This window comes from Petromyzon marinus, chromosome 5 (assembly GCF_048934315.1).
Source record: "Petromyzon marinus isolate PM22_M1 ecotype Great Lakes invasive population chromosome 5, UKy_Petmar_22M1.pri1.0, whole genome shotgun sequence".
Classification (NCBI taxonomy): Eukaryota; Metazoa; Chordata; class Hyperoartia; order Petromyzontiformes; family Petromyzontidae; genus Petromyzon; species Petromyzon marinus.
In genome coordinates this window covers 21058047-21118574 of record NC_133671.1, presented here as the reverse complement: position 1 = coordinate 21118574, position 60528 = coordinate 21058047, and the positions used below count along the sequence as shown (strand labels likewise).

General features: G+C 50.8%; 1 protein-coding gene and 1 long non-coding RNA gene across 2 annotated transcripts; one reads left to right on the top strand and one right to left on the bottom strand.

The window, feature by feature from the left end:
- Nucleotides 1-18575: 18575 nt before the first annotated feature.
- On the top strand, nt 18576-42459 carry LOC116939228 (P2X purinoceptor 4-like). Its single transcript, XM_032947374.2, has 12 exons — nt 18576-18917; nt 21310-21460; nt 21974-22045; nt 29787-29862; nt 31155-31248; nt 31873-31953; nt 33343-33484; nt 36127-36242; nt 37185-37278; nt 38285-38350; nt 39154-39231; nt 39552-42459. The coding sequence occupies exons 1-12, from the start codon at nt 18766-18768 to the stop codon at nt 39666-39668; spliced, it is 1239 nt and encodes a 412-aa protein (XP_032803265.1). The 5' UTR covers nt 18576-18765; the 3' UTR covers nt 39669-42459.
- On the bottom strand, nt 42166-45733 carry LOC142920233 (uncharacterized). The gene is made up of 2 exons (XR_012938700.1): nt 45565-45733; nt 42166-43039 (listed from the first exon to the last, which is right to left on the bottom strand). It is a non-coding gene; the product is annotated as an uncharacterized LOC142920233 (long non-coding RNA).
- Between the last annotated feature and the right edge of the window lie 14795 nt (nt 45734-60528).

Below are 60528 nucleotides of genomic sequence, written 5' to 3'. Positions count from 1 at the left end.
AGATTTGAAACACGGCAGAACGAATTCTTCTGCCGTGGCTGATCACTGTTACAACGGTGTGGGTGATCACGACATAGTCTTCTCCGATACCAAGGTTCTATGTAAACCCACGGGTTTCTATCAGAATTGTTCACGAGGCAATTCAGATTTACAAACACAGACACAATTTCAACCGAGAAGATGGCTTCAAATTAAGCAACCATTGGAAAGACGTTCTAAATCGAACCAAACGTTAAAGGAATTTTTAATGGTACAGTATATTCATTCAATTAGTGGCATCCCAAACTCTCACGGTTGTGCTAATGTATTTTTGATTCTATTTGCGAGCTTGCACAGCTTTACATTTTATGCTAATTCCTTTGTCAAGGCGTTTTTTTCTGTTTACCCACTCACAGCTTAAAGGAGGCGACCTGCGCTTGACTTTTTCACTCCAACGCTGTCCTCTGGACAGGTTGGTCCCTTCACCTGATGAAGGCCACTTGTGTTGTGGCCGAAACGTCGTGATTTTTGTTTATATTTTTTTCACCTACGTGACTTTACCGAATAGAACCAAAAAGTACCGTATTTCAGTTTAGTTTATTTATTTTTGTATAGCCCTGTGAGCCATTCGGCTCTTGAATCGGGTGCAACCACAACAAACAAACAAACACGAACAAGACAACATCTTAAAGTGACTATGTGACTGTGCAAACAGAAAATCCATGAAAAAACATCAAAATATTCCTGAAAAAAGCACCGTACACCCAACGCTGTGTGCAAAAAATCCCAGTGGGATGCAAGTCAAACAACAACAACAACCACAACAACCACAAGAAAACTGAGATTAAGGCCATCAGTCTAACTCCGTACTATAACAAAACAAACATGTCCAAACCAAAAAACTTTTCGAAATCACCAAAAAATAAAGCCATAATTGCAACGTAACAGTGATCATAGGGACTGTGACCGAATTTTTACAATAAACTACATAAATAACATGTAACACCAAATCTTAGAGCCATAGCTTGCTGCATGAGTTACTCCACAACAACAGAAGCATCAGTCGGAGTATCAAATTTTTCAATGCACCTTTAAGATCAGCACGCTAAATCAAAATACAGATAATACTTTGCAGCGTTATCCGGAGCGAAACATTTGATTTTATTTTATGCCAATGAATAGCAGTGGCACAATACGGTCAGTGTTAGAATAATGTGTTATGGTAAAAAAAAAACAAGGAAAGCATAGTTAAATGAGAAGGGATGGTGCACGTTTGCCGAACCAAATCATTTCCGGTTCGGTTCGCAATTGCGAATTCACGTTTGCAAGTTGGATTGATTAAAAATAAATATCTTGTGGAAGGTCATTCGTAATTGCGGATGTTCGTAAGTCGGGCGTTTGTAAGTCGGGGACTGTATTCGGAACGATAAATCAGAATTTGTACTTATCCGGGAGAATGAATCTGAGCTATAAAGCTATTTTTCATAGATGTGCAGTATTGGTGTTAAGGATCAGCAAGTTACATCAACAAACAAAAACAATACAACACATTATACAAGAGTAAGATAGAGAAAAGTTAAGCAAATCCAAACATAAATATAGATATGTCATATTCGTTCGCGAGACGTGTAATTATCCGAGTAAGGAACTAAACTAATGCTCGAGTGATGATGATGATGCAGCTGCTGTTGCTGCTGCGTTGGCAGTGATGCAGAAGCAACAGTTAACAAAAAACCCAACACGTAACGTCCTTAAATTGCCCCACATATGTGCTATGAAGAAGGGCCATTGCCCGAAACGTCGCTGTTTATGCATATTTGTTCCCCTTTTAAGGCCACACACAGTGTCATAGACAAATGTGTTGAGTTTCAAGTTGATATTAGTCCACGATGAACCAGGGGAAAAATTAGTACCACCTTCAGATAAGCACAACTTGAGTAACACCGATTTATTTTCGCTGTATATTGACTAATAAGAGTGTATTGTTGGATAACTCGCTAATTCCAAGTGGCTATAAGAATATTCACTGTTGCTGGCCCCAAAGAGGAATTGAAATCACCAAAGTGTGCTCATGGACTATCGAGTATGCCGGGCAAATTGAGACTGCGTTCTCTCATGTTAGATTTGGATAGATCCACTTATTTATAGCAAGATCCGTAGATTTATACAGAGGCCCGTAGACTCACAGAGACCCACACCTACGATACCAACATATAAGACTGTCCAGGATATTCATAGAAACCCATAAACTTACACAGAGACCCACACCCACGATACCAATATATAAGACTGTCCAGGATATTCAGACACCCATAGACAGAGACCCACACATACAGGAACCTACAGACTGACCACAACACGAAATAGAGTATATGGACATATGAAGGATATATCATGACAATTATTAGTTTATTTTTTATGCATTTGATTTTCGGCAATGTATTTAAGAAACGTATTGAGTGCATCCTCAATTATCCGCAACATGACTTTGTGTTGTGCATGATACATTTTTGTGCACTGAATTCGGGGTCCCCGCACTGCGAAGAGGGCGTCCGTTGCCAATAAACATTTTATGGAATATCGGCACTGGGTTCAAGCAAGCCTTGCCCTCCCACAAGATCGTGTTCGTCGAAGGCTTGTGCAAAAAAATGGTTGTTTTATTCGTCATGCGGAGAGGTTGATGTTGTGCAGGAAGACGCCTGCCCGCCAATTTATTTCGCTTAAGCTTGCAAAATTCGTGGTGGGGCATCGATTCTTGAATCGAATCGAGTAGAATTCGTTACAGCTCATCGATTCACGGAAGGACGAATCGTTACAGCTCGATGCCCCGGCCGGCGTTATTTAAATATTTATCTACTACATCCCCCAAAAATTACATACTTTTTATTTATTTTCTTCTTTCGGTCTGCATCGATCGCACGTTTTATGTTTCGACACCCTTAAGGTATTTTAGCTACGTAGTTGCAACGTTTATCTGCAACGTCGTGGGCAAGGTTGAACGGTTATCTCTGAATTTCCCGGCGTTGTAATATTTGCGTGTTTATTTTTTTTTGGCGGCGTAAAGGCGGCGGCAGCGGAACCGTCCGCTTCTTCCGCAAGCGGTGATGAGGCCTCGACCTGCCACATCACGGCGCGTGAGTGGTTCGCGCCGCTCGCTTCCGCTGCACCAACGCACGTCACGTCCGGGGCGCCCCCTCCCTACCACACCCGCGGGCCCCCCCCGCATTTGCCGGCGCAACGTCACTTCCGCTCGGTTGCTACTGGCGACGTCGTTGCTAGAGGAGGCCCAGCTCCGAGGGCTTCGCAGCTCATTTCGTTCGGTTCGGCGAGCGATCTTCGCTCCTTCCAACGGAGTTGTAACAACAATAACAACAAGCAAACACAACTTACACGAACTACTCCTCCGCGAAAGACCTCTCGCCGTGGCTGGCAAAGCTCGACGTTGGCATTTTAATCTCCCGAGCGTGTTGCCATCCACGCGCAAGAATTGTGTAAAACGTTGAGCTGCCCGTAGCGATGCACCTCCGCCTCGTTCCACAACTGAACGAACGACGACAACGCGAAGGCGAGCAGCCTCCCAGCCTTTCGTTCGCCGCGGACTCGTCGAAACCCGCTTGCATATTCGCGTCGGGGCCGTAGAGGACACGCGCGGAAGGCTCGCGGATCGACGCGTCGTTCGTCCAGTCATTCATTTGTCCTTCACGTCTCCTCCCCCTCTAAATTGAACGTGGAAGTTACCCACAATTTGCGGCTAGAAACGCGAGCACGGTGTTTGTTTATATATTTTTGTTAGTTCTAACTGCAGGCTCAACAACTCGCTCTGACGCTCACCCTGAGAGCGCGGGTCAACATCTGCCGAACGCAGTGGCACACGCGCGCACGCAGAACCATGAGTCGCCAAGGCTGTGGAGTCATTAAAGTTCCACACCCGCAAGTTTATTTAGGCCGCTTCTCGCACACGTGCTACATTTTATTATATGGCGAGCGCCAGAAAGATAAAGACAAAGACGCCCCCACACACACACCCGTGTAGCCTTAACAGACTGTTGGGGCAAGTGCTGTTAGCGAGCACCTATGAAGGCCGGAACGGTACACGAGGAGGGTGGCCAGGACCACGTCCGGCCGCCTTTGTCTCGCCGGTGGCGATGTTTACACATTTGCGGCTAAGTCGGCGTAGGGAAGGCCCAGGATTGGTTCGGATAGTCGTCACCGATTGTTGGCCGTGAGCGGGACTCGAACTCGGGTTTACCGGGTTCGTAGCGCAGCGCGCTAACCGCTGCGCCACCGCTCTCCCCAACCTCCACACGCACTGCGGCAGAAGCAGATCCAGCCCCCACTAAACCACCAAAATACGGCACGGATCAACCAATACGGCACAGACGCCGGGCACAATCTCATCAGATGTCTGATTCCCGTCGCTTTATTGCACACCTCCGATTAGCGTGGTCGGCTACGTACGGTGCGAAGGAAGTTCAACATTACGATGCACACACAAGCAGGGGATGGGGGGGGGATTGTGTACGGAGGGGACCTGGGGACATCGCAAGGGCGAACTGTGATGCTGAAGGGGTCATCTGTTGATAGGGCTTGTGACGGGTTGGGCTGACAATGTTGGGATGGGATTGTGCTGGACATCTGGGAAAAATTGCTTCATAGCTCAGCGGATTTCTCCAGGATAAATAGAGATTCTGATTCTGGGATATTGGATGAGAATGTCGAATGAGATTGCTATTGGGAGCGTGAAAAGCAATGGGATTGGAATATGATTGAGGTGAAGGTGGTATTTTTGGATCAGACTTTTGGAGCAGAGCTTGGTTTTTGATACCTAACTAGAATGAGCTGGGAATCTGGAAAATGATTCCCATGGGACTAGTATGGGAATTTGGGATACAGTTGTGATGGGATTCATCGTGGAATGAGGCTGGGAATATATAAATTGGATTGGAATCTGGAATAGGAAGGATACGCTGATGTGAAGAGCTAGGATGGAAATCTGCGATGTGACAGGGATGAAATGAAATTCTGAGATGGAGTTGTGATAAACTGGGATTAAACAGAAAATATAAGAAACTACGGTTGGGATTGGACTGAGTGAAGCTGGGTTATGAGCCATTCGTTACAACTGGGTTGTCCGGGATGTGGTTAGGCAGAGGCTGGACCATGAATTCATTGTGACCGCAGATAAGAAAACATTCATAATGGACAGTGACGGGAAGCCGTGAATTACCCTCTCTGAAAACCTCGACAAGTTGCAACCGAAGCTTGTAACTTGTCGAACGCGTGCAAGCGAATCAGTGGGGTGGTCAATACGACAGCTCATGGCGTCCGTGCGAATGACGAGCTCTGAAGTTGCCGTTTGTGGGAAGAAGATGAAGGACACGAAAAATGATAAACGCCTCTTTGGCGGGGCAGGCGAAGATGTAAACTACTATTTAAATTACATATATTGTTATTTTACCAGGTAAGGGCCCACTGAGCTGTATAGCTCTTTTGCAGAAGCGACCTGGCCACAAATTATAGTTCGACGAATTGGGTATTCGCGTGGAAATTTACAGCAGCCAAATACTTCCAACGCGTGATGTTGATTCTAAATGTGGAGGGAAAAAAACGGAGGTCGCGGAAAAAAACATGACCACGGGGAGAGAGAGAGATACCGCAAACTTAAAATATATATGCGTCTGGGTCGGGATCGATCCCATGACTTTCTGTATACCAGGCGAGGTAGTTAACATCTCCGAGCCACCGTGGCACTTAAAGCCTCACCGAGATAAATGTAGGCGTGCCATGAAGGAGGGCCATTGCGCGAAACGTCACCGAGTACAATATATGTTTTTATTTTAAGGTCACGTGGTGTTATTGATGAGTGTGTTGCGTTTATTGTTACGTGTGTCTGTGCACACCACTGACAACGCAGCAGCAGAAGCAGCGGCATCACGAGATAATTTATTCATCACATAATGTTGGGCCCCTCCAGCAGATGGCAGCAGATACATCGCGTTGAGCCACAGCCCATGGCTCCTGGGTCATATAAAACATCATCATAGGCTAATGATACATAATAGAGGCTGTTTTTGGGTAAGATCGCGTAAATATATAAATGTGTCGTTAAATCCACCACCACCCGACACAGCCAATTCGTTACTACTAAATTTGAAGCTTTCGTGACTACAAGGATTCATACTCTTTGGTTCTATTCGGTAAAGTCACGTAGGTAAAGCAAATTAAAATAAATTGAAATAAAATAAAAGAAACAATTAAAACACGACGTTTCGGAGGCAAAGCAAGCTTCCGTCTTCAGGTGGGACCAGTCACAGCAAAATCGCTGCACCAAGTGGTGAGGTTCTGGGAACCTCGAGCTTAAATACAGGTTGAGGGGGGGTGTGGGAGGGGCCATGTAGGGGACTTTAGTGGAGTGCGGAGCTGAGTTAATCTGTCTTTTGTTGTGTAGATGGGTCATTGTGTGTGCAATATAAACGGGAAAAAATAGAAGAAAATTAAAGAAGATCGTCGAGGATGTGCTGTACGGGGGCAGTAGAAAAAAGGGAAATAGAAAAGTTCGGAAAAAATATGTTAGGTATACCACTGCTTGAAATTGCTGTTAGTAATTAGTTAACGTTTGGTATGATTTAAAACGTCTTTCTGAGGCTCTGGGAACCTCGAGCTTAAATCTAGGTTAAGGGGGGGGGGGGGGGGTTAGGAAGGGGCCATGTAGGGGACTTTAGTGGAGTGCGGAGCTGAGTTAATCCGTCTTTTGTTGTGTAGATGGGTCACTGTATGTGTGCAGTATAAACGGGAAAAAATGAAGAAGACCGTCGAGAATGTGCTGTACGGGGGCAGTAGAAAAAAAGGAAATAGAAAAGTTCGGAAAGGCATAACTTCAACCGAGAGGATGGTTTCAAATTAAGCAACCACTGGAAAGACGTTTTAAATCATACCAAACGTTAACTAATTTCTAACAGCAACTTCAAGCAGTGGTATACCAAACATATTCTTTCCGAACCTTTCTATTTCCTTTTTTCTACTGCCCCCGTACCACACATCCTAGACGATCTTCTTAAATTTTCTTCTATTTTTTCCCGTTTATATTGCACACACACAATGACCCATCTACACAACAAAAGACAGATTAACTCAGCTCCGCACTCCACTAAAGTCCCCTACATGGCCCTTCCCACACCCCCCCCCCCAACCTGTATTTAAGCTCGAGGTTCCCAGAACCTCACCACTTGGTGCAGCGATTTTGCTGTGACTGGTCCCACCTGAAGACGGAAGCTTGCTTTGCCTCCGAAACGTCGTGTTTTAATTGTTTCTTTTATTTTATTTCAATTTATTTTAATTTGCTTTACCTACGTGACTTTACCGAATAGAACCAAAGAGTATAATTCGTTACTAGTTCAGCACACCGGTGTGCTGGAGAGTAAACCCACAACATTTGCAATTCGAGTACGACGTTTCGCTGGTAGTAACAACTACTTTTTGGGTCTTTCGGGAAAGTCACGTAGAAGGGAAACAAGATAATAATAATAATATAAAACAATAACATTCTCACGACGTTTCGACTGCAACACAAGCAATCATCATCAGGTGTGAAAACCACAACAAGAACATTTGAAAAAAGTGGCGGGTTTTTTTTACGTTAGCACCACGGAGAGAGATTTGACATTACTGTCAAAGAGATTTGACAGTACTGTCAAATGACAGTACGTTAGCACCACGGAGAGAGATTTGACAGTACTGTCATTTGACAGTAGTGTCAAATATCTTTGACAGTATTGTCAAATCTCTCTCCGTGGTGCTAACGTTAAAAATAACCATCACTTTTTTCAAAATTTCTTGTTGTGGTTTTCACACCTGATGATGATTGCTTGTGTTGCAGTCGAAACGTCGTGAGAATTTTATTATTTTATATTTTTATTATTTTATTGTTTCCCTTCTACGTGACTTTACCGAAAGAACCAAGAATATGAATCCCTGCAGTCACGAAAGCTTTAAATAAAAAAATATTGAATTCCCGTTATTTTCTTGCTACGTGACTTTACCGAAATAATTACTTATTTTTTTAAATTTTCTTGCTACGTGACTTTACCGAAAGAACCAAAGAGTAATTCCTGCAGTCACGTAAGCTTCAAATATAGTTTCAATAACTAGTTTCATAGGGCGATAGCCCAATGCCTATGATATTTGCTGAATCCTCAGCGCGACGAATTTGTCATATTATAAAAAAGATATCCCTTTGAGGTGGCCAGGAGATGTCAGTTACAGCGTTGACGCAACGTTGAATCGTTTTGGGCGGAGCTTGTTGAGTATTACCTCTTCGTACGCAAAATATCCTCGAGGCTCAGCGAGGCGTAGCTTGGTACCAACACAGCGGGCATTACTGCATCGTGACACTCAGCTCTCACGCCCACACGCTGCGGTGTAATTCAACGGGCAAAACGATACAAGGCTAAATTTCGATTTAAAGCTTTCGTGACTGCAGGGATTCATCTTCTTGGTTCTTTCGGTGAAGTCACGTAGAATGGAAATAAAATAATAAAAATAAAACAGAAGAAACTATTTTATTTTATTATGTTTGATTTTTATTATTTTATTTCCAATCTACGTGACTTTACCGAAAGAGCCAAGAAGACGATACAAGGCTATTGCTGGCATCGCACTGTGATTTGAAATAAATTTATTTACGCTGCTTGGAAACATTCCGCTGTGGACGGATTTTCAAGCGTGACCCACGGAGGAACTTGGTGAAACCTAAAGAAAATTACAAGTTCCAAGCAAATAAATGCTAACGTTGCAGAGACACGGAGAGTAGCGAACAAACAATATTGAAGCCAGGCCGCTACTCCAGTCACAGTGGGAGGAAGGTGATACGCATCAACAATGAAGCGTTCAAGTCGCACCGCTTTCAAAAGTCGTACATCACACTCTGGCCGGCATCAATTAGCTCACGCTCACAGTAGAAATGTGGAAAGGCGATTAAGTGTAAATATGTGTGTGGGGAAAATCAATATTTAAGCTATGTGAGCCGCAGCGTGAATGTTGGCGTTGATTCTCTCAGCGAAGGCGGGTTTACTGCAATGGTGTCTGGAATTCGACAGGCGGCGCTGCTCATGGGAAAAGTCGATAAGCCACTAAAACTAGCTTCCAAACCAACTATCCAACCAATATCCAACCATGTGATATTGGGATTTTTTTATATATATCTACGTGGCTTTACGGAAAGACCCAAATAATATTAATTCCTGCAGTCACGAAAGCTTTAAGTCAAGATTTATCCAACCATCCACTAGTACTAGCCTCCCACTGACCCTCACTAACTATCCAACCAGCCACTAGAACTAGCCTCCCACTGACCCTCACTGGCTATACAACCAGCCACTAGTACTAGCCTCCCACTGACCCTAACCCTAACTAACTATCCAACCAGCCACTAGAACTAGCCTCCCACTGACCCTAACCCTAACCAACTATCCAACCAGCCACTATAACTAGCCTCCCACTGACCCTAACCCTAACCAACTATCCAACCATCCACTAGTACTAGCCTCCCACTGACCCTAACCAACTATCCAACCATCCACTAGTACTAGCCTTCCACTGACCCTCACCCTAACTAACTATCCAACCAGCCACTAGTACTAGCCTCCCACTGACCCTAACCCTAACCAACTATCCAACCATCCACTAGTACTAGCCTCCCACTGACCCTAACCAACTATCCAACCATCCACTAGTACTAGCCTTCCACTGACCCTCACCCTAACTAACTATCCAACCAGCCACTAGAACTAGCCTCCCACTGACCCTCACTGGCTATACAACCAGCCACTAGAACTAGCCTTCCACTGACCCTAACCCTAACCAACTATCCAACCATCCACTAGTACTAGCCTCCCACTGACCCTAACCCTAACCAACTATCCAACCATCCACTAGTACTAGCCTCCCACTGACCCTCACTGGCTATACAACCATCCACTAGTACTAGCCTCCCACTGACCCTAACCAACTATCCAACCATCCACTAGTACTAGCCTTCCACTGACCCTCACCCTAACTAACTATCCAACCAGCCACTAGTACTAGCCTCCCACTGACCCTAACCCTAACCAACTATCCAACCATCCACTAGTACTAGCCTCCCACTGACCCTAACCAACTATCCAACCATCCACTAGTACTAGCCTCCCACTGACCCTAACCAACTATCCAACCATCCACTAGTACTAGCCTTCCACTGACCCTCACCCTAACTAACTATCCAACCAGCCACTAGAACTAGCCTCCCACTGACCCTCACTGGCTATACAACCAGCCACTAGAACTAGCCTTCCACTGACCCTAACCCTAACCAACTATCCAACCATCCACTAGTACTAGCCTCCCACTGACCCTAACCCTAACCAACTATCCAACCATCCACTAGTACTAGCCTCCCACTGACCCTCACTGGCTATACAACCATCCACTAGTACTAGCCTCCCACTGACCCTAACCAACTATCCAACCATCCACTAGTACTAGCCTTCCACTGACCCTCACCCTAACTAACTATCCAACCAGCCACTAGTACTAGCCTCCCACTGACCCTAACCCTAACCAACTATCCAACCATCCACTAGTACTAGCCTCCCACTGACCCTAACCAACTATCCAACCATCCACTAGTACTAGCCTTCCACTGACCCTCACCCTAACTAACTATCCAACCAGCCACTAGAACTAGCCTCCCACTGACCCTCACTGGCTATACAACCAGCCACTAGAACTAGCCTTCCACTGACCCTAACCCTAGCCAATTATCCAACCAGCTACTACTACTCGCCTCTCACTGACCCTAACCCCATCTGGTGCCTCACCACTTCTCCTGACAAATTTTGTTCTCTTTTCAGTTTACAATGCCAGCAAAGTGGAGGCGAATTTTAAGTGCAGAGGGTCAGGGTTTTTTGACAACGTTTGACGAAACCTCAAACTAGACCCACTTATAAGCCACCTTCCTTCCAACTTGCCAGCACATTCACTCCCCCGGCCCATTCTCCAACCGCACTTCCGATTATCACAGTTGGCTATGTACGGTGCGCAAGAAGTTCATCATACAGTGAGGGAAAAAAATATTTCATCCCCTGCTGATTTCGTACGTTTGCCCACTGACAAAGAAATTATCAGTCTATAGTTTTAATGGTAGGTTTATTTGAACAGTGAGAGACAGAATAACAACAACAAAAATTCAGAAAAACGCATGTCAAAAATGTTATAAATTGATTTGCATTTTAGTGAGGGAAATAAGTATTTGATCCCCTCTCAATCAGAAAGATGTCTGGCTCCCAGGTGTCTTTTATACAGGTAACGAGTTGAGATTAGGAGCACACTCTTAAAGGGAGTGCTCCTAATCTCAGCTTACCTGTATAAAAGACACCTGTCCACAGAAGCAATCAATCAAACAGATTCCAAACTCTCCACCATGGCCAAGACCAAAGAGCTCTCCAAGGATGTCAGGGACAAGATTGTAGACCTACACAAGGCTGGAATGGGCTACAAGACCATTGCCAAGCAGCTTGGTGAGAAGGTGACAACAGTTGGTGCGATTATTCGCAAATGGAAGAAACACAAAAGAACTGTCAATCTCCCTCTGCCTGGGGCTCCATGCAAGATCTCACCTCGTGGAGTTGGAATGATCATGAGAACGGTGAGGAATCAGCCCAGAAATACACGGGACGATCTTGTCAATGAACTCAAGGCAACTGGGATCATAGTCACCAAGAAACAATTGGTAACACACTAAGCCGTGAATGACTGAAATCCTTCAGCGCCCGCAAGGTCCCCCTGCTCAAGAAAGCACATATACATGCCCGTCTGAAGTTTGCCAATGATTCAGAGGACATCTGGGTGAAAGTGTTGTGGTCAGATGAGACCAAAATTGAGCTCTTTGGCATCAACTCAACCAGCTGTGTTTGGAGTAGGAGGAATGTTGCCTATGACCCCAAGAACACCATCCCCACCGTCAAACATGGAGGTGGAAACATTATGCTTTGGGGGTGTTTTTCTGCTAAGGGGACAGGACAACTTCACCGCATCAAAGGGACGATGGACCGGGCCATGTACCGTCAAATCTTGGGTGAGGACCTCCTTCCCTCAGCCAGGGCATTGAAAATGGGTCGTGGATGGGTATTCCAGCATGACTGACGAAAAACACTGCCAAGGCAACAACGAAATGGCTCAAGAAGAAGCACATTAAGGTCCTGGAGTGGCCTAGCCAGTCTCCAGACCTTAATCCCATAGAAAATATGTGGAGGGAGCTGAAGGTTCGAGTTGCCAAACGTCAGCCTCGAAACCTTAATGACTTGGAGAAGATCTGCAAAGAGGAGTGGGACAAAATCCCTCCTGAGATGTGTGCAAACCTGGTGGCCAACTACAAGAAACGTCTGACCTCTGTGATTGCCTACAAGGGTTTTGCCACCAAGTACTAAGTCATGTTTTGCAGAGGGGTCAAATACTTATTTCCCTCATTAAAACACAAATCAATTTATAACATTTTTGACATGCGTTTTTCTGGATTTTGTTGTTGTCATTCTGTCTCTCACTGTTCAAATAAACCTACCATAAAAATTATAGACTGATCATTTCTTTGTCAGTGGGCAAACGTACAAAATCAGCAGGGGATCAAATACTTTTTTCCCTCACTGTACATCGAACCAGCCCATCCACCGACTCAGTACCTCACCCACACAGCTAACCATTCACTCACTCACATAACTCAACCACCACACTCATTCAGATGTACTCTCCCACTCACTTTCACACATCTACTCAATTCCAGGCCCATTCGCTCGCTCGTTTTACCCACTCTGACGCAACCAAAAAACGACTCGGCGCGCTAACTCCCGTGAAAAGCGCTCCAATCCAACGCACCCACACGACAGTGACCCCCGCAGCCACCCACCAAACATCCCACCCGCTCGCTCACACGCGTAAACAAAATGTCAGAGCGCGGCGCTGCGCGGAGATTTGCGTCACAATAGTTGAAAACTCTAAATTACGGACGGAGAGAAACGTAAATACTCAGGGCGCATGAAAGGTCTAACTGCTCCTCAAAACACATCAACCAGGGCTCCCAGCTGCGCCTAGTAGGGCAGCGGGCTGACTTGAGCCCCGTGTCTGTGGATCAGAGGTCAATGGCTCATCGTGTGGAAGAGGCCTCATCCCACACGGCACGTGATGCAGCGGCGGAGGCGATGGGGGGGGGAGTCAAGATGTGATCAGGATAAGACGCAAAGTGAGGCTCACGATAAATATTTGAGCGAAGCTAGAGTCGCACACATCGCGTTTGTCGATCAAAATAATTTTTGGAACTGCCGGAACGACACGGTGGGAAAACACGGGCATATTTGTTCTATTGAGGTCCATCTGAGTAGGGTCGGTATACACGGGTTGTTTACACGTGTCTGTTCACAGGGGGGGCTTATAGGCTCTTTCAGGCACTAACTCACTGTTTATCCCGTTTGCAGTGAGTTCTGGCACGGGTTTCGTGTAAATAAAGTTGGCCTTCGCTCTTGTCGGTGTGCACATTCCCTGCCGGCAATGTCTCTGTAGCTGCTGCCACTGCAGACTGTGGGGTTCCCTGGAACGGAGCCTCTTAGCTTAACGGGGCCTTAGCAGCTGGGCAAATAAAGCCTGGAGTCTCATATATACTATATCGCGAAAGCAACTATTGAGTGCAAAACTATAAACTATTTTTTTTATTTTACCAGGTAACGCCCACGGAGCTGTATAGTTATTTTTCAGAAGCGACCTGGCAATCACAAATGATAGCCCAGCGAAGTGGCTCATCATCGTGTGGGAAATAATAGCGGACAAATACTGTAAATGCATGAATCTAAATGTGAAGGGAAAAAAACAGAGGACCCGGAGAAAAATCCACACAACCGCGGGGAGAGAGCCACGCAAACTCCAAATATACAGCAGCAGCAGGCGTCAGGGTCGGGATCGAACCCACGACCTCCTGCATACCAGGCGAGGTGGTTAACATCTCCTAGCCACCGCGGCTTTGGGATCAAAATAATAAACCAAAGAAGCGACCAAGGGAAAGCTCAAGGAATGCTTTTGGAAAACTGAGTTTGATGACGACGACGATGATGATGATAATGCCGTTTTGTCTCAAGAGGAGAGTATTCAATAATTTCATACGGCCAGATCTGAGAGAACCCACCACGCATACGAGCCGAACACCACTCTTTGGTGTCCCACCAAAGGAGGATTCAATCGACAGGCTCTGCAGTATGAATGGACCACATCTGTGAGACGCGTCAACGTTGCGCTCGGTTATCGAGTCTCAATCTTCGTGGTAGGTTGACCATACCGGACCACGCCGGTTAATCCCGGTTGGTGAAGTGGGTCCGGTGGAGGAGGTAGTTTCCAGGACCGGTTCGGGTATCACTGTGGTAAGACCGTGGCCAGGAATCGAACTCAGGTTGGCGTTTCCGTCTCGCAATGCGCAAGCAAATACCCCGCTGCTCCTCCCAAAACAATGCGCAGCTACGCACCAAGCGTGTCGGGGCGTGCTTTGTAACCACGGTCGCGAATTTACTCACGCACGAGGACATTGCCTTCTCTTGTCCTACTAGTTTTCAGGTTTCAGTTTCATATATTTGGTATAGCCCTGTGAGCCATTCGGCTCTTGAATCGGGTGCAACCGCAACAAACAAAAACATGAACAAGAAAACATCTTAAAGTGATTATGTGACTGTGCAAACAGAAAATCCAGGAAAAAAACATCAAAATATTCCTGAAAAAGCACCGTACACCAACGCTGTGTGCAAAAATCCCAGTGGGATGCAAGTCAAACAACAACAACAACAACCACAAGACAACTTAGATTAAGGCCATCAGTCTAACTCCGTAACTACAACAAACAAACTTAGACAGGCAGGTATATGGACAAGTACAGTCATTTTTGCCTATCCACTGCTGGATGAGGAACATACATCACCACGCTGGGTTGCTGAATTCTGTGAGCAAGTACTTGGGAGCACACGACACACATTGCTTGTGGTGATCATGCAAACAAACATGTACTAATAATTATATAGAGGCATTGTCTTTGAAACTGATTGGCCTACAGCAGAGACGGCATTAATATGGCCTCGTCTCACCAGTGTCAGTCCAGAGAACGCCAAAAGGCGCAGCACCCCTTTAAAGTCCATTGTACAACTGGCTCAGACAGAGACAGAGAGACATACACGCAGAGAGGCCGAGACAATCAGACGGGCAGAGAGGCAGACGGGTGAATAGAACAAATCCGCATCCCCGTTCACCGCGAGGCTGCAGGCGTGGTCACGTACAGGTCGCGCCTGCTGACGGATGAGCGCACCCGAAATGCACGCGCGCCTTACTCAAAGCCCCATCTCCCACCGCCTCGAGCGCCGCCCCCCTCCTCCCCACCCCCACAGCTCGTAGGAGCTCCGTTCGCATCAATCCGTCCCGGTGAGTTTTAAGTGCCGCCTGACTCTCCTTCATAACGAGCGAGGCAGCAAGAGCGGAGCAGCATGCCAGCGGGGTGTTGGGTGACCGCAGAGAGCGGATGGTAATGCCTCGTAATGGAGTGAGTAGCCCCCCCCCGGTCTATCCCCCCCACCCCCATCCCACCACAGCCCCCCCCCCCCACCACCACCTAGGGAATTGTATTATGGGGCTCGATTACACAAGAGATACGGGCATTTGTGGATAAACTCCCAGATTTGTGCGAGAAATGAATCGCGTGGAGTTTGACAGCGATAAGAGACTTGCCCGCGATGCAACATTAACCGAGGCGGCGGGTCTGGCTTGCCTCGCGTTTTAAAATAAACCCTTTAATTTGATTTCACGCCTTGACCGTGCCTGTGCATGGTTTTAACGCCGTAAACATGCGGTAGCATGGGGTCACAACGTTGAACCGTTTACGGGTCGCTGGTCGACTGCAGTAGGCGGCACGTGACTAGTCGCCACAGCCCATAGTGACAGTATACTCGACGTGGTGTGCCAGGTACATGAATAATAAAACACCTTAAATTTTTTTTCAGGTAAGGCCCACTGAGTTATTTGGGTTTTTTTTCAGAAGCGACCTGGCCACAAATGATAGCTCAGTGCAGTGGCTTAATCATGTGGAAATTGAGAGCAGCAAAATACTCTTAACGCGTGATGCTTCTAAATGGGGAGGGGAAACCCGGAGGACTCGGAGAAAAAACCACGCGACCACGGAAAGAGAGAGACATGCAAACTCCAGATATACAGCAGGCGTCAGGGTCGGGATCAAACCCAGGACCTCCTGTATACCAGGCGAGGGTGTTAATATCTCCGAGTCACTGTGACGATGATGGTGAGAGAGAGAGAGACACCGCAAACTTCACATATCTAGCAAGCGCCATGGTCGGGATCGAACCCACGATCTCCAGTTTACCAGGCGAGTGAGTCAACATCTCCTAGCCACCGTGGCACTTAAAGCCTCACCAAGTGTCTTTCCGTTGACACGGACAGGCCCCGTTGTAATGTAAGCCCTGTGTGTGAGGTGGAGCGGTGGTTCTGCAGTTAACATGCTATGAACCCGGCCATACGAGTTCGATTCCCGCTCACGGCCACCAACGCCAGTGACAATTATCTGAAGTCTTGGGCCTCCCCTGGGTCGACTCAGAATCAAATAAGTACCTGGTGCGGTTTGTAAGCATAGCCACTGGGGAGACAAAGGCGGCGGGTCGCGTTGCTGGCCACCCATCCCTTCGTGTGTTGTGCCGGCCTTCATAGGTGCTCGCTAGCAGCACTTGCCCCAACAGTCTGCCAAGGCTATAGGGGGGAATCGTTTCCTTTGCTTGGATAGGGTAGTGCCGTGTGTTCCACCCTGGTTGTGATGATGACGAAGGCGCGCGCTTAGTGACACCATCACCATCACCCAATGATATGAATGAATCCTCCGAGTGTTTATGCATAATTAATTAACGATGTTCAAGTCCTTCTTTTTCTCTCCAGTTGCTGGATCAATTGCGGATCAGAGGCGCAGGCGCCCGCGGAGGGAATGTCGAACACGGTTGCAAAGTGCGCAGTGCTGCGTTGCACGTTTTTATTATTATATTGGCGGTGATGCTGCTGCTGCGTTGGCAGTGATACACAAGCACAACCAACAACAACAACTCTACACGTTCCGTGTCAACAGCAACAACACCGCGTGGCCTTCAAAAGAAAGAAACATATAATAGGCTACGTTTCGGGAAACGGCCCTCCTTGGCAAGACATAGAGAGGCCAGAGAGGTAGAGATCACTCTCGAGAGTGGATTCTACCTCTCTGGCGTCTCTATGTGATGTGAATAAGGGGCATTGCCCGAAACGTCGCTTATTATACATTTTATCTTTTTTTATTTTTAAAAGACCGCAGTGTTGTTTTTAACGAATATCTTAAAACATGTAAGATGTCGAGTTGTCTGTCTGTTTGTTTTTTGGGCACAGGGTTCAGAAAGAGAAACACGTGGAGTAGTGAACGGGCGCGGCTCGCAAAAGCAACCACACAGAGCTCTCGGTCAACCAATCGCTATGTCGGTCATCGCTGGTCGTTTGACCATACTTCACCGCGCCGGTCAGTGCGGGTTGGCGAAGGGGGCCTTGCAGGTGGCCGCTGGGGTGCGGAGTTCGGGGTTAGGGGTTCGGGTCTCGGGGCACAAGGGGCGGTGAAGTTCAGAGATTGCTGGCCACTTCTTGATGCCATCCGTGGCCCGGAATCGAACTTAGGCTGCGTGCAGATACACGGGTGGCTTCGTAGAGCGCACCGCGGCGCGCTGATCACTCACCCCGCGAGTGAATTGTCAGCCACAGGTGCAGTGCGGCGGTTTCTCTGCTAACCTCGCGTCTCCCGCGTCTCTCTTTTCCCACCCGGTGTTCGTCGCCTCATTAGGGCCTCTTGCCGCTAAAGCTCCGCGCTGTCTCCCCTATCCGGCGCTGTAGGGTTTTAGGTAATGGAGTTAGCGATGTCTGAATGAGGTCGGAAGCGTTGGCGCATTAGCTCTGTCTGTCTGCGGCGAGCGAAGAGGCGGGGCGGAGGAGGAGGAGGCGGAGGTGGTGACATGATCATGATATCGCTCGTAAAGATGATCCAACATGTACGGAGCTTGACTGCAGCGTTGCGTTGCTGCTGTTGGGGGGGGGGCTCTACCATCATAGACTCGGGCCCCGTTGATGAATCACAGCGGGGCTGACCCCGACCCTGCATCGGCAGCACCGCAAATCCGAGACCCCCTCGTCTCATTGCGGCCCGTGGAATGTATTCAATAACAACAACAAACAAATGTACAGAACGTAAACACTTAACCGGGATTACGATTTCACTTTAGTTTTTTTTGTACGAGTTAATAAGTGACGTTCAGTGGGGCTAAACGTTGTTCGGTAAATCGGCCGACCCGCCGTCAAGTACAGGTGGTGAGGTGGTCAGATCATAAAGAGGTAGGTGGGTGATGGAGAGGTAGGGTTTGGAGGGGCAGGGGGGCTGGAGGGGTGATGAGGCTGGGAGCGGAGGGATGAGTCCGGTGTGGGGATAAGTTGACGCGTGGGTGGGGGGGGACATTAGTGGTGTGGGGGTGGGGTGATCGGACCTTGATAGAATGAAAGCGCTCGCTCCGTCCATGCCAGCATAGAGAGCTTCCTCTCACCCCTCTCATTCCACTCACCCCTCTCACTCAGCTCACTCCTCTCACTCAGCTCACTCAGCTCGCCCGGGATCGGCGGCGGCAGGGCTGGTGGCAGCAGCGGCGAATTCATCTCAGCAGCCTCGGGACCATGGCCTCTCACGCGGGAACTGCGGGCTTCTGCCGCGAGATGTGGTCCGGATTCTTTGACTACGAGACGCCCAAGACCATGGTGGTGAAGAGTCGCAAGCTGGGGATCGTCTACCGCGGGGCGCAGGCTCTCATCCTCACCTACTTCGTCGGGTGAGCGTGGCCACGGACTGGGCTATGGGGTAAGGGGGTATGGGGCTGGGGTATGGGGCAGGGGTATGGGGCTGGGGTATGGGGCTGGGGTATGGGGTTGGGGTATGGGACAGGGATATGGGGCAGGGGTATGGGGCTGGGGTATGGGGCAGGGGTATGGGGCTGGGATATGGGGCAGGGGTATGGGGCTAGGGTATGGGGCAGGGGTATGGGGTTGGGGTATGGGGCGGGGGTATGGGGCAGGGGTGTCGGGTTAAGATATGGGTTGGGGTATGGGGCAGGAGTGTGGGGATAGAGGGAGGGCAGCAGTGGGGCAGGGAGAGGTAGCAGAGAGAGGACAGAGAGAAGGAGAGGGCTGGAGTATGGTCTGACAGAGGGCAGTGGTATGGGTAGGGAGAGGGGCAGGGAGAGGGGCAGTGGTTGGGGCACGGAGCGAGGGCAGGTAACTCCGTAAACACGAAAACCGTGTACGTGAACCAGTCTGTGCCCCGTGAAAACCATGGACCACTCCCCCCCCCCCCCCCCCCCCCCCCACCTTTGCATGAGAACGTCTTGGCTGTACACCGGTGGTGTGCGGCAAAATAAAATAATAAAATGTTCGCAATGTTTCTTTATTTATTACCCGCGAATCGTAACCCCGGTCAGAAAACCCTGCGGGGTGGTGGTGGTGGCGCGAGTCAACATAAGTTCTCGTCATGTCGAAGCAGTCGGGGGACGAACGTTGTTGTTACGAGCGGCTGCGCACTAAGAAGCTTCGCAGTCTGTTGCCGCACAGCAGCACCCCGCCTGATGACCACTGGCTGGCTCCGTGCTCACAAAGGCAACACTTGACTCCTCGTGCCCGAGACTTGGTCGGACGGCTCCTCGATTCGACGGAACGCAAATCAACGGTCAATTTTGATTTAAAGCTTTCGTGACTGCAGGGATTCATATTATTGGTTCTTTCGGTAAAGTCACGTAGAAGGGAAACAATGAAATAATAAAATATAAAACAATTAAATTCTCACGACGTTTCGACTGCAACACAAGCAATCATCATCAGGTGTGAAAACCACAGCAAGAAAATTTGAAAAAAGTTGCGTTTTTTTACGTTAGCACCACGGAGAGCGATTATGGTTCAATGAGCCACTCTGTCTACAGGAAAGCTACCCATACGGATGCTTACCTGAAACCGGATTCCCACCACTACCCATCCCAGAAGAATTCCCTCATCAAGACTCTGCACCATAGAGCCCAATGCATATACGACCAGGAACACATAACCAGTGAACTCAAGCACGTACACCAAGCTCTTAAGGATAATGGTTACTCCGACTACACAATCCGCAAAGCTATCACTCCAACCATGAAGAAGGACCCTCTTGAGGAGCCTTTCAAAACCATCACCTTACCTTACATTGCGGGGATCACAAAAAAGATCTCCAAAATCTTGAATAAACACACGATCCAGGTCCAATTCCACACATTACATAAAATCCGTGATCTGGTTCCGTCTGTAAAAGATGTGATTCCGGACATACAGTACCCTGGCGTCTACAAACTAAGTTGCCTCTGTGGTAGTAGTTACATTGGAGAAACCAAACGACATGTCTCGGACCGCATTCGTGAACAAAAAGCAGACCTAAAACACGGTAGGACCAACACCTCGGCCGTGACAGTTCACTGTTATAATTCAGTAGGTTCACATGGCATTGACTTCTCCAAGACAGAGGTTCTTTGCAAGCCATCTGGCTACCATGAGAGATTCGTTCATGAGGCTATCCACATATACAAACACAGAGACAATTTTAACCGAGAAGATGGATTCTGGCTTAGCAATCATTGGTAGGATTTGATAAACCATTTCGGGTCTTAATTGATTGTTCACGCTTACGGTGGCTTTCAGACCGCATCCATTATTTTCGTCTTCCCCCTCCTCTTTTCCGAACATAGATGGACTCGTTTATTTGAATAACTGCCAAATCGCTGTCCGTGGTGCTAACGTTAAAAAAACGCCACTTTTTGCAAATTTGCTTGCTGTGGTTTTCACACCTGATGATGATTGCTTGTGTTGCTGTCGAAACGTCGTGAGAATTTTATTGTTTTATATTTTTATTATTTTATTGTTTCCCTTCTACGTGAGTTTACCGAAAGAACCAAGAATATCAACGGTCAATGTTGACCTTTTTTTAATCAAGTCTCAGTCGACTGAATAAACCTCGAATCGCGTCAAACTTGGCGACGGAGAGTCAATTACAGACTCCGTAAACATATTTTGCTGATTCAATTTTTATTTTTATTTCACGAGATCCGGTGTGGTCTGTTATGCTGCACACGATGTGCCGCCAATACGTCCAAGTAGCTCAAGCAGCCCCGTGTGTGACGCCCCCGTTGTGTCTCCCCGCCACTCCAGCTGGGTGTTTCTGACCGAGAAGGCCTACCAGACGGCCGAGGGGGTCAAGGAGGTCTCCGTCATCTCAAAGGTCAAGGGGGTCACTGCGACCAACGGTAGCGACCTGAGGGCGCGCGTGTGGGACGTGGCCGAGTACGTGATGCCCCCACAGGTGAGCGGCAGCGGTGCGCACGTAGGTGAGGGTTACAGGTGTGTGGACAAGGTGGAGGGGATGTGTGGGCAGGTGAGAGGTGGTTGTGATGGGGTTGCAGAGAAGATGAGGTGAGTGAAACGGGTGAGTGGACAGGTGAGTGGACAGGTGGAGGGGGTGTGTGGATAGTTGAGGTCAGTGGACAGGTGAAGTGTCAGTGAAGGTGCTCTATAAATATAAAATTAGATGAGATGAGATGTAAATAAATACAAGTTTCAACACTACAAACTTAAAAATATATGTTTAACATTCATAGTATACAACCAATCGCGCAGTTTTACTGAATCCCCCCGTATCCCCCGTGTCTCACAATGTGCCCCATGTCCCCCCGTGCCCCCCAATCTCCCCCCAATGCCCCCATGTCCCCCCCATATCCCCCCATGTCCGCCTTTGTTCCCTCCCCCCATGTCCCCCCATGGCCCCCCTCATGCTCCCCAATATCTCTCCAATGCCCCCCCTCCCCCCGCTGCGCAGGGCACGGACAGTTTTGTGATCATCACCAACGTCCTCGAGACGCCCATGCAGTCGCTCGGAGTGTGTGCCGAGGTGAGTGAGGAGTGGTGAGTGAGGAGTGGTGAGTGAGGAGTGGTGAGTGAGGAGTGGTGAGTGAGGGGTGGTGAGTGAGGAGTGGTGAGTGGTGAGTGAGGAGTGGTGAGTGAGCAGTGGTGAGTGAGGAGTGGTGAGTGAGGAGTGGTGAGTGAGGAGTGGTGAGTGAGGGGTGGTGAGTGAGGAGTGGTGAGTGAGGAGTGGTGAGTGAGGGGTGGTGAGTGAGGAGTGGTGAGTGAGGGGTGGTGAGTGAGGAGTGGTGAGTGAGGAGTGGTGAGTGAGGAGTGGTGAGTGAGCAGTGTGCCCCCGTTCGAGTGAGGAGTGTGCTCCGAGGTGAGAGAGATCCATAGACTCGCATAGAGATCCATAGACTCGCATAGAGATCCATAGACTCGCATAGAGATCCATAGACTCGCATAGAGATCCATAGACTCGCATAGAGATCCATAGACTCGCATAGAGATCCATAGACTCGCATAGAGATCCATAGACTCGCATAGAGATCCATAGACTCGCATAGAGATCCATAGACTCGCATAGAGATCCATAGACTCGCATAGAGATCCATAGACTCGCATAGAGATCCATAGACTCGCATAGAGATCCATAGACTCGCATAGAGATCCATAGACTCGCATAGAGATCCATAGACTCGCATAGAGATCCATAGACTCGCATAGAGATCCATAGACTCGCATAGAGATCCATAGACTCGCATAGAGATCCATAGACTCGCATAGAGATCCATAGACTCGCATAGAGATCCATAGACTCGCATAGAGATCCATAGACTCGCATAGAGATCCATAGACTCGCATAGAGATCCATAGACTCGCATAGAGATCCATAGACTCGCATAGAGATCCATAGACTCGCATAGAGATCCATAGACTCGCATAGAGATCCATAGACTCGCATAGAGATCCATAGACTCGCATAGAGATCCATAGACTCGCATAGAGATCCATAGACTCGCATAGAGATCCATAGACTCGCATAGAGATCCATAGACTCGCATAGAGATCCATAGACTCGCATAGAGATCCATAGACTCGCATAGAGATCCATAGACTCGCATAGAGATCCATAGACTCGCATAGAGATCCATAGACTCGCATAGAGATCCATAGACTCGCATAGAGATCCATAGACTCGCATAGAGATCCATAGACTCGCATAGAGATCCATAGACTCGCATAGAGATCCATAGACTCGCATAGAGATCCATAGACTCGCATAGAGATCCATAGACTCGCATAGAGATCCATAGACTCGCATAGAGATCCATAGACTCGCATAGAGATCCATAGACTCGCATAGAGATCCATAGACTCGCATAGAGATCCATAGACTCGCATAGAGATCCATAGACTCGCATAGAGATCCATAGACTCGCATAGAGATCCATAGACTCGCATAGAGATCCATAGACTCGCATAGAGATCCATAGACTCGCATAGAGATCCATAGACTCGCATAGAGATCCATAGACTCGCATAGAGATCCATAGACTCGCATAGAGATCCATAGACTCGCATAGAGATCCATAGACTCGCATAGAGATCCATCGACTCGCATAGAGATCCATAGACTCGCATAGAGATCCATAGACTCGCATAGAGATCCATAGACTCGCATAGAGATCCATAGACTCGCATAGAGGTCCATAGACTCGCATAGAGATCCATAGACTCGCATAGAGATCCATAGACTCGCATAGAGGTCCATAGACTCGCATAGAGATCCATAGACTCGCATAGAGATCCATAGACTCGCATAGAGATCCATAGACTCGCATAGAGATCCATAGACTCGCATAGAGATCCATAGACTCGCATAGAGATCCATAGACTCGCATAGAGATCCATAGACTCGCATAGAGATCCATAGACTCGCATAGAGATCCATAGACTCGCATAGAGATCCATAGACTCGCATAGAGATCCATAGACTCGCATAGAGATCCATAGACTCGCATAGAGATACATCGACTCGCATAGAGATCCATAGACTCGCATAGAGATACATAGACTCGCATAGAGATACATAGACTCGCATAGAGATCCATAGACTCGCATAGAGATCCATAGACTCGCATAGAGATCCATAGACTCGCATAGAGATCCATAGACTCGCATAGAGATCCATAGACTCGCATAGAGATCCATAGACTCGCATAGAGATCCATAGACTCGCATAGAGATCCATAGACTCGCATAGAGATCCATAGACTCGCATAGAGATCCATAGACTCGCATAGAGGTCCATAGACTCGCATAGAGATCCATAGACTCGCATAGAGATCCATAGACTCGCATAGAGGTCCATAGACTCGCATAGAGATCCATAGACTCGCATAGAGATCCATAGACTCGCATAGAGATCCATAGACTCTCATAGAGATCCATAGACTCGCATAGAGATCCATAGACTCGCATAGAGATCCATAGACTCGCATAGAGATCCATAGACTCGCATAGAGATCCATAGACTCGCATAGAGATCCATAGACTCGCATAGAGGTCCATAGACTCACTGGGTGCCAATGTCTCGGTACACATTTGCCAAATCTGACCGTTATTACTCGCAAATTAGATCAAATAAAACACAATGACCACATCATCGCCACCCCCCACCCCTACCGGCAGACTGACTATATCTGTCTGTGGGACATAACGTTTTCGCGACAGCTCCGCACCGTACGAACATCCGCGAATACCAAAACCACCGCCGTCGTGCAGCTCGCTGCCTTTCGAGTTCCAACAAAATCATCGACGGAATCCGCCCGTAATCACGATGTCCCATTGTTACACGACGCCGCCGCCGCTGCCACACAGCGTTCGCTCGCTCTCGTAGACAGGTAATTTACGTTTAGCTATTCGTACGCGCAATATTTAACGGGAAATACGTGGGGGAATAGAATGGGAGGTGGGAGCGGTGTTGCAGTGGTTCACGCATCGTGCTGTGACCTATAGGGGACCTGAGTTTGTTTTGATGTCACCAGGTAAGGCCCACACTGAGCTATTGTAGCTCTTTTTTTTCCGAAGCGACTTGGCCGTAACAAATGATAGCTCAACGAAGTGGCTTATCATCGTGTGGGAATTTATAGCAGCCGAATACTCTAAACGCGTGATGTTGATTCTAAATGTGGAGGGAACAACCGGAGGACCCGGAGAAAAATCCACGCGATCGCGGGGAGAGAGAGAGAAACGCAAATTCCAAATATACAGCAGCAGGCGTCATGGTCGGGATCGAACCCACGACGTCCTGCGTACCAGGCGAGGTAGTTAACATCTCCTAGCCACAGACGAGCGGGGGGAAGGGAGCAACAGCAGTGGCCACGTGGCTTAGCTGGTGCCAACTTCCCCTGCGAGCTCTGCGGTCCTCTCGGCATTAAAGTGTTAACGGCCACATTAATGAGCGTTCACACGCGGGATTAAACGAGATGACCCAGAAGAAGGAAAAAAAACAACAACACCCACACGTGCGAGGATGGACCGGATGGAGTCCGCATTTGCTGTACCGGACTGCACCTCCGATTAGCACCTGTTGGCCACGTACGGTACGAAAGAAGTTCAACTGCACATGCACACTGTAACTCCCGGTGAGCCAGCGTTATGGCTCCTCCTGGACGCTCGCCGATTGATAGCAAAGGGAGTCGCGGAACAACCGCAGCGTGGTCCACCAACCCTCGCTGCTGCCTCCACAGTGCTGGACTCGAGTAAGCCACGCGCACCACGGGCACCGCCGCCCGTCAAAATCGTTTGGCGGTCGGCGCGATGGATGACAGATGTGATTGTGACGGAGGAGCCGAGAGCGTGGAACCCTTCGCATTCCTTGCGCACTATCTAACACTCAATCTACAAGCGCATTGTGCTCACACCAGCGGCCTCTGGAATGGTGGGACGAGCGGGCGGTGTGTTGGGGGGTGACGATGGTGGCAGTGGTGGTATAAGTGACGGTGGTGATGGGAATGGGGGTGCGGAGGTGATGTGATGGTGGTGGTAGCAGTGGTTTGGGTCATGACGACGATGATGATGATGATGGTGGTGGAAGTGGTGGTCGTATGGGTGATGATGGTGGTGCAGGTGACGGGTCGCGGTGGTGTGGGTGATGGTCGTGGTAGTATGGGTGATGATGATGATGGTGGTGGAGGTGACGGTGGGGAGGAGTAGTGTAGTGGTGAGCGCTACGCTGCACTACCAACCCAGCGACACGAGTTCGATTACCGCTCACGGCCAACTCCAGTACCGATTATCTGAACCGGTCATGGGCCTCCCCTGTGTCGACTCAGCCTCAAATGAGTACATGGTGCTGTGTGTAAATATCCCCACGAGGGAGACAAAGGCGGCCGGGCGTGGTGCTGGCCACCCCACCCCCTTAGGTGCCCCAAAAAGTCAGTTAAAGGCCAGACGGGGAATCTTTGTCTTTTGGAGGTGACGGTCGCGGTGGTGTGGTTAATGATGGTGGTGGAGGTTGGGAGGACAACGATGATAGTGATGATGGTGGTGATGATGATGATGATGGTCGTGGTTGTGATGATGATGGTGGTTGTGATGATGATGGTGGTTGTGATGATGATGATGGTGGCGCTGTTGACGACACGATTAACGACGCTGACTTAAGCGACGACTGCGCTGTTTACATCGCTCCTGCGAGCACCGATGGTGACCCTGTGCGCTTCTGGCTCCCGTCCGTAACGACTGCAAGCAACAGAGCTCGGCTTAGGAAGGCAATTAGCGACGGGAAGCGCCCTGGGGGGAGGGGGAGTGGCGTGCGTGAGCGGTCGAGATGGTTCGGGAGAGAGAATTCAGAGCGAAGGAGGAGGATTAGGGTGGAGGGTTGCAATTACGCGAGGAAGTCATCCTGGGGAGGAAGATGTGATGATGATGGGGGGGGGGGCTGTCCAGGGGATAGGGGGATCAGTGGTATGGGGAACAGGGCGTGGTGGAGGGTGGGTGGGTGGGGGGTTACAATGATGGAACTGTCGATGCTAACGCCGTTTAAAACCTCTCACTGAGCAATCAATCGCGTTCGTGAATTCCAATGCCTCCGATATCGCGCGCGCGTGGCGTCTGCCGGGCTGATACGGGTGGGGGGGGGACGCTATTCGTTACGGGCCAATTTGCGGCGTCTGTTTACCATCACCCGATACCCCCCCAGCGAGGAAGTTGGGGTAGAGGGGGGGCACCTGAACGACCGCCCCCCCACACCACCACCCTACCCTCGCCGTGTGTTGGTGTTGCTGTTAGTCCGTGTGTGCAAACTTACAACGCGAGGCGGATCGCATATCCGACGCCGCGTGACTTCCCTGCAGTCACTCAATCGCGCAAGGGGGAATTCATTAATGCTCGTCTGTTGTGTGCGAGTCGAGTCAAATATCATTCATCATCGTGATAATAATATTATTATTATTATACAAAACACTCACTCGGTTAAATCTTGACTTAAAGCTTTCGTGACTGCAGGAATTCATATTCTTTGGGTCTTTCGGTGAAGCCACGTAGACATACAAAAAATAGTCCCCTTTTCCTGATGACGACCGCTTGTGTTGCGATCGAAACGTCGATATTTTTGGTTATTTTTTTTTCTGTCTACGTGGCTTTACCGAAAGACCCAAAGAATACTCACTCGGTCTCGAGACTCTTGGGTTTGTTTTTTTGTTTGCACATGGGTGAGATGTTTGGTCCATTGTTCGTGGGTTGGTGGGTGGGTGGGTTGGTGGGTGGGTGGTTGGGTGTTAAGGTGGGAGGCCAGGTGGGGTGGGTATGAATGTGGTAGAAGTATATATGGTGGCTGACTAGGTAGGTTACAGGACAGAGAGGTGGGTAAATATTAACGTAAGTAGGCCGACATGTAAGTAGATGTTTTGGTATACTGTACTGTATATATGTGTAGATAGCTGGATGGGTTGGTGGTAGGGGTGTGGGTAATAGTGAAAGGTTCATGTATATATATTTATATTTTTAATAACCAGGGGAGATATCTAGAAACCAGAATGAGTCGTATTAGTACCGTGCCGGCCTTCATAGGTGCTGCTACTCGCTAACAGCACTTGCCCCAACAGTCTGTCAAGCCTATGCGGGGGGATCTTTTTATTTGTATTTACGTAAATCTAAGTGGCTGAGTTGGTATATGTACGGGTAGCTGGCTGGCTAGCTAAGGAGGGTGGCCGGATGCTTATACGGTGGTCGCAGTGCCTTTAAGCCACTTAAATATCTGTCCGCCACATTCATACCCACCCACCTCCCCAATCACCTGAACCTCTCACCTACCCATCATGCCACCCACAATTGGCCAAACATCCCAAATGCAACTGGAGTCCTGTGACATTTTTTCCTTCTTAAAACTCTTTGTGACTGTTTATTAGTCATCATAATATTTATAAATATTTCATTTCCTCGGGCAAAACCGATGGGCGATCGGCTTCGGGTCGAGGATTTCCTCTGGCGAGCCCCCGAGAGAAAACCTCCACCACGCATGCGACGGAGCAGCACGTAACGCTCCGCACAGATGGATTCAACAATCCATCGCCGTATCGCCAGCGAAGTGTCGACCCCACAGCCCACGCCGGGCAAACACGAGTGCGCCATCCGAATCATAACCGGGTTCAGATCCGGGTTAGCTTCCGAGAATTTGTCGAGATTGCTTCGGTCGGAGGTAAATGGCGTTGGCCAGGCGATCTCCGTTGCAGGACCCTCCTCGCAGGTCTCGGCTCGAGACCCTCGCATTCAGTCGTACGCTTGACTCCCAAGTGTCTCTTTTAATTTATCACACGCGGCACTATCGACGGGGCATAACGTAGCACGTGCTACCATCACAGTGGTAGCAAAGAATAATGAACGTCTCCCGTGTCGTGCCGACAACTGTCAACATAGTTACACACTTTTATATATATACAGGGAGCTTCAAAAACATGTTGAGACTTCTGAGAATTTGCAACAATGCCACAAGAAACGTGCAGCCTCCGGCCTCTGGAGACCACCTGGAGAAGATTCCAGGCACGCGTTGACAATGATGGTGAACAAGTGGAGACTCTGACTTTTTGAAGCTTACTAAGATTACATTTCATATGAATAATATTGGTCGCGAAAGCCTACGTGTTAAAAAGATTACATTTGTTATCATGTTCCAGTGTGTTATTATCCATTCTTTTTCCATTAAAAACGATAGTCCCATATAAGTGTGAACATTTTTTTGTAGCACCCTGTAATATACACTTGACTCTCTGGCAAAGCTGACGGGTTCGCTTTGGCTCGTTGGTCTTGTGCCAGCTCGGCTACCCCTGGACCCACTGTGTGAGTCGTGGCCCAGAATTAAACCGAGGCGGCCCGGCTTTAAAGCGCAGCCTACGACGAACCACGCCCCCCCCCCCCCGCACGACTCCCACCCATCCCCACCACCCCGGTCGATGTCTACAGTCTCCTAGGTAGACTCTGACTTAAACGAGTCCCTGGTGAGACGTGGAAACAGCAGCACTTAAGAAGAGAAAGGCGATCGGGTGTGTAGCTGACCCCCCCCCACCCACCGCGCTAAGTCGACTCAACCCTAAAAGAGTACCTGGTGTGGTGTGTAAACATTAGCACTGGGGAGACAAAGGCAGCCGGGCAGGCGTGGTGGCCACCAACCCCATCGTGTGATGTGCCCGCTGTTCAGAGGTGCACGCTAACCCAACTTGCCCCAAAACGTGTGTTAAGGCTATATGGGGGGGTCTTTGTCTTTGTGTGTTGTTTATGGACAGGACCTCGACACTCCCACGGCTCCGTGTTCCAACGACACAGGCTGCCTACCAGGGGAACGAGACCAACTCTACAATGGTATGGCTAGGGGCATGGCTGGGGGCATGGCCAGGGTGGCATGGCTAGGGGCATGGCCTGGGGCATGGCCGGGGGCATGGCGGGGGCATGGCCAGGGGCATGGCCGGGGGCATGGCGGGGGCATGGCCAGGGGTATGGCCAGGGGCATGGCGGGGGCATGGATAGGGGCATGGCGGGGGCATGGCTAGGGGCATGGCGGGGGCATGGCGGGGGCATGGCCAGGGGCATGGCTGGGGGTATGGCCAGGGGCATGGCCTGGGGCATGGCCGGAGGCATGGCTATGGGTATGGCGGGGGCATGGCTATGGATATGGCGGGGGCATGGCTAGGGGCATTGCCAGGTGCCCGGGCCATGGCCAGGGGTACGGCTGGGGGCATGGCTAGGGCCATGGCCAACTAAGGGTCCTAGTCGCAAATACGACTCATCCTGGTCTCTGGATTTCTCACCTGGTTATTTACATAAAGTATTTATGAACGTACTGTAAACCTCTCACTATTATCCACACCCCTACCACCAAACCATCCAGCTATCTATACATATATACAGTACAGTATACCAATACATCCACTTAAATGTCGACCTACCTATGTTAATATTTACCCACCTCTCTGCCCTGCAACCTACCTAGCCAGCCACCAACACAATACACCCATTCACATCCAGCCACCTAATATCTACCCGCCCGCACCCATGCCCACTGAACGTCCCATCCATACGCATACCCATCCACATACCGACTTACAACCCACATTCACATTTCACGCCGACCCACCGAATTTTAAACCAGTCACCCACCTACTCACACACGCACCTAACCATTAATTCACCTAACGTACCCACTCACCCACACCGACCCACCGATCCACCCAGCTACCAACCCACACTCATACCCACTCCCTTGTCGACTCACTTACCCAGCCATCTACCCATCCACTCACCTGCCCACATAACCACTTTGCACAAGAGCGCAGAAGTGTGGTTACCACATCTACGCCTCTATATAAGGAACGAAACAAGGTGGACTTCTCCACGAATCTGGCTGTCGCCTGATGAAGCTAGTTGTAATTACTGGCGAAACGTCGTACTCAGTTTGCAAATGTTGTGGCTTGGCTCTCCAACACACCGGTGCGCTGTACTAGCGACGAATTGGCACGTTCTGTTTACGTGACAAACCTTACTAGTTGGCTATGTCGGGATGTGGCGGGTTTTAACGACGCATTTATATATTTACGCGATCTATGGATAACCACCTGCCCTGCTCCCCCCCTGCCCTGCCGCCCCCCTGCCCCCAGGAGTGAAGACGGGCCGCTGCTCGCACGACAGGAAGCCGCGCACGTGCGAGGTGTTCGCCTGGTGCCCCGTGGAGTCCGAGGGACGCCACGCCAAGTATGGGCGCGCAGAGAGATCCGCGGAAGCCCCAGAAATCCGCGGAAGCCTCGGAGCCCATTGCGCGCACGCGACGTCGTTACAATACGACATTTATTAATTTATACACATACAGGATGAATGTATCGATACACACGACATTGAAGTAAATATGCTTTATTGTAGATGTGTATCTAATGGAAATGTAACGATTAATATACAGGGTGCTTAAAATAGTTTTTAACGCTTATGATAATTTGCAACAATCCCACAAGACACGTTCTGCCGCCTCAGGGCTCTGGAGCCCACCTGGGGAAGATTCCAGGTACGTGGTGACAATGATGGCGAACAAGTGGAGACTCTTTGACTTTGCAAAGCTATTAAAAACATTTGTTATAACGTTAAAGTGTATTATCCGTTCTCTTTCTATAAAAAACGATAGTCCCATATACGTGTTAACAATTTTTTGAAGCACCCTGTCCGTGTAAATATTGTTGGTTTCATTGTGTGGCTACAAGCATTGAGGCGCTTTCCTTTTTGATTTGCGGCTTCATTCAATGAGCCCGATCACGTGACCCCCCCCTCCCAACAATTAAATTCTCTCCCGCTTCTTTACCCCCCCCCCCCACTACTACCTGCACACAGGTACACCCTCCTGGCTGAGGCCGAGAACTTCACCATCTTCATCAAGAACAACATTCGCTTCCCCAAGTTCAACTTCTCCAAGTGAGTTCCCGACGCCGGCAGCCGAGACGAACTTCGGTGACGTGGAAATGGGGGGCCAACTTGAGAGGAGAGCTCCATTACCGTCGGATCCGTCCGGTGCTGCGTGTGAGAGGAGAAGCGGAGTCACCCGGAGAGTAGCCGTCGGGCTATGCGAGGAGGCGAGCGAAATCTCACGCAGGCGTTCGCGTTATCCGTAGAATGGCCACCCCATAGCCTCGAGAACGACAACACCCCCCGCATTCTCCGACGCGGCCTCCAATCCGAGTGCTTGACCGCGTTCACTCCAACTCAACTCTCCACATGTGGCTCACTCGCGTCCCTTTTCCGAGCTCCACCGCGTGAGCAATGCCCTTACCGTACGCGACGCATTTGCATGCACGATGCATTGACATCAGCTACTGCTGCTGCTGTTGTTCAATCAATAAAGCCCACTGACCTATTGACCTTAAGGGGAATGAGTTCACAATCAGGCCAGGGTCCTATCGTGATCAAACCCTTAGCTGCCACTGCTATTCAGTGGCCTGAAATTAATGTTTTGCTCCGGATGACCGCTGCAAAGTATTATCTTGTGTTTTGATTATAGTGTGCTGATCTATAAAGGTGCATTGAAAAATGTTGGTACTCCTACTGATACTCCTGCTGTTGTGGAGTGACTCATGCAGCCAGCTATGGCTGCAAAGTTTGGTAGTACATGTTATGTATATCGTTTATTGTAAAATTTCAATCACAGTTCCTATGATCACTGTTACATTGCTTTTATAGCTTTATTTTGGTGATTTCGAAAACGTTTTGGTTTAGCCATATTTGTTTATTGTAGTACAGAGTTAGACTGATAACTTGAATCTAAATTGTCTTATGGTTATTATTTGGCTTGCATCCCACTTGGATTTTTGCACACAGCATTGATATACGGTGCTTTTTCTGGAAGACTTTGCTGTTTTTTCCTGGATTTTTTCTGTTTGCGCGTAGTAACTTTAATATGTTTCTTGTTCCTGTTTTTGTTTGTTGTGGTTGCACCCGATTCAAGAGCCGAATGGCTCACAGGGCTATGCCAAATAAATGAACCTGAAACTGAAACGTACACACAAGACATAGACGCAGGCCCCTTGCATAGCCTTCACAGACGGTTGGAGCAAGTGCTGTTAGCGAGGAGGGAGTGGAGGATCTTCCACGTTTCAGTCGCCAAAAACGTCACCAACCCCAGCGCCCAAAACACCACGACGCTTAGACCGGACTGAGATCACAGAACAACGTCGAGATGAGAACTCGTCCACAGTGGTTACATTGGAGGGGGGAATGGGGGCGGGAAGGGGGGCAGGTTGCATGTGGCGGGGTAGAGTGTGGGTGCTCCCATCCTCCCTGATCCCCGCGGTGTCGGCTGGGGTGCAGGGGCAACCTGCCACAAAACATGCCCAAGACCTACCTCCAGTCGTGCAAGCACGACGCGCGGCGCAACAACTACTGCCCCATCTTCCGCCTGGGTGACATGTTGAAGAGGGCTGGCCTCACCTACCAGAATTTCTCAAAAAAGGTTCAGTCACCAGCGCGCGCCCACACGCACACGCACATGCGGGGACGCACACATACAGAGTACTCATTTACTAGGCCCGGTGCTGATACAACTTGTCACTGATGGTAGCCTATTGGCTTGGAATCGAACTCGGGTTCCGTAGGGTTCGCAGTGTAGTGCACGAACCGCTGAGCCACCGCTCGAACTTACACAATCGCACACACACACAAACACACGTGCACAGACAAACATGTGAACATGCAAAGGACAGCCTTCAGACGGTTGGAGAAAGTGCTGTTGGCCGGTTCGACACACGGGGGTCGGATGGGGTGGCCAACACCAATCCCGGCCGCCTTTGTTTCCCCAGTGCTGATGTTTACGCACCGGCACCAGGCACCAATTTAAGGCTAAATCGACCTAGGGGAGGCTGAGGTCCGATTCACATGTTAACCGTTATTATTGATCTTGAGTTGGAATCAGACTTGGGTCGCCGGGTTCGTAGCGCAGTGCTAATCGCGACACTACCGCTCCCCACACACAGACACACACAGACACGCACGTGCGCGTCTCTCGCGCGCCGTGTTAGTGTTAACTTGCCAAATGCGAGCACGTTCGTGACGATTTTTTGTTCCCAAAAAAACGCTTCGGGCCACTGAACCACATCAGAAGCTGGGAAGGGAAATTGCCCGAATCGTTTGGCAGCGCCGTAAATGTGCCCAGCTGCTCAATTGGTCACGAGAGGCCGCATTCATTCCATGGCCGACTGCCAGAGCATTCGAAACAACATCGGTGTTTACGTACACAGCAGTACACAAACAAAGGGGGTGACCCTCGTTATAATTCATTGCCTTGCACCACATGTTTAAAAATATCTTGAACCGGTAGAACATTTTTTGTGGTTTCATGGCAATGCCATCGTGGCGCTTTCAGATGCGCATCGGCGGCCGTCTGGAATGGACATCTGTGAAAAAGAGCTTCAAAGCTCATCGGGAGTCCGCCAGTCTAAACGCATTTTCTGATTCTTCCTTCCGATATTAGGAAGCCCACACGTGGAAATCATCTCGGCTGACAACTCATTTCTTTAGAACTGCTTTCTTTCGCGCGTGTTAGCTTGTTGTCGCTCGCCCGCGCCTCTGGTTAGCGCCGTTGGCTACGTACGGCGCGAAAGAAGTTCAACGCACACGCACACACACACACGGTGCACACACACGCACACACGCACACGCGCACATACACACACTACATACACACTACACACACACACGCACACATACACACGGTGCACACACACACGCACACACACACAAACGCACACACACACGCACGGTACACACACACACACACAGACACACACACACACACGCACACACGCACACACACGCACACACGCTGCACACACACACACGCACACACACACACAGACACACGTAGACACACACACGCACACGCACGGTGCGCACACACATACACACACACACGGTGCACACACACACACACACACGGTGCATACACACATACACACACGCACACACACGGTGCACACACACATACACACACACGCACACATGCACACACACATGCACACACACATACACACACATACACACACGCACACACAATGCATTTGTTTTTCAACGCAGTGCCCCATCCCTAGACATCGACTCGAAGTCCACCCGGCACCAGAGCCCGCGCCTCTCCCCGGCTGTGAACATTTCGGCCGCGTGGTGTAAGCACCAGCGACAGCTCCCCCGGAGCAGATCCACTGCCCGGAGAGAGACTGAAATAGCCCCACGACACCCGGTGGCTGTTGACGGAATTCTGTTGATCACCCGTGTAATCAAATAGTAATGCGCGATTTTATTGAGGGACTGCGTTGTTGTTGTTTTCGCGTGGCCTTGGCACTGATCTTGGTGTTTGTGCTGCTCTGCCAAAGCTTGCATTTAGCTTTGAACACTCGTCAGGAGTGTATGCACTGATGCAATTTGGTACTTATATATACGTTACCTATGTTTTTTGTATTTATTTAAAATTACTTGCCTACCATTTCTCTATTATGTACTCAAATCGGTTGTTGTTGTTGTTGTTGTTTTGTAACTGGTGTACCCGCCCCTGCTGGGACACCTGTGAAAAAAAGAGCTTCATAGCTCATCGGATTTCTCCAGGATAAAAAAAGCGTCTGATGATGATGATGATATTTTCACTCCGCCTGACTTCCGAGCTGCGGAACCCAGGCCAGCCGGCCAGCTCCACGAAGCGAAATCGGCTCCAGAGAATTCGAGTCGCATAGCCACGGTTCACGGCCCCCTTGCTGACCTGGGACATCTCTGGAAGAAATAAAAGAGTTCCATAGCTCATCGGATTTCTCCTCCTGCGGTCGAAATCAAGATTCTGATTCTGAGTCGAGAGAACACCGTGGGTAGACCACGCGCTGCCGGCACGGCAAACTCGAGTTCGTATGTGTGTATGTATATGTATGTTGAACTTCTTCAGCGCCGTATTTAGCCAACCGTGCTAATCGGAGGCGCGCAGTTCACACTCGACTCGTGTGGCATTGACTGCGGTGACCTTTTTGACCCGAACGTCTAAGCTGTGTGTGTGATGTATGTGTGCGGGGTGTGTGTGGTGTATGTGTGTGGTGTGTTTTGGATGCGGTGCTTCTGCAGGGCGGGGTGCTGGGAGTTCTAATCAGCTGGACGTGCGACCTGGATCGCGGCGCGGACTCCTGCAACCCCGTGTACTCATTCAGACGCCTCGACAATGGGGCGGGCTACAACTTCAGGTGCACTCCCTCCCATCCCCTCCCCTCCCCTCACCTCCCATCCCCTCCTCTCCCCTCCCATCCCCTCCCATCCCATCCCATCCCCTCCCCTCCCATCCCCCCATCCCCCCATCCCCTCCCATCCCATCCCCCCATCCCCTCCCTCCCCTGCTCCCATCCCCCTCTCTGCTCCCCTCCCTCCCTCTGTTCCCCCCCCCCCGCTCATTTCCAAAAACAACCACATCCTCTTAAGCTAAACGATGAATTACTTTTGTTTTACCAGGTAAAGCCCACTGACTTATAGAGCTCTTTTCAGAAGCGACCTGGCCACAAATGATTGCTCAACGGAGTGGCTTATCATCGTGTGTAAATCTATAGAAGCCAAATATTTGAAACGCGTGTTGACTGTAAATGTGGAGGGAAAGACAGGAGGACCCGGAGAAAAATCCACACGACAACGGGGAGAGAGACACCACAAATTCCAAATATACAGCAGGCGTCAGGGTCGGCATCGAACCCACGACATCCTGTATACCAGGCGAGGGAGTTAACATCTCGCCACCGATTCACCGATGAATATAGATTATGTGTTCACCATCTGATTGTGATTCAATCAATCAATCAAGGCTTTATTTCTATAGCACTATTTCGTGCAAAAGATGCAATTCAAAGTGGTTGAGATAAAATAAAACATTGTTAAACGACTGAATCGCAAGAACAATAAAAGCAATTTCCATACAAAACAAAATTCCACAGTAATAAATTACCATGGAAGGCATATTTAAAAAAAAACACGAAAAAATAATCTTAAGTGAAAGCAAGTTTAAAAAGGTAAGTTTTTTTTTTAAATTTAACTTAAAATTGCAGTTTGAATGGACTACGACGATGATGACGACATGCAAATTACATGCAAATCTTGTGCAACATCTGTCGGTGCGGGGATGCCGACGCCGCGCGGAGCAGGTACGCGCGCTACCACGTGCTACCCGGCGGCGTTGAGGCGCGCACGCTCGTCAAGGCGTACGGCATCCGCGTGGACATCGTCGTCTCCGGAGAGGTGTGTGCTGCTCCCACCCCTCCATCTCCCACACCCCGTCTCTCTCTCTCTCTCCCACCTGATCCCATGGTTCCAATCCATGTGTTCTCTCACCGCGCACTCGTTCCTCTGCCCCCCCCCCCCACCCCCGTCTCCCTCCGTCTACCAACGTCTCCCACCCCGTTATATTTATCCCCCATCTTGCACCACGCGTTACCCCACCTCCTGTCTCGCACTCACGTCAACCCTCGCGCATTCTCCCACGCTCTGTCTCCCGCCCACGAATCATCGACATCATCAGCATCATCATCATGACCCATGGGCAGATAGCCCGCAGGTGCCCACTGCACATTTCGTAAAAAAAAAAAATGCACCACCTTCTGTTGTTTTTTTAACCTTTCTGAAATAAAAAAAAACAAATCACCAGCCACATCACCTCTTCTAAAAACCTTTCCGCAGTACGGGCCGCAGGTGGCGATGCCGTCGTACGTTCGGCTGTAAAGGCAGACGCGAGTCCAGAGGCCGTCATCTCTCATCATGTTGCTCCACGCCCGTGGCTCTGTGTCCCGGCCTGTGCCTCGCAACATGAAATATCATCTTCATCATAACCCTGCCCCTAATTTACTTTATTTTTAAACTATTTATATTTTATTTTACCAGTTAAGGCCCACTGAGCTATGTAGCTCTTTTTTCAGAAGCGACCTGGAAATCGCAAATGATAGCTCAGGTTAAGTGGCTTACCATGTTGACATTTATATCAGCCAAATACTCTAAACGCGTGATGTTGATTATAAATGTGGAGGGGGAAAACCGGAGGACCTGGATAAAAATCGACGCGACCACGGGGAGAGAGAGAGAGGGAGACGCAAACTCCACATTAAGAGCGGGAGTCAGGGCCGGCATGGAACCCACGACCTCGTGCATACCAGGCGGGGGAGATAACATCTCACCACCGCGGCGCCCTTAATGCGTTCCTCTCCCGCCCCCCTGTACCCCTCCCCCTCCCTGCTCCCCCCCCCCCCCCCAGGCGCGCAAATTCTACATCATCCCCACCATCATCAACCTCGCCGCCGCTCTGACCTCTGTCGGGGTGGTGAGTTCTGACAGCACCGTCGCGCTGCAATAAAGGCGCAGCCCTGCAAGTGCAGGTGGAAGGGTGGAATGTAGTCCACTCGAGAAGGGTATTTTTGGCCTCACCATCATATCTACGATGGCCAGGACGTCTTGGGAAGCGGTGCTAGGACCCACACTTTATACCCCACCACCGTCACGCATGACTCTGCCGATCGACTGGTGGTACCCATTTAGACTGGTCTGTGGACATAGCAAGGGGGGGGGGGGGTTAAGAAACGTGCCCAGTGATATCACCAGCCCGGTCTATCCACAGCTGGATGACGGCCTTCTTGTGCCAAGGCCATACCTCATGATCATCACGGAAAATTACGAATCGGCATTGAATGGTGACGAATCGATATTGCATGACGTTTCAGAATCAATCATGAAAGAGGATGGTGGTGGTGATAGTAAACTATAAACAAAACTATTTAGATTTTACCAGGTAAGGCCCACTGAGCTATATAGCGCTTTTTTCAGAAGTAACCTGGCCACAAATGACATCTCAATGAAGTGGCTTATCACGTGGAAATGTATAGCGGCCAAATACTCTAAACGCGTGATGTTGATTCTAAATGTGGGGGGGGGAAAAACCGGAGGACCCGGAGAAAAATCCATGCGACCACGGGGAGAACACGCAAACTCCAAATATACAGCAGGCGTCAGGGTCGGGATCGAACCCACGACCTCCTGTATACCGGGCGAGGTCATTAACATCTCCTAGCCACCGTGGCGCTGATGATGACGACGACGGCGGTTTGGACTATCCGCGCGTGCGTGCAGGCCTCGGTGATCTGTGATTGGCTGCTGCTGAACACCATGAGGAGACGCAACATCTACCGCAAGAGCAAGTTCGAGGAGGTGAGCGGCGCTCCGCGTGCGTCCCTCGGAGGGGTCGCCGACACCTCGTGGCGGTCGCGCTGCCCCAAGGGGGCTTTTCCCGGCCTGTCATTTTCCGGGTCGTACCGCGAGGTGCCGGGCGCGACGTCCGACGTTTCGCCGCGCGTGCCGAGAGGGGGGGCAGAAGTGAAATACAGCGGGCTCGACGGCGCGTCGCATACGCAGGGAGGAGGGGGGGGGGGTTGGGGCGGGGCGCGTACCTCCAGGATTAAATACGACGAGGTTTAAGGCCACCTCGTCGATATAACCTCGTTTTGTGTCGGCGCACGTGCTCCACGCAGGTGAACGAGGGCACGGCGCTCAGGGCCGACCTCTCGTCGCTTCCGTCGCGGGAGCTCGCTGGCGGAAAAGCGGACGCGCTCTCCAACGGATTCTCCACGGACGACTCAATGCTGTGAGGAGGGCCGCACCGGCCTCCGGAACGGCCTCCGGACCGGACCGGACCGGTTCTTCATCCGTACGAGAGGAGATGGCCTGCAGGGTGCGGAGTCGTGGACTGGGCGAATTGGGCGCTCGGGTTTTGGCGATTCGCCGAGCGATTGCGATTAAAGAGCAGAGGTTTGAAACGCCGTCAGAGGTCAAGAGGTCAACACGACCGGTGCCGTCAATGTCACCCCACATCCGCCTCCTTCCACCAGATCTCGCATTCGTGGCGAAGGTGACACCCGACCATCGGTGTCAGCTCTTATAGCCTCATCATCATCATCACCATCGCCACTGTCTGGCTTGAGCGCTTGCCATTGATGGCCGACCTCTGAGTGCCAGTCACGTGACCCACCCTCCTCCTCCTCCACCCTGCACAGCACGTGTCTCTTCCTCTCATGGTAACTCCCTCATCCTGATGTCTACAACGCTCCGTGGTCACGCTCTATTAACAGCCTACGAGTTACATTACCCCGCCCTCCACCAATCACGACCACGTTCTATTCACAGCCTACGAGTTACATTACCCCGCCCTCCACCAATCACGACCACGCTCTATTCACAGCCTACGAGTTACATTACCCCACCCTCCACCAATCACGACCACGCTCTATTCACAGCCTACGAGTTACATTACCCCACCCTCCACCAATCACGACCACGTTCTATTCACAGCCTACGAGTTACATTACCCCGCCCTCCACCAATCACGACCACGTTCTATTCACAGCCTACGAGTTACATTACCCCACCCTCCACCAATCACGACCACGCTCTATTCACAGCCTACGAGTTACATTACCCCGCCCTCCACCAATCACGACCACGTTCTATTCACAGCCTACGAGTTACATTACCCCGCCCTCCACCAATCACGACCACGTTCTATTCACAGCCTACGAGTTACATTACCCCGCCCTCCACCAATCACGACCACGTTCTATTCACAGCCTACGAGTTACATTACCCCGCCCACCACCAATCACGACCACGTTCTATTCACAGCCTACGAGTTACATTACCCGCCCTCCACCAATCACGACCACGCTCTATTCACAGCCTACGAGTTACATTACCCTGCCCTCCACCAATCACGACCATGTTCTATTCACAGCCTACGAGTTACATTACCCCGCCCTCCACCAATCACGACCACGCATCCCACCCATCGCATCCTCCTCCTCTTCCGCCACGTTCTACTCCAAACCTCCAAGTTGTCTATCCCCATCCAGCGATTACATTCCCAGCCACATCCACAAACCCGACATCGCCTCGCATTAGCGCGGTTTTGCTACGTACGGTGCGAAAAGAAGTGCAACATGCATACGTGACAGTCGTATAGAACGGGCGGCTCTTCTCTACACCGGGGAAGTGGGGGCAGGGGGTGTAGAGGAGAGGGGGGGGCTCCCCCGTGTCAAAATCTCGGGGGGGGGGTTGTAGTCGCCAGCTGTCAGCGACGTCCGTGCAGTTCACGTGTGTCACTCGCGCTGTTCCTGTTCGCTGTACGACGAGCCGCTTTATTCCCAATGTAATCTCTTTGACGAAGACCCAGTGTCCCCCCCCCCACCCCCCCACCTCGTCCTGTCCACCAAACCTTATCAAGGCTGTAATGTTTCTACTTTAGACGAAGCTCCGCAGGCATAGCCTTCACAGGCTGTCGGGGCAAGTGCTGTTCGCGAGCACCTATTAAGGCCGGAACGGCACACGATGGGCGTGGGAAAGTGGCGAGTGCCGCGCCCGGCAGCCTTCGTCTCTCCAGTGCTCATGTATACACACCGCACCAGGTACTCTGCGGCCGTCTGGAACGCTCTTCCTTCCGATACTAGGAAGCCACTGGAGCTCTGCACTTTTAAATCATCATCTAGATTGAAAACCAACGCTTTTAGAACCGCTTTTCGTGTTTAGTTTGTTGTCCTTCCCCGCACCTCCGATGAACACGGGTTGGCTGCGTACGGTGCAGAGGAAGTTCAACGTTACCTACGTATTTAAGGCCGAGTCAACCTAGAGGGACAAGGCCAAGGAGGGGGTTCAGATATTCGTCGCTGATGCTGACCACGAGCGGGGAATCGAGAGAGCGCTCACCACGAGGTGACGTTACGCGGTAGACACAAGCGAAACGTGAGCCACTGTTAGCGGGAAGGGGTTGATGGAGCTGCCGTGTGGACGACTGGCACGGAGATCAGACGTGGGACTAAAGGCACGGGACATTTGATCTCGCAGTGGATAGAGAATGGGTGATGGCGAGTCCAATTGAAAGCAGTCTACCTGTATTAGCGTGAACTCTCGATGCATCGATCGATTAATTGCTTAAAACAATAATCGATTCGGAATCGAATCGAGACAATTCATCGTAATCAATTAATGTAGCAGCTCCCGGCGCGCCGTTCCGAAACGTCGGACATCGTTGCCGAGCGACGTGAAATCGCCATGCAACAGCACGCACGACCAAGAAAGGCAAACTCGGTACTCGGCTAGTGTTGACGCGTGCGATGTATTTAATCACAACATTATCTGCGTACACGTACCGAGATGCGCTTGCGTTCACCGTAGCTACAAAATGTGTACCTAGCCTGGCACAAGCGCGGTGGTGACGTCACCGCCAATTAGTTGTTGGTGGCGGCGGTGGTAACAATGCGAAGACGGAGGAGGGCAGAGGGCATGGGACGGCTTTGCTGAACGGGTCGCATAGACAGAGGGACGAGGCAATGCGCGCGCGTGTGTGTGTGTAAGTAATATCCACAGTAATAAAGCAGCGCTGTACACGTACAGCCCTTTTGTCGATGCACTGCTGGACGAGAGCCCACTTCACACCACCTTAACGTATTGTTCTAATGTGTATACAATCATCTTGAGATGGGGGGGGGGGGTGGTCATAGTTTACGAATTACAATCTCCTACGTCTGCAACTAACACCGTCGTTTTTCAACGAGGGGGCTTAAATGTGTTTTAATTCATTAAATAAATGTCAACCGCTATTTCAGCCGGAGCTGCCCGGTGCTGAGCTCCGGAAAAAAAATTGCGGCGTGGCCACGTGTCCGATGGGGCCCCGCGCGTGCCAGCTTATCGACTGTTGTTGCTCAGGGATAGCGCGTGCCACAGCAAACACCAGTCTGATAAGCTAACGCGCACGAGACACTGACACCAACTCCACTCTACAATCAACTCGAAGCACATTATCATTATTGATCATCGTATTCATCATCATCATTTGTAATCAGGTCATGATGCCGATTGTGACGATGACGATCATCATCATAAGCATGATGATCCTCAGCAGCTGTATCGTAGTCGTCTTCATCAGCATCCGCGACCGGACCGTCGTTCTGTCCTCTGCCCGACTGCGCTCCTGTGTGGGTCACGCGCACGAGACATTGGCACACGTTTAGAGTTCTGTTATATAGCCTCGAGGGTGAGAGCGTGGGTGGGTGGGTGAGAGCGTGGGTGGGTGAGAGCGTGGGTGGGTGGGTGGGTGAGAGCGTGGGTGGGTGGGTGAGAGCGTGGGTGGGTGGGTGGGTGAGAGCGTGGGTGGGTGGGTGGGTGAGAGCGTGGGTGGGTGGGTGAGAGCGTGGGTGGGTGGGTGGGTGAGAGCGTGGGTGGGTGGTTGGGAGCAGCGGTGGCGCAGCGGTGAGCGCACTGCGCTATGAACCGGGTGGGCCCCCTGCCTGAAATCCTAATATCCGAACGGGTCCCGTTCCGGGCCACCAAGTACTGGTCCCGCCTTGGGCAAGCCGCACTGACCAGAGCGGAGAAGTATGGTCAAAACAACATCGCGGTCAAACAATGCGCTGCCGAAGTGCGATTAAAGTCAGACGCGCGTTCCTTTAAAATTTATGTTAATTTCATCCACATTTCTCCACCGACGCCACCGATTTAGCAAGTTTTTCGTAATATTATTCATTGGAGGGTAACATCTAAACATTGTTATTTTTAACCCACGACCTCACACACCCTCCCCCCCGCACCCCACTTTTTTACTGGGCATCTGTGAAAAACAGAGCTTCATAGCTCAGATTCCTTCTGCACGCGGAGAAATGTTCCGATCGTGAAACGTCGGACTCTCCGAATCGATCGCGCGACTGTTCAAACGCACGGCGATTCGACGAATGGTCGCGACTGCGAGGCGCCCTTCGCCGCAATCGAACAATCGATCCATTTGCTGTGCCCCGTGACGCCGCCTCGCGTCGCCGTTACCACCCCGTTACCGAATCCAGGGGAACGCCAAGCGGTGTTCGAGACCCGGACAAGGGCTTGGATCGACCGGCATAAAAGGCGGCGTGAGTCCCCCTCCCCCCTCTCCCTCTTCATCACCTCCCGGCACCTTCAGAAACCCGCGCTGACCGTAGTGGTGAAGTTTGGTCAAAATCATCCCAACGGCCCGCACGGCGTGGGGAGGCCCTCATCCAGCAGTGGATTGACCAACGGACTCCCACCGTGAGCCCCATGGGAGCAGAGGTCACCGCCTCCTTGCTATTGTTCTCTCGTCTCACGTGCACACGTCGACGGGTCATTTGCATATATTTGCATATAATTTCAGACAATGAAACAGCGTTGCTTGTCGCGCGAGCTGCTCACGATGCATTTGACGTGAGCGTTAACAATCAATAATAATAATAATCGATTATCGAGATTCCCGGTTACACAGCCCGGTTCTAGCGAACTCGTCCCACGTGCATCGATCGGCGTGCCGGACACACGTGGCGTGTTGCTCACACGAGCTGTATTCCGCTACAGTCCTGTGCTCTTACACACGGACTCGTTTTCTTCCGGGGGGCGAGCTCCGGAAAATATCCCCCCACCACCCAAGCCGGTAAGGGAAGCCCGAAGTATATTCCATTCTGCGCCGACACACAAATGAACAGACCCCCCCCCCCCACTCCAAACCCATATAGCCCTAGAGACCATACTTCACTACGCTGGTCAAAGCTGGTTGTTGGTGAAGGGGAGTGCCCAGGAACGATTCTGATGTCACTCATCGGCTCGATGTTCAAAATCGGAATCTGTATCAATATTGGAGGAATCCGATGAGCTATGAAGCTCTTTTCCACAGACGTCCACTCGGTGCACTGGGTAAGAACGTGAGACTGTTCGCCGTGACCTGCGATCTAACTCAGGTCACCGGGTTCGTAGCGCAGTGCGCCAACCGCAGAACCCCCCGCCACACCACGCGATATTCGCCTCCGTCCTCTACACAAGAGGTGAACTTCGCCTGCAGGACCTGGATCCGACCTTGACCCCGGAGTCAAGGTCGGCCTTGATCCAGTGGTTAAAATTCCACATTCCTATGGCGGGGGCGACCATCACCATCGGACAACCGCTCTGAACTTCCGAGAAAGTGGTACTCTCGTTTTATCGACCCGTTTCTCCCCCCCCCCCCCAAACCCTCACCGCCGCGCCACCCATACCGACACACGTGGACTCGTCACCCTCGAGAATGTAAGTTGGACGCTCCCACCACATGACCACCCGGACTGGCTCCTTCGTAAAACAATCATTCAAACAAACAAACAAACACACACACATTAAATGTGCGTGCGTGTGTATGTGTGTACCTGTATGGTTATGTGTGGTCTGTGTGTTGCAACCCTGCGGCCCAAGTTCAATTCCCGGACACGGCCAACATCAGTGGCGAGGGAGTGATACACGAACCGCGCTCCTGGGTGAATTCATCCTTAAACTCGTTCACGTGGCACGCGGCGTGGTCGGGCGTGGCGGTGTTGGCCACACAATGGAGCCTCACCAGGTGCTCGCTAACTAACAAGCGGGCTCCAAACAGCCTTTGTCGGGCTATCGAGTGGATGACCTCTGTCGTTAGCGCGCGTGGGTGGTGAGTGGGGTGAGTGGTTGCGCGAGTTGCAGATTGCTGTGAAATACCGAAACGACGTGGAGTCTTCGCATCACGAGCGGGCCCACAGGCGTGGACTCGCATCGCCGCACACGCGCGCCCACACACACCTGTGTGTGGGCGAAGATCCAACTGCATCGCCTTTTTAAACCAAAGACCACCAGCATCACCCTCCCACCTGCTCCCTCCCACCCTATCCCCGTCGGCCCTCTCTCACCTCGTCTTTTTTCCCCTTCGCGCCCGGGACCAACCGGATTTAACCGGCCCAGGAATGTCCCGACAAACCAGGTTATGATTGGATCTACAGACCGACTCGATCTCTCTCTCTCTGTGTCGTCCGCCCGTGCCTCCGTCTCGCTTCACCTGCACGCACCTGGACTCGCACAACCGCTCTGGCACGCACTGTACGCTTGTACCGGTTCTGGTGCCTCCCCTAGGTCGACTCGGCCTCGAAGCAGCACCTGCTGCTGCTGCTGTGCGCCGTGCCGGCCTTCATAGGCGCTCGCCAACAGCCCTTGCCCCCGACAGCCCGGTTACAGGCGATACAGGGGAGCTTTGGCTTTGCCTGTTTATGTGTACGAGGAAGGGATTGTGTATGTGAGAGACGGGCATTGTGTGTGTGTGCGCGTGTGTGCACCTAGCCAGGCACAAATGCCTCGGTGGGATCACCGCCAAGTAGTGGCTAAGGTCCGCCAATTATCGGTGTTGTTATTGTTGAATTGCAGCTGATGTGCCTGCAATTAGGAGAGATGCATTAACCAGGGAAATCCTCCAGGGGATAAGGCAGGAGGAGGCAATGACATGAACTCTTTTTTATTTTATTTTACCAGGTCTAAGACCCCCACTGAGCTACGTAGCTCGTTTTCAGAAGCAACCTGGTTATCACAAATGATAGCTCAACGAAGTGGCTCTTCACGTGGAAATTTATAGCAACCAAATACTCGGAACGCACGATTCTAAATATGGAGGTGGAAAACCGGAGGACCCGGAGAAAAATCTACGCGACCACAGGGAGAGAGAGACACGGAAACTCCAACTATACAGCAGGCGTCAGAGTACGGATCGGACTCACGACCTCCTGTATACCAGGCGAGGTAGTAAACATCTCCTAGCCACCGCCGCACCCTTATTAAAGTTTATAGTTTAGTAATGGCACAGGGTAAGGTGGTGTCACGTGACGTGCAGGGCATTGCAGCAGGACCGATCCTGTGGTCACAATTGCGACTACTGCTGTCTAGAAATCTGAATTTTCCCTTTTTATTCTTCTTCTTGGTGTAGATTTATGTTTCTGGCCACGATTGTCAGTGGCATGGCACTTCCCAGTAAGCATGGGCCCTGCGTGCAATGATAAATTGTATACATGGTATTTAAATAACTCTATTGAACCCATTACAGTACAACAAAGGCTGAGAATGCAACCTTTTTACTTTGAACATCTGCACTGCACATCCAATTTAGTAACTAGATCCAAATGCAATAGCACACTTCCCATGGATATTGATTTTCCCGATCATTTGCCAACGTTTACTCAACGTTACACACCTCCGATTAGCATGGTTGGCTACGTACGGTGCGAAAGAGGTTCAACGTTTCACTTTTATGACTGGTGTGGCATCTACTAAATTCGACTTTACGAGTGTCCAGCGCGTATTTATGTTTGTTCACGATGTTAATGCTTTTTTTTCGAGGGAGGGCGTGGAGTAGGAGGTTTGAGTTTATGTTTTGACTCGCCTCATAATCTCGGGTGGTGGGTGAGTTGGGAGCTGGGGGAGCCAGGGGGTGGTTGTCCCTATCTGATATGAACATCGAATTTAAACAAAGGCGACCACGTCTTTCCCAGCCGTGTTTGTGTGGTGGCTCCGCGTCGTCAGACTTAACCGGTGCCCGCCAAACAGCGCCAAACAGCACCCCCGGTAGGCCCCATCGCAGCCACGAGTTCACGCCGCTTACCACCCCGAGTTGAGACTTTTAGCGCCGCTTGTTTTGCTGCGACGCGTCTGGGATCCTTGCCTCCTGGTCAGTCGCGTAACTAGCGGGGGGGCGGGGAGACAGGCGGGGGGTGCCTTGCCCCCGCCCCCCCCACCACCCACCACTGGTGGCCAAAGCTACGAGTTGGGCCCCCCTTGACAACCACCACGAGAAACGTTTTCAACAACAGCGTCCAAAAAACTGAATTTATTTTCAACGCGATTCAATATATATTCGTGGAAAAAAAAACTTTAATTCACGGTTCCACGTTCGTTGTTGAGAGCGGTAACGTTTGGCCACCGTGCGAGACGAATCAAAATATCGGGGGCCCCATCCTGACCCATGGCCGCAGCCACCCGCCCTGAGTTGATGATGTCGTTATCAGGCCACTTGCTCCAGGCGGTGATATTTTCTGTGCCTCTCCTGAGCACGTACCCCCCCCCACCCACCCTCACTCCTGCAACCTTGAATGAATACGGTGCAGCGCTCTGTGAACATCGACACTGGGGAGATGAAGGCCGTCGGGGTGCGGGTGGTTGGGTCTGACCACGAACGCTTCCGTACTCGCGTTCTTCTGGCCACAGCGGCCGCTCGCTGTCAGGACGAAGTGCCCCCATGCGGTTTGCGTCGGTGGGAATTTTGTGAGAATGAACTCCACTAAAACTAAACTATTTTTTAAAAAGCTACACTGAACATTTTTTTTTGGAATTTTAACAGGTAAGGCCCCACTGAGCTATATAACTATTTTTTGTTCAGAAGCGACCTGGTTATCACACATTATACTTCAACGAAGTGGCGTATGACAATGTGGAAATGTACTGCAGCCATATACTCTGAACGCGTGATGTTGATTCATGGAAAAACCGGAGGACCCGGAGATGAATGGACGCGACCACGGGGACGCGCCAACTCCAAATATACAGCAGGCATCGTCAGGGTTGGGGTCGAACCGACGACCTCCTGTGTACCAGGCGAGGTAGTCAACATCTGGGAGTGTCGGGGACCTCAACTGTGGGAAAGTTGACGAAATTTACGAGTAAGGCTATGGACACGGCCGTTGTTCGTGTGTTCGTGTGTTCCTGGACCCTTTTCACCAACATTGTAATGGTTCTCCCTCCCCTATGTCGGCTCATCCTTGACCTAGGGACGTCGCGATGTGTCAACGAGGTGGTCTGAGCACGTGACCACCGTGGGCTCGAGTCGCGTGTTGTTTGGCGAATTTTGCCTCTTCTTGTCAGATGTTTGGCCAAATATTTCCCCAAATCGCCGTCACCCAACAGTGGGACAAGTCGCCAATTCTCGAATTGTTGTTGTTTGTAATCACCGGGTCAATCTTTTTTTTTAAACACTGTTTCAAGTTTTTGGAAGGCAAAATTACCTTTACAGATAGTTCCCCGCCTGAGTTACACCACAACCACACCTGAGACTTACAAGAGTCTGAGACTTACCTGAGTCTGAGTTTTACATGAGTTCTTATCTGAATCTCAGTCTCACCTGAGACTTGCCTGAGTCTGAGGCTTACCTGAGTCTGAGACTTACATGAGTTCTTATCTGAACCTCAGTCTCACCTGAGACTTGAGTCTGAGACCTACCTGAGTCTGAGACTTACCTGAGTCTTCTCTGATTCTCAGTCTCACCTGAGACTTACCTGAGTCTGAGACTTACCTGAGTCTGAGACTTACCTGAGTTCTTATCTGAACCTCAGTCTCACCTGAGACTTATCTGAGTCTGAGATTTACCTGAGTCTGAGACTTACCTGAGTTCTTATCTGAATCTCAGTCTCACCTGAGACTTACCTGCGTCTTATTTGAACCTCAATCTCACCTGAGACCTGAGTCTGAGACCTACCTGAGTCTGATACTTACCTGAGTTTTCTCTGAATCTCAGTCTCACCTGAGACTTACCTGAGTCTGAGACTTGCCTGAATCTGAGACTTACATGAGTCTGAGACTTACCTGAATCTGAGACTTACATGAGTTCTTATCTGAATCTCAGTCTCACCTGAGACTTACCTGAGTCTGAGACTTACCTGAGTCTGAGACTTACCTGAGTTCGTATCTGAATCTCAGTCACCTGCGACTTACCTGAGTCTGAGACTTGCCTGAGTCTGAGACTTACCTGAGTCTTATCTGATTCTCAGTCTAACCTGAGACTTACCTGAGACTGAGACTTACCTGAGTCTTATCTGAATCTCAATCTCACCTGCGACTTACCTGAGTCTGAGACTTACCTGAGTCTGAGACTTACATGAGTTCTTATCTGAATCTCAGTCTCACCTGAGACTTACCTGAGACTGAGACTTACCTGAGACTGAGACTTACCTGAGTCTTATCTGAATCTCAATCTCACCTGCGACTTACCTGAGTCTGAGACTTACCTGAGTCTGAGACTTACATGAGTTCTTATCTGAATCTCAGTCTCACCTGAGACTTACCTGAGACTGAGACTTACCTGAGACTGAGACTTACCTGAGTCATCTCTGAACCTCAGTCTCACCTGAGACTTACCTGAGACTGAGACTTACCTGAGTCTGAGACTTACCTGAGTCTGAGACTTACCTGAGTCTTATCTGAATCTCAGTCTCACCTGAGACTTACCTGAGACTGAGACTTACCTGAGACTGAGACTTACCTGAGACTGAGACTTACCTGAGTCTGAGACTTACCTGAGTCTTATCTGAATCTCAGTCTCACCTGCGACGTACCTGAGTCTGAGACTTACATGAGTTCTTATCTGAATCTCAGTCTCACCTGAGACTTGCCTGCGTCTTATTTGAACCTCAATCTCACCTGAGACCTGAGTCTGAGACCTAGCTGGGTCTGAGACTTACCTGAGTCTTCTCTGAATCTCAGTCTCACCTGAGACTTACCTGAGACTGAGACTTACCTGAGACTGAGACTTACATGAGTCTGAGACTTTCCTGAGTCTGAGACTTACCTGAGTCTTATCTGAATCTCAGTCTCACCTGCGACGTACCTGAGTCTGAGACTTACATGAGTTCTTATCTGAACCTCAGTCTCACCTGAGACTTGCCTGCGTCTTATTTGAACCTCAATCTCACCTGAGACCTGAGTCTGAGACCTAGCTGGGTCTGAGACTTACCTGAGTCTTCTCTGAATCTCAGTCTCACCTGAGACTTACCTGAGTCTGAGACTTACCTGAGTCTGAGACTTACCTGAGACTGAGATTTACCTGAGTCTGAGACTTACCTGAGACTGAGACTTACCTGAGTCTTATCTCAATCTCAGTCTCACCTGCGACTTACCTGAGTCTGAGACTTACCTGAGTTCTTATCTGAATCTCAGTCTCACCTGAGACTTACCTGAGTCTGAGACTTGCCTGCGTCTTATTTGAACCTCAATCTCACCTGAGACCTGAGTCTGAGACCTACCTGAGTCTGATACTTACCTGAGTTCTTATCTGAATCTCAGTCTCACCTGCGACTTACCTGAGTCTGAGACTTACCTGAGTCTGAGACTTACCTGAGTCTTCTCTGAATCTCAGCCTCACCTGAGACTGAGAGGCTCGTCTCAGTTTCACCCGTGCTGAACCCGAGTCTTTCTCACCTGAGACCGAGCCTCACCTGAGACCGAGCCTCACCTGAGCCTCACCTGAGTAGTCTCGACACTGTACGCGCGGGTGAGCCTCGTGGGGGGGGGGGGGGTGTAGGCGGTTGGCGGCGGGCGGGGGGGGGCTACAAAAATGTGGAATAAAAATAATAAAATAACACAAACGTTAAACAAAAGTAGCCGAGCCATGAGGGTAGGCACGCGGTGTTCCTCTCAAACGGCGCATGTCAAAGCACGGGGGTCGGGTCGGGATAAGGGTCGCGGGGGAGGGGATCCCACCTACCTGGACCCTTGCTTTCTATCCCCTCTCACCCCCTACCCTGGTAGCTTGGCGGTTGGGGTGGTAGAGGCGGGTCATCTCTGAGTCTGGTGATTTTCTTTTAAGAAATACAAATGCGTAACAGACACAAGCAGATCGTATCGCGACGTGTTCAAACCACCTCCAAGATCTCCAGCAGCAGCACTGCACTGCAGGTCACAATAAAACACTCACCCACTCACTCATTCACCCACTCGCTCACCCGCTCAACTATTCACTCATTTACTCACCCACTAATTCACACACTAACTCAATCACTCACCCGCTCACTCACCTATTCACTCACCTACACAAGCAATCACTTACTTACCCACTCACTTACTCACCTATTCACTCACCCACTCACACACTCGCTCACACACTCACTCGCCCACCCATTCACTCACTCACCAACCCACTCACTCACCCACCCACTCCCCTATTCACCCTCTCACTAACCTACTCAGTGGGGGGTCACCAGCCGTGAAGCGCCCCTCCCGCTCAAACCGGCATGGGACGGCTGTCACGTCCGTCAGTGTCGCTGAGCCAGTGGTGGAAATTCCACATTCCTATGGTGGGGGGGGGGGGGGAGGAATTTCCTCTTCCATAGAACAGCCATTGTGTGTCTGAGTATATCTATACAGTACTCTGTATGGGGAGCAGTACAGGACAGCCACTGTGTGCACGCAGGGGGGAGCGGTGGCGCAGTGATTAGCGCACTGCGCTGTGAACTTGGTGACCCCAGGTCGGCTTGGAGCGGTGGCGCAGTGGTTAGCGTACTGCGCTGTGAACTTGGTGACCTCAGGTCGGCTTGGAGCGGTGGCGCAGTGGTTAGCGCACTGCGCTGTGAACTTGGTGACCCCAGGTCGGCTTAGAGCGGTGGCGCAGTGGTTAGCGCACTGCGCTGTGAACTTGGTGACCTCAGGTCGGCTTGGAGCGGTGGCGCAGTGGTTAGCGCACTGCGCTGTGAACTTGGTGACCCCAGGTCGGCTTAGAGCGGTGGCTCACGGGCAATATGTGTGACGATAAACATGAACAAGTCATGGCCCTCCCCTGGGTCTACGCAGCCTCGAGGGAATAAGTGCCTGTCTGGTACGATGTGTAAACAAGATCACTGGGGAGACAAAGGCGGCCGGGCGTAGTTCCTGGCCACACCACCCGTTTGTGGTGCGCCGTGGGAAACTTATTAGGTGCTCTACGAACGTCGCTTGGCCCAACAGTTTATACGGCTATACGGGTGACCTTTGCCTCTGTACATGTTTACAAAAAACAAAGACAAAGATCCCCCGTGTAGCCTTAACATACTGTAGGGGCAAGTGCTGTTAGCGAGCACCTATGAAGACTGGAACGGTACACGAGGGGGTGAGGGGCCAGAACCACGCCCGACCGCCTTTGTCTCCCTAGTGGCGATGTTTACACACCGCACCAGGTACTCATTTGAGGCTGAGTCGACCTAGGGGAGGCCCGGGACGGGTTCAGATAATCGTCACTGGTGTTGGCCGTGAGCGGGAATCGAACCCGGGTCGCCAGGTTCATAGCGCAGCGCGCTAACCGCTACACTACCGCTCCCCACACACACGTACACACACACGCGCACACACACACCGCTCCCCACACACACGTACACACACGCGCGCACACACACACCGCTCCCCACACACCGCTCCCCACACACCGCTCCCCACACACCGCTCCCCACACACACGCGCACACGCACACGCGTGTGTGAGTGCAGAGTGCAAGCACGCATGCGTAGGATGAAGTAAGAAGTTTCGTTATCCAACCGACTTCCCAATTCTCTGCCCCCGGGATTCCGTCTGCTTTCCACTCAGGAGTTCGATGCATCTGCGAGTTGATTTGTCAACATCCTCCAATCGTATCGGAACTTCGCAGCGTAAATCAGCGGCCTTCACTCATTCTAAAGAGGGAGGGGTGGGGGGAGGGGGGCCACTTTGGCCGATAAGACATCGTCAGTGTAAGGGCCGCCACACATTTGAAACATCATTGGGGATTTGACAGCAGCGCGATGATGATGATGGGGGGGGGGGGGGGTGAATCTCACTCTTTGTGTATTGTAGGGGGCCGCCACGAGTGGAGCCGCACTAAAGGCCACCAGAACACCGCTGTGAACTGTAAAGTGTCATCTCGAACTAGTCACTCGCAACTGATCTTCAGCCCTTCTGCTAATCCATGCAGGCCGCCGCACGAAAGGTATTGATTGTCCCCGGATGGGTGGATGGTTAACACGTTCCGCATTGCCACGTGGTCGCGGATCGAACTCGGGTGGCCGGGTTCATGGCGAGGCTCCCCCTCCCACGACTAAAGGCAGTCATCCACCTCCTTGCGTCTCGCCCTCTCTATGCTCAAAAGAAGGGCCATCGCCCGAAACGTCGGCCTTGTGTCCGTGCGATTATGTTGTAAGGCAGTGTGAGAACAAACAGTGTCGCTCACTGTCTGGCTGGTTGGCTGGTTGGAAGGAGGAGAGGGAGGGAGGTGAGGGAGGGAGGTGAGGGAGGGAGGTGAGGGAGGGAGGGAGGTGAGGGAGGTGAGGGAGGGAGGTGAGGGAGGTGAGGGAGCTGAGGGAGGTGAGGGAGGTGAGAGCGGGAGGTGAGGGAGGGAGGGAGGTGAGGGAGGGAGCTGAGGGAGGTGAGGGAGGTGAGAGAGGGAGGTGAGGGAGGTGAGGGAGGTGAGGGAGGTGAGGGAGGTGAGGGAGGGAGGTGAGGGAGGTGAGAGAGGTGAGGGAGGGAGGGAGGTGAGAGAGGGAGGATACTTCCAAAGGAAGTGCAGGCTATTGGTACTATACTAAGAACAAGTTTTGCTGGCTGGCTTCCTGGCTGGCTAGCTGGAGGGAGAGAAGGACGGTCACGTCCAAGTGGACCTACGGGGCGCTATACAGGGTGCTTCAAAAAAATGTGAACACTTCGGAGAATTTGCAACAACACCACGTGACACGTGCTGCTGCCTCCGGGCTTTGGAGACCACCTGGAGAAGATTCCAGGCCACGTGGTGATGATGATGGCGAACAAGTGGAGACTCTTTGACTTTTTGATGCTATCAACATACAATTGTTATTCTGCTACAGTGTATCATCCGTTCTTTTTCCATTAAAAACGATAGTCCCGTATAAGTATTGCATGTTTTTTTGAAGCAGTCTGACTTAAAGCTTTCGTGACTGCAGGAAATAATATTCTGTACTTGTTAAGACAATTCTTCTTTTTTTAACTAATTTAATCGCTTTCTCACTTGGCCCGTACGCGTGATTTCTGCCCTGGAGCCCCACAGAGCGTGACAATTCCACACCTTCACCAACCCGGGCTACATCAGCGTGGTGAAGTATGGTCAATTACCCCCCCCCACCACCCCCCGCTGCTCCCCTACGACCTACATCGGCGTGGTGAGACCCTCACACAGCGGTGCGTGCGGCGGCAACTGGGCCCGTGTGTGTTGACGCAAAGCGCACGTGGATCGCTTTGCGTGGTGGAACTCGAGACGGGCAAGACAAGTGAATTAGTTGTGGGCGATGACCTCTTAATGCGATCACGCTATCGGTTACACGTATCTTGTTACGCACAAGAAAAGTGAGATCGATAGCGGTGGATAAAAAACAATACTAATGAGTTACAGCCCCTTTTTATCAACTCACTGCTGAACGAAGGCCTCCCACTTGGCGTGTCGATTACGGGGTATTAATTGACCATACTTCCCCATGATGGTTGCTGGTGGAGGAGTGAGGGGGGGTTGTGGGGGGGGGGGTGCAGAGGATCGATTCAGATGTGACTCCCCCGCTCACTTTATCTCTGGCCGAGAATCGAATCCACGCTCACCACGTCTGCGTGTCTGCCTGTACGTTGAACTTCCTTCGCACCGTACGCAGCCATCGACAGGTTACTGACAGTGAATGGTGCATACTGATGTGGTGAACGTGTTCTGCCTGATACTCCATCTCCCCTTCCTCAACCTCCTCCTTATCTCCTCCTTATCTCTCCCGTCGTCTTCCCCTCCCCCATGTCTACGTCTCGCTCTTACACATCCCCCTCCCTGCGGCCCTGCGCCCCCACCTCCAGGGTCTATCTCTGCTCCATCTCCTCCCCCGACTCCCTCCCTCTCTCTGGCCTCCCCTGGCCTCGCCGATAGCCCCACACACGCCACCCCGACCACCACCACCACCACCAAAAAACAAAGAGAAAGATCCCCCGAATAGCCTGAACAGACTGTTGGGGCAAGTGCTGTTAGCGAGTTCCACCTCTGAAGGCCGGCAACTGCACCCGAGGGGTATGGGTGACCAGCACCACGCCCGTCCGCCTTTGTCTCCCCCAGCGGCGATGTTTACACACCGCACCAGGTACTGGCCAAGTCGACCTCGTAGGGAGGCTCCGGACCGGTTCAGATAATCGTCACTGGTGTTGGTCCTTCAGCAGTAACCGAACGCTGACGTTCGCCACCGCCACCACCGCCAATACCAACACCACCACAGCGGCCATTCGCCACTAAGTGACGGTGGTGTCACCGCGCCGCCTGTGGCAGGTCAGGTGCACTTTGAGGCCATCACCACGTGATGGCCTCAAGTGCCGAAGGATCGCTGCTGACAGGAGGAGGTCTCGGGGCAGACCCAGCAGGTGCCATGGTTTCGGCTGTACCCCCTACTGTGCCAACTTGCTGCATTTTATCCGCCCGGAGCTCCACTCGTTGTTGTGAGCGTCGCTCACCGCCGCCATCACAATTTCCCCCTCCCCGCCACCACGTTACCAACGCCCTGTCCAACATCGCTCTAGTTTTTTGACCCACGTGGAATTCCAAGGACGGCGGACTCGTGCAAGGCAGACCCGGGGTGTACAAAACCCGTTGTAGTCGATCCACTGCTGGATGAGGGCCACCCCCACACCGCGCCACGGTCAGTGCCGGTTCGGGGATAGGTTTCTAGATGTGCTGCATCTGCATGCGTGCATGTTTTTATTTTATTTTGCGTGATCACTTTTGTTCCCACGTGGCTGTCACCCATGCAAGGAATACACAGGGTCGAACCCGCTTAGCTTTAGAGACGTGGCGAGATGGGCCACAGTGGACGGCTCCTCGGCCCGTATTGCCTCATTTTGAGCACGTGCTTCTTGGTCACTCCCTCGCCTGGTGTACAGGAGGTCGTGGGTTCGATCCCCGACTGTGACGCCTGCTGCTGTATATTTGGAGTTTGCGTGTCTCTCCCCGTGGTCGCGTGGAGTTTTCTCCGGGTTCTCCGGATTTCCCTTCCACGTTTAGAAAACTCATTTCTTTGAAGCTGCTTTTTGAGTACTCTTTGGTTCTATTCGGTAAAGTCACGTAGGTAAAAAAATAAAACAACAAAAATCACGACGTTTCGGCCACAACACAAGCGGCCTTCATCAGGCGAAGGGACCAGGCTGTCTCGAGGACAGCGCGTCTGTGTTTGTAGATCTACACAGACACAATTTCAACCGAGAAGATGTTTTCAAATTAAGCAACCATTGGAAAGATGTTCTAAATCGAACCAAACATGAAACTAATTTTCAATGGTACAGTATATTTTTCAAGTAGTGGTACTCCAAACTTTCGCAGCTCTTAAATTCCCTTTTCACACCATCAATAGGTAAACTCCCCCCCCCCCCCCGCGCCAACCGGCATGTGCACCCGCATGTACACCACCTCTATGCTAAGTCGGCCAATCAAATGCTAATTTTTATGCTAATTCCTTTGTCAAGGCACCTTGTTTCCTCGCACACAGCTTAAAGGTCGCGGTCTGAGCGTGGCTGTGTTCCACTCCAGCGCTGTCCTCGAGACAGCCTGATCCCTTCACCTGATGAAGGCCGCTTGTGTTGTGGCCGAAACGTCGTGATTTTTGTTGTTTTATTTTTTACCTACGTGACTTTACCGAATAGAACCAAAGAGTATGGATCCTTGCAGTCACGAAAGCTTTAAATCTAGAATTGATTTTTGAGCGTTAGTTTGTTGTACTTCCCCCGCACCGCAGATTCGCATGGTTGGCTACGTACGGCGCGAAAGAAGTTCAACATATAATTTGTGGACAGGACGCTTCTGGAAAAAGGACGCTTCTGAAAAAAATATATACATAGCTGAGTGTGGGCCTTACCTGGCAAAATAATATAAATAGTTATTTTGTGTTTTGCTTTAACACTATGCAAGTAATAGCGCCTTTATTACATAGCGCATACAATCAAATACTCTAATCTGCTATGATTTAATTTTACACTGATTTTGTGTATTTGCAAACATCACTTTTACGTGCATTGCCCGAAACGTTCCATGTTCTATATCCGTTCATGGCCACAGTCTTTCTTACACACGTGTCACAGGTGAGCCGCAACTTCCCACCTGCAGGACCTCGAGACAACCTTGACTCTTCTGATGCAGTGGTGGAAATTCCACATTCCTATGGCGGGGACAACCGCGGGTTGCTCGGCCAGCTGCGACAACAATGCCCTTTATCCAGCAAAAGCCTCAGGGAGTCTCAGGACGAATTTTTGTTACGAGAGGGCCTTGACATTTTATTTTATTATGGTTCGGCCAATTCCATGAACCGCAGCCCTATACGCTTGGATAGCAACTCAAAAGATCCGCACAGATTGACTCAAGAATCCCACTCCTGGGCACCTCGCATCCCATCGGGGTTTTGGAGTTTCGCGTAACCTCCACGTGATCCGCCAACCCCCCCCCCCCCCCCCATTGCCCCCGAAGTTCTGCATCGCAGACCGGTCGCGATCAGTTGCGACCAGTCGGGTTTTGGACTCCAACGCCGATCTGAAATCCGCGGCGATGTGGGATGATGGCGGGGGTGTGGGGGGGGATGTGGGGGACTTCCGCGGATTTCCATTGCACTGTACCCGCAGTAACCGGAGCGTGCAGGGGAATGCGCTCTGGCCGTCAGAGACCACAAGCTTCCCATGACCGCTTCTCAGAGAGTACTTTACTTCACTCGCTTCCATGTTTTATTATATTTGTCTCCCCCCCTCCCCCTCTCTTTCTCTCTCTCTTTTTAACCGCTCCTCGTTTGGCATTTCTTGCTGACCTCCCACCGCCCACGTGTACTCACCTGCCTGCTCTGTCCAACCGTGGGGCGCCACGGTGGCTAGGAGATGTTAACTACTTCGCCTGGTATGCAGGAGAGTCGGGGGTTCGATCCCGATCTTGACGCCTGCTGCTGTATATTCGGAGTTTGCGTGTCTCTCTCTCTTCCTCCGTGGATTTTTTTTTTCTCTGGGTCCTCCGGTTTTTACCCTCAACATTGAGAAACGACATCGCGCGTTTCGAGTGTTTGGCTGCTATGAATGTCCAACAGGATAAGCCACGTTCGTTGAGCTGTCATTTGTGGCCAGGTCGCTTCTGAAAAAAAGCTGGATAGCTCAGTGGGGCTGTTACCGGGTAACATAAAAAAATAGTTGAGCTTTTCGGATTGTCGGCCATGAACCTTGCGGCTTTCTCCATCATCTTCGTCGTCTTTCCTGCTGTCATTGTATTGGTCATCATTGCTGCTAAAGTCATCATCGCCATCATCATTGACCACCGCTAACACTTCGTTATTACCACCATGTACCCCTATGCCGTCACCCTTCATCATCCATGATCATCCACCCCACCGATCACATCCATAATTTATACATCAACCCACAGCTGCACGACGCATCATCCACTTCCTTCACCATTATTTGTTTTGATCAGCATCATCATTATCAGCAGCAGCAGCATCACATCTGTCACAACCTGTCATAATCACCATCATCATCAACCACCATCATAATTTCCATCATCATAATTATCCTCCTATCCACCACTACCAGCAGCACCACCACCACCACCACTCATCATCAATCATCTCTTCATAAATATATCAACCCACATCAATCATCATCATCATCGTCACCCCCACCCAATCGCCGCCATCGCCCCCTCATCCACTTCCTCGTGTGGACCCTCGCGTGCAAACACGAAACGCGCCACGCGATTGCAAAGAGAAGGAACGCGACCGCTGGGAACGTTGACAAAGTCACGAACCCCGACTCAGGGCGATTGTGTGACTCAGTGAGCCAGACCACGGCACACACTCAGTGAGCCAGACCACGGCACACAGTGAGCCAGACCACGGCACACACTCAAGTGAGCCAGACCACGGCACACACTCAAGTGAGCCAGATCACGGCACACACTCAGTGAGCCAGACCATGGCACACACTCTCAAGTGAGCCAGACCACGGTGCACACTCAGTGAGCCAGACCACGGCACACACTCAAGTGAGCCAGACCACGGCACACACTCAGTGAGCCAGACCACGGCACACTCTCAAGTGAGCCAGACCACGGCACACACTCAGTGAGCCAGATCACGGCACACTCTCAAGTGAGCCAGACCAGGGCACACACTCTCAAGTGAGCCAGACCACGGCACGAACTCTCAAGTGAGCCAGATCACGGCACACTCTCAAGTGAGCCAGACCACGGCACACACTCAAGTGAGCCAGACCACGGCACACTCTCAAGTGAGCCAGATCACGGCACACTATCAAGTGAGCCAGACCACGGCACACACTCAAGTGAGCCAGACCACGGCACACTCTCAAGTGAGCCAGATCACGGCACACTATCAAGTGAGCCAGACCACGGCACACACTCAAGTGAGCCAGACCACGGTGCACACTCAAGTGAGCCAGACCACGGCACACACTCAAGTGAGCCAGACCACGGCACGAACTCTCAAGTGAGCCAGACCACGGTACACACTCAAGTGAGCCAGACCACGGCACACACTCAGTGAGCCAGACCACGGCACACACTCAGTGAGCCAGACCACGGCACACACTCTCAAGTGAGCCAGACCACGGCACGCACACTTAAGGAGGAGTAGACTAAGACACTCACACTCGGCACACACGTTAATCGTACAAAAAAAAGTTTGGCTGGCTGTCTGCAAATGATTGTCCCCGCCCAGAGGGGAGGCCTTTATCCAGCAGTGGCGAGATCATGACTCATGATGACGATTTTGGAATGGACACCTGTATTAGACTAAAAATAATCACCTTGCAAATACTACAATCATCATGTTTGTGTGCGGACAACTAATATTTCTGTTGCTTGCTTCTTCCACTAAACTCAATACTCATGTACATAGAAAGTGTGTGTAAGTCGATGTGTGTGTC

Excerpts from the sequence above, each read along its gene's own strand:
- LOC116939228 (XM_032947374.2), top strand. The coding sequence starts at position 18,766 with ATGGCCTCTCACGCGGGAACTGCGGGCTTCTGCCGCGAGATGTGGTCC. Across the intron at positions 37,279-38,284 it reads ACATCGTCGTCTCCGGAGAG|GCGCGCAAATTCTACATCAT; the intron begins GTGTGTGCTGCT and ends CCCCCCCCCCAG. Across the intron at positions 39,232-39,551 it reads GCAAGAGCAAGTTCGAGGAG|GTGAACGAGGGCACGGCGCT; the intron begins GTGAGCGGCGCT and ends TGCTCCACGCAG.